The sequence below is a fragment of the Echiichthys vipera genome, assembly GCF_963691815.1.
Source record: "Echiichthys vipera genome assembly, chromosome: 22".
NCBI lineage: Eukaryota > Metazoa > Chordata > Actinopteri > Perciformes > Trachinidae > Echiichthys > Echiichthys vipera.
In genome coordinates this window covers 1010222-1081465 of record NC_139847.1, presented here as the reverse complement: position 1 = coordinate 1081465, position 71244 = coordinate 1010222, and the positions used below count along the sequence as shown (strand labels likewise).

At 43.9% G+C, this 71244-nt stretch overlaps 5 protein-coding genes and 2 long non-coding RNA genes across 7 annotated transcripts; 6 read left to right on the top strand and 1 right to left on the bottom strand.

The window, feature by feature from the left end:
- The first annotated feature begins 11891 nt into the window (after positions 1-11891).
- On the top strand, positions 11892-13135 carry LOC310964455. The gene is made up of 3 exons (XR_014593743.1): positions 11892-12003; positions 12148-12259; positions 13080-13135. It is a non-coding gene; the product is annotated as an uncharacterized lncRNA (long non-coding RNA).
- A 1857-nt stretch (positions 13136-14992) lies between these two features.
- LOC310964457 lies at positions 14993-15531 on the top strand. Its single transcript, XR_014593745.1, has 3 exons — positions 14993-15082; positions 15162-15274; positions 15399-15531. It is a non-coding gene; the product is annotated as an uncharacterized lncRNA (long non-coding RNA).
- A 6812-nt stretch (positions 15532-22343) lies between these two features.
- LOC310964440 (C-type isolectin Sp-CL4-like) lies at positions 22344-24249 on the bottom strand. The gene is made up of 6 exons (XM_083937571.1): positions 24225-24249; positions 23957-24114; positions 23755-23876; positions 23364-23495; positions 23117-23225; positions 22344-22450 (listed from the first exon to the last, which is right to left on the bottom strand). The coding sequence occupies exons 2-6, from the start codon at positions 24066-24068 to the stop codon at positions 22383-22385; spliced, it is 543 nt and encodes a 180-aa protein (XP_083793697.1). The 5' UTR covers positions 24069-24114; positions 24225-24249; the 3' UTR covers positions 22344-22382.
- Positions 24250-28432: 4183 nt separating this feature from the next.
- Positions 28433-31009, top strand: LOC310964443 (C-type isolectin Sp-CL4-like). The gene is made up of 6 exons (XM_083937574.1): positions 28433-28465; positions 29205-29326; positions 29412-29536; positions 29647-29778; positions 29923-30034; positions 30852-31009. The coding sequence occupies exons 2-6, from the start codon at positions 29251-29253 to the stop codon at positions 30917-30919; spliced, it is 513 nt and encodes a 170-aa protein (XP_083793700.1). The 5' UTR covers positions 28433-28465; positions 29205-29250; the 3' UTR covers positions 30920-31009.
- Positions 31010-37783: 6774 nt separating this feature from the next.
- On the top strand, positions 37784-45017 carry LOC310964442 (C-type isolectin Sp-CL4-like). Its single transcript, XM_083937573.1, has 6 exons — positions 37784-37813; positions 43018-43160; positions 44015-44139; positions 44234-44365; positions 44519-44627; positions 44808-45017. Exons 2-6 carry the CDS (start codon positions 43064-43066, stop codon positions 44873-44875), a joined length of 531 nt encoding a protein of 176 aa, XP_083793699.1. The 5' UTR covers positions 37784-37813; positions 43018-43063; the 3' UTR covers positions 44876-45017.
- A 2600-nt stretch (positions 45018-47617) lies between these two features.
- Positions 47618-52972, top strand: LOC310964436 (C-type isolectin Sp-CL4-like). Its single transcript, XM_083937567.1, has 6 exons — positions 47618-47696; positions 50168-50274; positions 50354-50478; positions 50570-50704; positions 51549-51657; positions 52833-52972. Exons 2-6 carry the CDS (start codon positions 50199-50201, stop codon positions 52949-52951), a joined length of 564 nt encoding a protein of 187 aa, XP_083793693.1. The 5' UTR covers positions 47618-47696; positions 50168-50198; the 3' UTR covers positions 52952-52972.
- Positions 52973-55742: 2770 nt separating this feature from the next.
- On the top strand, positions 55743-59725 carry LOC310963894 (uncharacterized protein; the record flags this gene model as incomplete). Its single annotated transcript, XM_083936851.1, has 5 exons — positions 55743-55826; positions 57397-57509; positions 58546-59390; positions 59467-59552; positions 59599-59725. Exons 2-5 carry the CDS (start codon positions 57443-57445, stop codon positions 59723-59725), a joined length of 1125 nt encoding a protein of 374 aa, XP_083792977.1. The 5' UTR covers positions 55743-55826; positions 57397-57442.
- Positions 59726-71244: the final 11519 nt, after the last annotated feature.

Genomic DNA, 71244 nt, shown 5'->3' with positions numbered 1-71244 from the left:
GCCTATTGAGTGTTGCCTGCTTTCATTCACACTTTAAACGTTCACATTTCCAGGTCATATTCCAGTTGTGGAGCTCTGAGAGTTATTGAGTCCTGAGTCATGGGTCCAGCTGTGGTGACTGCTGTCCTGCTGTTGGTCTGTGTCCAGGACACTCTGACCCAGCATTTGCGTAAGTAACTTACTATTACGACACATGATTGAACCAAAACCACAGAAACTAATTTACGCAATTTTTGTTCCCACAACAGGTTTACCTGAAGACTTTTGTCAACCCACACCATGTGGTGATGGATGGAGCCGCATTGATGACAATCACTGTGCTAAATTGATCGGGAGTAAAAAAACTTTCAGTGATGCACAGGTGATGAAAACACACACACATACACACACACACGCACACGCACACGCACACGCACACGCACACACAAAGTCAACAGAATAAAGAGAATAACTATCTTCATCTATGATACTGTATGTGATGATAAAGTGCTGGTGAAGAGTAACACTCACATTTCTCTTGATTTCAGGAACACTGCCGCACTTTAAACAGTGACCTGGTGTCAGTTCACAGTCATGCAGCGATGATAAAACTGCTTTGTTTGACCTGGGGTACCAGCTTTTATCAACAAACGATCTGGATTGGAGCCCAAAGATCAGGGGTGAGCAGTGAATGTGTGATAGATTGGCTGTTAGTGAACTCAGTGATGGATGAATGGGAGGAAAGAGCCTGATGTCTGATACATAGAGGAGTGTGTGTGTCACATGTCATCACTGATCCTCACCTTTGTGTTTTTCAGGGAGAGTTCAGAAACACTGATGGATCTGAGTTTGACTACAACTATTGGTATCCTAGTCAACCAGACAACAGAGACGGACGAGAGGACTGCATCCAGTCAAACTTTAAAGGTGAGGCAGAATAAAGGAGTAAAGGTTGTAGATTTAAGAATGGGAATGAAGATTTGAATATGACGTTGTTTATTAAACCACTGAGAGGAAGTTTTGTTTTCCAGTGTACGGAAGGTGGTTTGACGTACGCTGCTCAGAAGTTAATTTCTTTGCATGTGCCAAGAAGATGTGATCATCAGCAGCTGATTTCACATCTCCAGTCAGTGTGGACATGGACAGCTGATCAGCTGTGCTGCAGTTGGACCAGTCTGTTTCATGATAACCACTGCAAACACAAGCTTTTAGATTTACTGCAATAAACGCTTCAGCATTCATGTTCCAACCTCTTCTTTTATTTCTGTTCATGGTTAAAAATATAAGAGGAGAAATTTCTATCAACTTCTTCCAGATGCATCTGTTTTAATCACAACTGTGTGCAACAGATTTAATGGTGACAACATCCTGTGTCTCCCACTTTGTCTAAACTTTATATTCAGTAACTTACAGTAAAGATAAATAGCTGGTGTTTGACGGACAGGTGGTCGTCTGCTGTCTGTCCATGGTGCTGAACTCAGCCCAGACAGTCAGACTACCCCTGACTCAACTGTCAGAAACCGCCCCCGGACGCTGCCATCTTCCTTTTTCCATGTGCACGAAGCGCTGCCATGTTTAAGTTTTGCAACCGTGGGCAGGAAAGGGAGGAGCTTGGGGGGGCGAGGGTGCATTGATTGGACCCTGAACTGGAGGTTTCCATGTGCCCGCCCACTTCTATCGGCAACCTGATTCTTACCTTAACAGATGTATGAGGCGTTTACTCTGTTAACCATCGAGTTTCATCATGTTTAGAAATATGAGGAGAATCACATTCAGTGTGCACCAACCTTTTTAATGCCTTTGACATTTTAGTTCAGTGCTTAAGTGCTAATGTTGACGTGCTAAAGTAATTTAACCAGCTTTATTCACACCTCGTTTCCTGGACTGAGACCAACATCACTAAGGTTTCCCTTCTTTTATATTTTTGATGGGACCTGCTCACACAGAGGGGAGTCTTTGGTAAAGACGTATGTGCACTAAAGTCACTGTTTTCTGTGTCTCATGTTTCTTTTTTGAGTAGTTTCCTGTTCGTCCAGGTGGTGGCACTATAACACTGTGACACGCAGTCTGAAAGCTTCACCTGGTTTATGAAATGGGTCACACTTCCTGCACACAGACAGGTCTTTGTTCAGTTGTTAGGTGTTTTTTGTGACATAGTTCATGCTAATAGAGCACTAGGTGTCCATAAAAGCACTTCATTTAAGTTGGGCATTCACAAGAGACAGATTTAAAGTGATGAACTAGTTAAATACCAGCAATAAAGGAAACAATGAGCACCGACTACATAGAAGGCAAGATCAGACGCTATAGGACAAAGTGCCTTTTAGAACTTTAACCTGACTCTTTTCATGACTTGGGCGAGACCATTTCAGGGAGGGAACCACGAATGAACAGTCACCCTTGGTTTCTGAACCTGGTATTTGGGACGGACAGTAGACCTTGTTCATTAGACCTCAGTGAGCTCACCATGGCTCGATGATGCAATAGTTCCCAGATATGAGGTGGGGTCAGGTCAAAAATACCCCGGTTGGTCGGCTCGTTTACGCGCAGGTGCTCGGGTCAGTAGCTCTAAGGAAGGTGGCGCTCGGCTCAGACTGAGGTCATGTTCAATGGTGATGACACTGAGCACCTGATGCGCCTTCACGTGGTGGGGCTGAGGTACTACATTCAAATAACATAATTGGTTCAGTAACCAACAGATATTTTTCCACATAAAAAACAGATGCATCTGGAAGAGGTTGATCAAGATTTCTCCTCTCATGTTTCTAAACATGAGCAGAAATAAAAGAAGAGGCTGGAACATGAATGCTGAAGCGTTTATTGCAGTAAATCTAAAAGCTTGTGTTTGCAGTGGTTCTCATGAAACAGACTGGTCCAACTGCAGCACAGCTGATCAGCTGTCCATGTCCACACTGACTGGAGATGTGAAATCAGCTGCTGATGATCACATCTTCTTGGCGCACACAAATAACTTCTTCTGTGAGCAGGGTACATCCCTCCATAGCCCCCAGGCTGTAAAACACACAAAACATCACGTTTAGTGTCATCAGGAGTCACAGTGGAAAAGATGGTGCACATTTGTGGTAAACAATCATTAACATAATCAATGCCCCCTAGATAACTCTTCATGTTCTCTGTTTGTGGGGAACTTTCAATCACAAATATGTCACCCAGTGGTTAAAAGAATATTTTCTCATCACTTAGATCAACAGAAACTGAACACATGTAGCAGTGTCAGTATTCTCAGGGCTCCTGAAAGTTTATACAATTTTAATATAACTGTCAGGATCATTGTCATTGTCATAACCGAAAGAACCAGGTTGGAGGTACAAGCGTGTTTCCTCAGGAGGGGGTCTGGAGTCTCCCTTAGAGAGAGGGGGAGAAGTTCAGCATCTGTGAGGAACTCGGAGTAGAGCCGCTGCTCCTTTGCGTTGAAAGGAGCCAGTTGAGGTGGTTCAGATTCATCTGGTAAGGATGAACCCTGGGCGCCTCCCTAGGGAGGTGTTCCAGGCACGTCCAGCTGGGAGGAGGCCTCGGGGAAGACCCAGGACCAGGTGGAGAGATTAGATCTCCACACTGGCCTAGGAACGCCTCAGGATCCCCCAGTTAGAGCTGGTTAATGTGGCCCGGGAAAGGGAAGTTTGGGGTCCCCTGCTAAAGCTGCAGGAAGCGTCATGCAGGACCACGGCAGCAGGCCCCACCACCATCAGACCTTTTTCATCATGAAAACTTGCTTCCATCGTTTCTTAAAATTACAAATTCACCCTCACTTACTATAAAGGCTTGAATCAACGCAGACCTCTTGTTCATGAGTGTTGTCTGGTTGACCAGGAAACCATAAACTATAGTCAAATTCAGATCCATCAGTGTTTCTGAACTCTGCCTGAAAAACACAAAGGTGAGGATCAGTGATGACATGTGACACACACACTCCTCTATGTATCAGACATCAGGCTCTTTCCTCCCATTCATCCATCACTGAGTTCACTAACAGCCAATCTCTCTGCTCTCTGATCACAATCACACATTCACTGCTCACCCCTGATCTTTGGGCTCCTATCCAAAAAAATGTCAGTTCAGAGTTTAAATTCCAGGTCGAACACATGAGGTTAAGAAACTGGTCCTCATCGTGCACTGACACCAGATGACCATTTAAGGAGCGGCAGTGTTCCTGAAATCAACAGAAATGTGATCAAAATTAGAAGTGTGTGCCATGTGCGTGTGCCTAGGCGTGGGCGTTGGCGTGGGAGCGGCCGTCGGCATGTGCGCGCACGCGTGTGTGTGTGTCCATCACCTCTGCATCATTGAACGTTTTTTGAGTCTTGATTAATTTAACACAGCGATTGTCATCGATGCGGCTCCATCCGTCACCACATGGTTCAGCTGGCTGTTTTTCACATTGAGGATATAAAAACACTGTGGGGACACAAGAGCTTAAATGACGAAGTTTGAGTTTAAATCCAATAATGTGTTGGTGATTTTATGGTACTTACTGTGAAAATTCCCAGTCACAGTGTCCTGGACACAGACCAATATCAGGACAGCAGTCACCACAGCTGGACGCATGACTCAGGCCTCACTAACTCTCAGAGCTCCACAGCTGGAATATGACCTGGAAATGTTACGAGTTAAAAGTGTGAATACATGCTGCACTATGTTAATTTAAAATTGAATGAGTACCTAATTTATTGACAATAGAGAGGTCTTCTATTCTACAGAGAGAAAAAGCAGCTCACCACAGACGTGTTCTGGTTTCTCGTTGCTCCTCTGTCTGATTGTCAGGTGGCTCTTCCTCTGCCTTTAAACTCATCACTGATGCTCTGTGGATATGTACTGTAAATGTTCTGCCAATGTCACCAACTGGCTCATTTTGATATCATTCATTAAAAGAACAAACACTGAAAGAAAGTATCACCATGTCATGTTTGAATTTGTGAAAAAAACAAGCAGAAACTCATGTCAGCTGAGTTGGGGTTCATAATATCAGTCTGTTTGCTGATGACGCAGTTTTCTATATTAGCAAACTTACTTTCTTTCAGTGTTTGTTCAAATAATGAATTACATCAAAATGAGCCAGTTGGTGACATTGGCAGAACATCAGCATGTCCACAGGGCATGAGGGGAAAGTTTGAACTTCATCAAGCCCCATGCTCTTGATGGGACCTTGGAGAGTCCACCCAAGCCAGGTGCGGCCTGCAGCGGGGCCTCTTGGGGGCCCAAGCCTGACTGGCTCAACTGGTGTTATAAGATAGGGCTGATCGGACCCAATGAAGAGTAAAGGTTCTGCTTCCTTTAGGGCAGGTATGAGACGGCCGCGTATGTGTCTAAACTTTGCATGAAGACAATCAACCGGGTAGGTATGCTGAGCCAAACTGACGGGTAGCTGTGAAGGCACTGTCAATGTCACAGCTGGTCTGAGGTTCGGCAGCAGGAGAAATACGGAAAGACACTGTGTGTCCATGCAGCACTTGGATATCTTGACAGACTGTGCATAGGGGAAGATCTTCAGGAAGGCCCTTCATGCAGAGAGACTTAGCGGCTCCTGGCAACAGCATGGTCATGTCTGATCCGTTGTCAAGGATTGCAAAGGTGTCCAAGGTCCGCTCCCCATACTGTACAAGCACCGGCACAACCTTTAACATGACCCGATTTTCGACTCCCTGCCGGTCTAGGTACAGATCATCAGCGGAAGAGCTGGTTAGGCAGCTCTCTTCCTGGACTGCCGCACCTCCATGAGCCCTCTCTGGGCTGGTATTTACCTCATGGAGAGCAGACAGGTGTTTTGCCTGGCAGATGTTACATGGTTTCTTCAGGTTGCACTGGGCTGCTTGATGCTTTCGTGCACATCGCCAGCATCGTTTATTGGCCAGGATCCAGTGTTTGAGCTGGTCTTTGGAGAGCTTGGCAACATCACCGCACTGGCTGAGGTAATGCTCCGCGCTCTTGCAGTAGGCACAATAGGCTTTATTCTTGACTCTATTCTCGCTATTCCGGTGGAAGTTTGCTCAGCAGTCGAGCTACATGTGAGCCACAGTTTAGTTAAATTTCCCCTTCAGGTCCCAGGGTCTGCAACAAGCCAACCAAAGATTGTATCAGGGGGGCGAATCTCCAGAATGCTGCAGTGTCTCCGCGCTTGACTTCAGAGGCTTCCAGGATGCCTGTTATCTCCCTAAGGGCGAGTTGATGCGGTTGACTATACTGATCATGGAGGGCTGCCATGGTATGTGTATAAGGGTTGGCGAGTTTAAAAAGGTGTCAGCATTGAGCCTGGCTTTCTCTAGCATAAGGTGGTCCACAAGTACCGGATATTTGAAGAGCTCTGTAGAGTAGGCTGCGGGCGCTGAGCACATTGAACCTGCACAGGCTGGTGCAGGATAAAAAGATGGCGGAGGAGGGTTCTCTTGGCGATAGAAAGGGATGCAAGTGTTAGGAGCCATGTATGGGTGCTCAGGTTGCAGCATCATATATAAGCATCAGGCGGATAAGCATCATCTTTAAGGGTGTAGTAGGGTTGGCTACCAGCAGGCTCAGACATAAGGTTAAGAACGATGTTGTGCAGGTCTTCAACCATTTCAGGCCATGGCGGAGGGTCAGGCAATTCATCCTCTTCCCTTAGTAATCCAGTCGGAACTGAGTAGCTCTGGGAGACTGCAGTGCCGGCTGGTTGAGGGTTTGGGTGCAGATATAGTGGGGTTGGACCAGTGGCTCGACCCATATCCACTCTCAGGGAGCGAGCTACTTCGATTAGCTCTTTGATTTCACTTCGGGCATCATCAAAGGCATCATGCCTGTCTGGAAAGCCTGACGGGATTGTGCTAGCCTGGCGTTCTCTTCTTGAATGGCTCTCATCTCGGCTTGGAAGTGTGGCTCCTGGTAGGGGCTACCCTGGTAGGGGGCTGTATACTCAAATAGGACAGAACTAGGGATGTCCGATAATATCGGCCCACCGATATTATCGGCCGATATTGAGTCAAAAATGTAATATCGGGAATTATCGGTATCGGGTTTTTACAACCGATGTTAGTTCTGTAGGCTTCAGCATTTCCGAGTGTACCTGAATGCAACACGGGCCGTTTACAGGCGCGTGCTTGATGACGTATAACAACAACAACACGCTTCACTCGTAGGTTGCTAACCGTGGCTAACAAGCTTCAGCTCTCCCGGTGCATGAGATGTCCGTGGTTTGGAAGTATTTCCAAGTGTCATCTACTAACAGTCAATGTGCGCTTTGCAATGAATACAAGGCGTTAGTTATGAGAGGAGGAAACGAGGAGTCTTCCTTTCATACATCTAATTTGATCATCCACCTCCAGAAGAATCATGCGGAGTTAAACGCTACATCTGTGCAGCAAAGTGATGAGAAGAAGCAACAGCCGACACCGAGAAACAAACTTTTTCTATCGTTCAGGATGCCGGATTCACCAAACGTGTGGAGTTCCTGGAGCCCCGTTATGTCTGTATAACGCCCAGGCGCAAGTATTTCTCAGACCAGTGCTTACCCGAATTGCACAGCATTGTTTACAGTCACGTCGAGAAGGTAATTTCTGGTGCTGTATCCGTTAGATCCAATACAGGTTAGCATGTTGAGCTTAACTGCTAATTTATTGATTGTATTATTTGCCAAGTTATTACTCAGTCGTTACTCAGTCTGGAAAAAGAAAACTAAGTTTGTTTACTACTCTGGACTGAAGCTATGCATCTTCCTTGTTGTGATGTTGTCTGTAGTGTTGTTTGAGGCAAAATATTCTCTCTAAAAACACAAACAAATAAATGAATGGCACTTTTTTCAATAACTTATTTTGTACGGACTGTGTTTACATTTGAAAAGCCGTGTTGCATTTATGTATGCATCCAGTGGGGCATCACAATAGAATTAGGCATAATGTGTTAATTCCATAATAGGTGATATGTGATGAATTTTGGTGTAAAAAGGCTGCATATATCGGTATCGGGTGATATCGGTATCGGAAATTAAGGGTTGGACAATATCGGAATATCGGATATCGGCAGAAAAGCCAATATCGAGCATCCCTAGACAGAACTGCTCCAGTCTCTCCTCTGATGGCGGCTCGGGGCTAGCTGAGGATTCTCTTGGTAAGCTGGATTCCCGTGGAAGCTAGCCGAGGGAGTCTGTGCTGGATGGAAGGAGGTCATCTGGACTGGATCCTCCCGTGGTATAAGCATCCCACCCCCTGAAGTAGGTCATGGTAGATTTCTGGCATTCTCTGCAATAGGGATCCCCATAGTCCACCTCGAAGTCCCTGAATCAGCTAGGTCTACGTGTTTGCCGGCGAGGCCTCAGAGTAGGATTTATTTCTCTATCCAACTCCATCTTGAATACTGTTATCTGGCTCGAAGGACCAATGTTTTGAAGGTAACGGAGTAGCGCTAAATCGTACAAGGTTTAACAGCAAACAATTATGGCGTGCCGATCAGAACACAGGAATGAAGAGAAGGAGATGAAATTTCTTCTTAGACTGTTCAAGTTGTATTTATTTCCAATTCTCAAATACTCTGTATTGTCATCAGCTATCAGTCAAGAACTCAAAACCCAGAGTATTAATACCCTGAGTCATGCATCCATGATTTGACCCCACCTGTGCATCACTGAAATTTTTTATCTCCCGATAAATTTGGCACAGTGATTGTCATCAATTGTCTGGGGTATCAGAGAAACTCAGGAGGGTCTTCAACAAACACTGTATCCCTGTGTGTTTCAAACCCAGTAACACACTCAGACAGAGACCAGTACATCAACACAGGAGAGCTCACTCCTCAGGCCAGGACTCTGCTGCCCACTCACATCTCAAGGAGAAAGCCCACTCCTCTGATGACAACAACGTCCACATCCTGGACAGAGAGGACAGATGGTTTGAAAGAGGAGGAAAAGAAGCATCTCTGCAAAAGTAGAGAAACCATGGCTAAACAGAGGAGGACGAGGTCTGAGATGCCACTTATCTCCAGTTTCCAATGCTGCCCTTTCACCCCTTCATTCAACAATCTAACCTCAAAGAACAACTGTTCACAAATGGCCTCCTTTGACGCCAACGACTGTCGTTAAGACTCAATAGAGCACTAACCAAGTCCAGACCTACTTCCACCAACCACCAGACCAGGACCAGGACCAGGCTGGGACTAAACCAGCACTAACAAAGTCCAGACCTACTTCCACCAACGACTGCCACTCTAACGACGGGCGTTGGCACTCGGAGCTCAAAGGGTTCCAATGACATCATCGGCCTTGTGAGAGGTTAAATACCTGGATCTCTACACCAGTTAGTTGGACCAGTCCCAGCCTGGTCCTTGTCCTGGTCCAGTCCCAGCCTGGTCCTGGTCCTGGTCCTGGTCCTGGTCAGATGTGCACATAATCTGATGAAGCCTCTTGGATGAGAGGTGAAAAGTCTTCCTAGACAAATAACCACGTCCAGTTACTTTTGACTGATGCTTTGGGGAAAACGACGACCTGGACACATGAGAACATTCACAGTTCATAAGTTCAATCTGTACGCTGATGACACCGTTTTCTATATTAGCATTATATTTTAGTTCAGTTCAGGTGAGGGACATCGCCTCTGGCCTGGACACTGTTTAATGAACATTTGAATTCCTCACTCTACATTGAAGGAGACATTCAGAGTTCAGAGAGAGTTCATATTGATCAGAACCACCAAAGGTTGTTTGATGTGACAACACTGGATATTTAAAGTTGAAATGTGGAGATGTCAAATATTTGGAATAAATGTTTAGTTGTTTTTTCTCCATAATGTTGTAATTGATCACAAGGAGAGACTGTTGCTTCTTAACATAAAATAACAAACCTTGTATGAGATAGAAGTGAACAAACACAACGATGCACGCAGAATGGTTACACACGGCCACTCTTTTCGCAATTTTTGGCACTTCTGCAATGGTTCAAACTAGAATTGACTGGTTAGGGCTTGTTTTTTTTCCTGATCTTCATCCCTCACCTGTTTTTGCCGTGTGAGTGTTGAATAATATTTGACATCTCCACCCTTCAACTTCAAATATTCAGTGTTGTCACATCAAACAACCTTTGGTGGTTCTGATCATTATGAACTCGCTCCAAGCTCTGAATGTCTCCTTACATGTAAAGTGAGGAATTAAAATGTTCATTAAACAGTTTCTGGGCCAGAGGCGATGTCCCTCACCTGAACTGAACTCAGTACAGACTTCATCACCTTACACACAGAGAGAGAGAGACTCTGTAAGGGTCAGTGTGAAAATATAAGAGGGTCACTTCAGCTCTCTTAGTGGAGCCACACCTGGGTCAGGGATGGAAAAGACCCAAACTGGACTGAGTTGAAGCTGAGTTAGATCTCACAGATTCAAAGGAACACAGTTTTAATGGTGCTACTCTGCCTATATAGAAAACGGTGTCATCAGCGTACAGATTGAGCTAATCAACTGTGAATGTCACTGGGGGCTCAAACTGAACCCCAACTCAGCTGAAGTGAGTTTCTGCTGAGTTTTTTTAAACACCTCAAACAAGAGTCTGTCTCTGTCACATGGTGATACTTTGAGTGTTTGTTCTTTTAATGAATGATATCAAAATGAGCCAGTTGGTGACATTGGCAGAACATTTACAGTACATATCCACAGGGCATCAGTGATGAGTTTAAAGACAGAGGAAGAGCCACCTGACAATCAGACAGAGGAGCAACGAGGAACCAGAACACGTCTGTGGTGAGCTGCTTTTTCTCTCTCTATGTTTTATAATATCAGAACAGTTGATGTAAGGACATTTGGGACCTGAACACAAGACGTTATATTTGATAGTCTTGAAATTGACAGATCGCTGCTGTAGAGATCTGATTATGGATGTGATCAAACTGCTGTTGTCCACATGTTCTATGAGGTTTATGTCTGAAAGCAGCCGTGTTTATACTTTAAAAAGTGTATTTCCCTAAATATTAAACTAGTCTTTTAACAGGGACAGTGTTTCCAGGAGACAGAGACATGTACAACTGTGTCATCAACATATTTACAGTAACAGTGTTTGATGTAATTATATCTGAATGATGTGTCTTAATGACTGTATCTACAGACTGAACATTAGGGGTCCAAGACTTGAACCCTGGGGGTCTCCACTCACTATATCAGCCTTTCTAGAGATTAAATTAGAGAAGACACAAAGAAATAATGGTCCTTTGGTTGATATGCAAAGCAAATTAGGACTGAGACACATTGCTCAAGTCTTTGCATATTATTAACAATGTTATTCAAACAACTTAACATGTTTTATCTCGTATGTTTACATCCTACATTATGGAAGAATAGAACATGATGGGATTTGACGTTGAGTTATGTCTAGTTTAAAGTGTAATTTGATAGGATGTAGTGAATATGTGAGTTTGATCACCTTAAACCTGTGTAGTGTTAAGTACTTGGTTGTTTTTCTACATTCAAACTTAAAACGTTCACATTTCCAGGTAATATTCCAGCTGTGGATCTCTGAGAGTTAGTGAGGCCTGAGTCATGCGTCCAGTTGTGTTAATTGCTGTCCTGATGTTGGTCCGTGTCCAGGACACTATGACTATTAACTTAATTCCACGTAAGTACAATGGGTTCAGCAACAATGTATTGAATAAGCTAAAACCCCATAAAACCTGGTTATTAAAGCATTTGTGTTCCTACAGCTGGTGCAGAACTGTTCTTATGTAGGCAATTTCCAGACAGACCATGTGGTGACGGATGGAGCCGCCTTGATGACGATCGCTGTGTTAAATACTTCAAGACTCCAAAAACCTTCAGTGAAGCAGAGGTGATGCAAACACACACAGGGATCAGAGAGAATGATAATAAATCTCTCCTCATCTTGTGCAGACAGTTATGATAATGTTCAACACTTGCTCACATTTCTGTTGATTTCAGGAACACTGCCGCACTTTGAATGCTGGTCTGGTGACAATGCACAAAATGGATGACATGTATAACCTGATTTGTTTGAACTGGCGTGCAACAAGAGAAATCCAAACTGTCTGGATCGGAGTCGTAAGATCAGGGGTGAGCAGTGAATGTGTGATTGTGATCAGAGAGCAGACAGATTGGCTGTTAGTGAACTCAGTGATGGATGAATGGGAGGAAAGAGCCTGATGTCTGATACATAGAGGAGTGTGTGTGTCACATGTCATCACTGATCCTTTCCAGAGCAAGTTCACATACACTGATGGATCCGAGCTGGACTACCGTGTTTGGGCATTGGGTGAGCCAAACAACGCTGCCGGACAAGAGGACTGTGTCGAAATGATCATCAGTTTTGGTAAGGAAAAATAGAGTCGACAGAAAGGTCGTTTTTAGTCTGAGAATTAAGGGCGTATGTACACGTAGGGTTTCTTTCTGAGTGCCAGTGATTCTTTTCAATCGTTCCCTATGACGAGAGAGCGACTGGCTGCCTCGAGAAAAGACACAGGATCTGGAATTTCAACACGCAAAACCAGCTCAAGGGACAAAAAAGTGTATTAGACCACAAAACACCAGCATAGTACACATGTCAGGCCATTACAGTAGGTGGCGCTGTAACTCTACCACAGAAATACACCTGTAAACAGAAATACACTTAAACACAAACAGAATGGGGGTCCGTTTCACAAAGCAGGTTCAACAAACTCTGAGTCTAACCCTGAACGCTGAGTTGATCTACTCTGAGATAGGAAACTCTGAGTTTTCGGTTCCAGAGCAGCAGATTTGCGTTAGGTTGATCAACTCAGAGTAGTTTGACCTGGAGTTAAGCCCGTGCACCACAAGTCAATAAATGGAGCCCTGATTCGACGAGTCACCACGGCAACGGGGAAGGGGAGGCTACGTTTTTCACCCCACTGTTTTTTCGACCTATAGGAGTAGTTTACATATATATATATATATATGTAAACTACTCCTATAGGTCGAAACAACAGCCTTCTGGTCCAGAATATCACCTTTAATGCTAGGGGATGCATTCCACCGCAGGGGTGCTGAATACGGCACAACAACTACAGTACCGCTGGAAATGCAAGAACGTCTATAATCAATATCTTGATTTCTACTCGATATTCAGAACATTTATAAACCACTGAATGGGATGTTTTCTGTTTTTTTCCCAGAAAGGGTAAGGTGGCGTGACATACGCTGCTCAGTGAAGAATAACGTTGTGTGCGCCAAGAAGATGTGATCATCAGCAGCTGATTTCACATCTCCAGTCAGTGTGGACATGGACAGCTGATCAGCTGTGCTGCAGTTGGACCAGTCTGTTTCATGATAACCACTGCAAACACAAGCTTTTAGATTTACTGCAATAAACGCTTCAGCATTCATGTTCCAGCCTCTTCTTTTATTTCTGTTCATGTTTAGAAACATGAGAGGAGAAATCTATGTGGCTTTAATGTGGCTCGTTACACTGCAACATATTATTCACCTGTGGCAATAAACAGAGTTCACCTGACCACACCTGAGGCAGTCTGGCTTGGAAAGGACACGCCCCCCTCAGGTGTTTCCACTCACTTAATTAGAGGCTTTATGTGCTGCCTTCCTCCTTTGGTTTGTCTCGTTGCCTTGAACCATGTGAACGACCTGTAAGCAATTATCATTATTTTATCTGTTGATTCACGTTGTTATTGCACACTTCTGTGTTTGCATGTTTGCTATTATGACATCAAGGACATCATGAGTGAGCATGCACGACAGGAGTGAGGTAACATACAGGCCTAGGCATGAAAATGATAGTCTTCTTCCTCTGATGGCATCATTTTAACGTGTAAAGACTTTTTATCACAGATTAGATGAATATAAGTATCACTGAAGGATACAAATAACTAAATGTGCAACTATTTTGCATCAGTGGGCTCAGTTCACTTCTGTCTCATACAATTGTTTGTGATTTTAATGAAGCAACAGTCTCTCCATGTGATCAAACATTTATTAAGGCGAAAGAACAACTTATCTCCACCCTTCAACTTTAAATATTCAGTGTTGTCACATCAAACAACCTTTGGTGGTTCTGATCAATATGAACTCTCTCTGAACTCTGAATGTCTCCTTACATGTAAAGTGAGGAATTCAAATGTTCATTAAACAGTTTCTGGGCCAGAGGCGATGTCCCTCACCTGAACTGAACTCAAATATTATGCTATTATAGAAAACGGGGTCATCAGCGAACAGATTGAACTTATGGACTTTGAATGTCACTGGAGGGAAAAACTGAAACTCAAACAAGAGTCTGTCTCTGAGTCACATGGTGATACTATTTTTGTTTGTTTATTTAATGAATCATATCCAAATGAGCCAGTTGGTGACATTGGCAGAACATTTACAGTACAGTACATATCCACAGGGCATCAGTGATGAGTTTAAAGACAGAGGAAGAGCCACCTGACAATCAGACAGAGGAGCAACGAGACACCAGAACACGTCTGTGGTGAGCTGCTTTTTCTCTCTCTATGTTTTATAATATCAGAACAGTTGATGTAAGGACATTTGGGACCTGAACACAAGACGTTATATTTGATAGTCTTGATATTGACAGATCGCTGCTGTAGAGATCTGATTATGGATGTGATCAAACTGCTGTTGTCCACATGTTCTATGAGGTTAATGTCTGAAAGCAGCCGTGTTTATACTTTAAAGTGTATTTCCCTAAATATCAAACTAGTCTTTTAACAGGGACAGTGTTTCCAGGAGACTGAGATATGCACAACTGTGTGTCGTCTGTATGTGCCTTATTGACTGTACCTACAGACTGAACAACAGGGGTCCAACAATTGAACCCTGGGGGTCTCCACTCACTATATCAGCCTTTCTAGGGATAAAATTCCAAAAGATACAAAGAAATAATGGTGATTTGGTTAAGATACAAACAAGCAAGTGTTTACTGCACATGGAGAGGAATAAACATATTTACCAAAATATGATGTATTGATTATGTTTGATTGATCATCTAAAGCCTATTGAGTGTTGCCTGCTTTCATATACACTTTAAACGTTCACATTTCCAGGTCATATTCCAGTTGTGGAGCTCTGAGAGTTATTGAGGCCTGAGTCATGGGTCCAGCTGTGGTGACTGCTGTCCTGATGTTGGTCTGTGTCCAGGACACTCTGACCCAGCATTTGCGTAAGTAACTTACTATTACGACACATGATTGAACCAAAACCACAGAAACTAATTTACGCAATTTTTGCTCCCACAACAGGTTTACCTGAAGACTTTTGTCAACCCACACCATGTGGTGATGGATGGAGCCGCATTGATGACAATCACTGTGCTAAATTGATCGGGAGTAAAAAAACTTTCAGTGATGCACAGGTGATGGAACCACACACACACACACAGTCAACAGAATAAAGAGAATAACTATCTTCATCTATGATACTGTATGTGATGATAAAGTGCTGGTGAAGAGTAACACTCACATTTCTCTTGATTTCAGGAACACTGCCGCACTTTAAACAGTGACCTGGTGTCAGTTCACAGTCATGCAGCGATGATAAAACTGCTTTGTTTGACCTGGGGTACCAGCTTTTATCAACAAACGATCTGGATTGGAGCCCAAAGATCAGGGGTGAGCAGTGAATGTGTTACAGATTGGCTGTTAGTGAACTCAGTGATGGATGAATGGGAGGAAAGAGCCTGATGTCTGATACATAGAGGAGTGTGTGTGTCACATGTCATCACTGATCCTCACCTTTGTGTTTTTCAGGGAGAGTTCAGAAACACTGATGGATCTGAATTTGACTACAACTATTGGTATCCTAGTCAACCAGACAACAGAGACGGACGAGAGGACTGCATCGAGTCAAACTTTAAAGGTGAGGCAGAATAAAGGAGTAAAGGTTGTAGATTCAAGAATGGGAATGAAGTTTTGAATATGACACAATGTGCAACTCTGAATATTCATGTGCATCTGAAAAACAACAGGCATCCTGAAAAACCACACAAACATTGGTCGCACTGACCAGTGTTTGCTTTTGTTCTTGTTTGATATCAGCTGTGGAAGCTATGAAGTACAACTTTCCTGTTTTGGTTGAGTCATGAGACGTGTAGCCTTAATTTAGTCAGTCAGACTTAAAGTCAATAACAAAAGGTGTACCACACCCTCTCATTTCCTATTTCTGTGTCTGTTCCGACTCTCAAATTCATCTTTATGCTGATGATACTGTAATCTACTCTTCTAAGCCTTAAAGTTTACAAATTCAGCACTCTTTACAATTTCATTTTAACTTGGTTCAAATATGGTTCTTATCTAAAAAGCTTCACCTAAATAAAGAAAAATCTAATTTTATGTTTTTCAGTAATAGATCTGGTCTACAATCTAACGAATGGTCCCTAAAGTTTCTTGATGGAGCACCGAGAGACAGTGTAACTGACTTTAAATACTCCGGCCTCCTGCTTGACTTCAAGTTATCCTTTAAACCCCACATTGACTCAATTACAAAGCAAATTAGTTGCTGTTTGAAACGACTGTATCGCTCCGTTGACTACAGGTCCGTAAAATAATTACTTCACCATTATTATTCCCCATTCTTGACTTTGCAGATATTATCTATGAGAACACCACAGAATCAAATCTTCATCCTCTTACTGTGCTTTATAACAGCCTCTGTACATTTGTTCTTAGATGTTCATACAGGACTCATCACTGTTCTCTTTCACAATCTCTGAATTGGTAAATCCCAAAGCCAGAAGACTCTTTCATTGGCTTCTTTTTATTTTTAAATGTATTCATTTTAATTTGCCTTTATACTTAAAACAACTTCTATCTCCTTATAGTACACACTATAACTTAAGACATGCTGATCATCTTTTTTCACACTCCTATGATACTTAAAGAATCGGGTCGTTGTGCATTTCTATTCAAAGCTCCATCAGACTGGAACGATCTCCCGTTGCTTAGGTCGACTACTTCTCTCCATGGTTTCAAAGCATCACTACTACTTCATTTGCAAACCTCTTGGTCTTGCTTCTGATTTTTATTTATTTTTGATTTTTATTTCATATATTTATCCCTATTCAAATTTTTCATCCATATTCTCATTTATATCACTCTTGTATTTAATATATTCATCTCATAAACCTGTACCTCTGCAACCTTTCTTCTTTTGTAGCACGGATATCAATGAATTGACTACGAAGTTGAGTTTTGGCCGTCTGGGGATTAGCCGGGGTCAGGAGAGTCTTGTCTGTGTGACTGTGTGTGTGTGTGCATGTATAAGTCCTGTATTCTGTCTCACTGTATTTCTTTTTTTGACTTTCTATCATGTCTTCCATTATATGGAAGGACCCCCTCGAAAATGAGATGATTCATCTCAAGGGGCTACCGTAAATAAATATATATTATATGGAAGTTTATTATGTTAATAATCATTTATCATGAACACAAATCTTATCCTGATGAAATGTAACTACCTCTGTGAAGTAACAAGAGGATTCTGTTTGAATTCAGACATTGTGTTTAATAAACCACTGAAAGGAAGTTTTCCACTGTAACTACTGATGATACTGAATCAGACTTTTTCTGTTTTCCAGTGACAGTAAAGTGGTTCGATGTACCCTGCTCAAAAGTTAATTTCTTTGCATGTGCCAAGAAGATGTGATCATCAGCAGCTGATTTCACATCTCCAGTCAGTGTGGACATGGACAGCTGATCAGCTATGCTGCAGTTGGACCAGTCTGTTTCATGATAACCACTGCAAACACAAGCTTTTAGATTTACTGCAATAAACGCTTCAGCATTCATGTTCCAGCCTCTTCTTTTATTTCTGTTCATGTTTAGAAATATGAGAGGAGAAATCTATGTGGCTTTAATGTGGCTCGTTACACTGCAACATATTATTCACCTGTGGCAATAACCAGAGTTCACCTGACCACACCTGAGGCAATCTGGCTTGGAAAGGACACGCCCCCCTCAGGTGTTTCCACTCACTTAATTAGAGGCTTTATTTGCTGCCTTCCTCCTTTGGTTTGTCTTGTTGCTGTGAACCATGTGAACGACCTGTAAGCAATTATCATTATTTTATCTGTTGATTCACATTGTTATTGCACACTTCTATGTTTGCATGTTTGCTATTATGACAGCAAGGACATCATGAGTGAGCATGCACGACAGGAGGGAAGTAACCTACAGGCCTAGGCATGAAAATGATAGTCTTCTTCCTCTGATGGCATCATTTTAACGTGTAAAGACATTTTATCACAGATTAGATGAATATAAGTATCACTGAAGGATACAAATAACTAAATGTGCAACTATTTTGCATCAGTGGGCTCAGTTCACTTCTGTCTCATACAATTGTTTCTAATTTAATGAAGCCACAGTCTCTCCATGTGATCAAACATTTATTAAGGCGAAAGAACAACTTATCTCCACAGTTCAACTTTAAATATTCAGTGTTGTCACATCAAACAACCTTTGGTGGTTCTGATCAATATGAACTCTCTCCGAACTCTGAATGTCTCCTTACATGTAAATTGAGGAATTCAAATGTTCATTAAACAGTTTCAGGGCCAGAGGCGATGTCCCTCACCTGAACTGAGCTCAAATATAATGCTAATATAGAAAACGGTGTCATCAGCGAACATATTGAACTTATGAACTTTGAATGTCACTTGAGGATAAAACTGAACCCCAACTCAGCTGAAGTGAGTTTTTAAAACACCTCAAACAAGAGTCTGTCTCTGAGTCACATGGTGATACTTTCAGTGTTTGTTCTTTTAATGAATGATATCAAAATGAGCCAGTTGGTGACATTGGCAGAACATTTACAGTACATATCCACAGGGCATCAGTGATGAGTTTAAAGACAGAGGAAGAGCCACCTGACAATCAGACAGAGGAGCAACGAGACACCAGAACACGTCTGTGGTGAGCTGCTTTTTCTCTCTCTATGTTTTATAATATCTGAACAGTTGGTGTAAGGACATTTGGGACCTGAACACAAGACTTTATATTTGATAGTCTTTAAATTGACAGATCGCTGCTGTAGAGATCTGATTATGGATGTGATCAAACTGCTGTTGTCCACATGTTCTATGAGGTTAATGTCTGAAAGCAGCCGTGTTTATACTTTAAAGAATATTTCTCTAAATATCAAACTAGTTTTAACAGGGACAGTGTTTCCAGGAGACAGAGACATGTACAACTGTGTCTTGTCTTTGTGTGTTGTTTTGACTGTACCTACAGACTGAACAACAGGGGTCCAAGACTTGAACCCTGGGGGTCTCCACTCACTATATCAGCCTTTCTAGGGATAAAATTACAGAAGATACAAAGAAATAATGGTGATTTGGTTAAGATACAAACACATGGAGAGGAATAAACATATTTACCAAAATATGATGTATTGATTATGTTTGATTGATCATCTAAAGCCTCTTGAGTGTTGCCTGCTTTCATATACACTTTAAACGTTCACATTTCCAGGTCATATTCCAGTTGTGGAGCTCTGAGAGTTATTGAGTCCTGAGTCATGGGTCCAGCTGTGGTGACTGCTGTCCTGATGTTGGTCTGTGTCCAGGACACTCTGACCCAGCATTTGCGTAAGTAACTTACTATCACGACACATGATTGAACCAAAACCACAGAAACTAATTTACGCAATTTTTGTTCCCACAGCAGGTTTACATGAAGACTTTTGTCAACCCACACCATGTGGTGATGGATGGAGCCGCATTGCTGACAATCACTGTGCTAAATTGATCGGGAGTAAAAAAAACTTTCAGTGATGCACAGGTGATGAAAACACACACACACACACACACACACACAAAGTCAACATACTAAAGAGAATAACTATCTTCATCTATGATACTGTATGTGATGATAAAGTGCTGGTGAAGAGTAACACTCACATTTCCTTTTGATTTCAGGAACACTGCCGCACTTTAAACAGTGACCTGGTTTCAGTTCACAGTCAAACAGAGATGATAAAGTACTTTGTTTGTCCTGGGATACCAGCTTTTATCGGCAAACGATCTGGACACGCACATGGCACACACTTCTAATTTTGATTACATTTCTGTTGATTTCAGGAACACTGCCGCTCCTTAAATGGTCATCTGGTGTCAGTGCACGATGAGGACCAGTTTCTTAACCTCATGTGTTCGACCTGGAATTTAAACTCTGAACTGACATTTTTTTGGATAGGAGCCCAAAGATCAGGGGTGAGCAGTGAATGTGTTATAGATTGGCTGTTAGTGAACTCATTGATGGATGAATGGGAGGAAAGAGCCTGATGTCTGATACATAGAGGAGTGTGTGTGTCACATGTCATCACTGATCCTCACCTTTGTGTTTTTCAGGGAGAGTTCAGAAACACTGATGGATCTGAGTTTGACTTTAGTGTTTGGTATCTTGGTCAACCAGACAACAGAGACGAACGAGAGGACTGCATCGAGTCAAACTTTAGAGGTGAGGCAGAATGAAGGAGTAAAGGTTGTAGATTTAAAAATGGGAATGAAGATTTGAATATGACGTTGTGTTTATTAAACCACTGAGAGGAAGTTTTGTTTTCCAGTGTACGGAAGGTGGTTTGACGTACGCTGCTCAGAAGTTAATTTCTTTGCATGCGCCAAGAAGATGTGATCATCAGCAGCTGATTTCACATCTCCAGTCAGTGTGGACATGGACAGCTGATCAGCTGTGCTGCAGTTGGACCAGTCTGTTTCATGATAACCACTGCAAACACAAGCTTTTACATTTACTGCAATAAACGCTTCAGCATTCATGTTCCAGTCTCTTCTTTTACTTCTGTTCATGTTTAGAAATATAAGAGGAGAAATTTCTATCAACTTCTTCCAGATGCATCTGTTTTAATCACAACTGTGTGCAACAGATTTAATGGTGACAACATCCTGTGTGTCCCACTTTGTCTATACTTTATATTCAGTAACTTACAGTAAAGATAAATAGCTGGTGTTTGACGGACAGGTGGTCGTCTGCTGTCTGTCCATGGTGCTGAACTCAGCCCAGACAGTCAGACTACCCCTGACTCAACTGTCAGAAACCGCCCCGGACGCTGCCATCTTCTTTTTTTTACATGTCCACGGGGCGCTGCCATCTTTAAGTTTTGGCAGGAAAGGGAGGAGCTTGGGTGGGCAAGGGTGCATTGATTGGATCCTGAGTAGGACCTCACGAGGGGTCCATGTGCCCGCCCACTTCTATCGGCAACCTGACATGATTCTTACCTTAATAGATATATGAGGCGTTTACTCTGCTAACCATCGAGTCTCATCATGTTTAGAAATATGAGAGAACCACATTCAGTGTGCACCATCGTTTTTAATGCCTTTGACATTTCAGTTCAGTGCTTAAGTGCTAATGTTGACGTGCTAAAGTAATTTAACCAGCTTTATTCACACCTCGTTTCCTGGACTGAGACCAACATCACTAAGGTTTCCCTTCTGTAATATTTTTGATGGGACCTTCTCACACAGAGGGGAGTCTTTGGTAAAGACGTATGTGCACTAAAGTCACTGTTTTCTGTGTCTCATGTTTCTTTTTTGAGTAGTTTCCTGTTCGTCCAGGTGGCGGCACTATAACACTGTGACACGCAGTCTGTAAGCTTCACCTGGTTTATGAAATGGGTCACACTTCCTGCACACAGACGGGTGTTTGTTCAGTTGTTCGGTGTCTTTTGTGACATAGTTCATGCTAATAGAGCACAGTGTCCATAAAAGCACTTCATTTAAGTTGGGCATTCACAAGAGACAGATTTAAAGTGATGAACTAGTTAAAAATGAGCAATAATAGAAACAATAAACACGACTACATAGAAGGCAAGATCAGACGCTATAGGACAAAGTGCCTTTTAAAACTTTAAACTGACTCTTTTCATGACTTGGGCGAGACCATTTCAGGGAGGGAACCACGAATGAACCCTTGGTTTCTGAGCCTGGTATTTGGGACGGACAGTAGACCTTGTTCATTAGACCTCAGTGAGCTCACCATGGCTAGATGATGCAATAGTTCCCAGATATAAGGGGGGGGGGTCAGGTCAAAAATACCCCGGTTGGTCGGCTCGTTTACGCGCAGGTGCTCGGGTCAGTAGCTCTAAGGAAGGTGGCGCTCGGCTCAGACTGAGGTCATGTTCAATGGTGATGACACTGAGCACCTGATGCGCCTTCACGTGGTGGGGCTGAGGTACTACATTCAAATAACATAATTGGTTCAGTAACCAACAGATATTTTTCCACATAAAAAACAGATGCATCTGGAAGAAGTTGATCAAGATTTCTCCTCTCATATGAACAGAAATCAAAGAAGAGGCTGGAACATGAATGCTGAAGCGTTTATTGCAGTAAATGTAAAAGCTTGTGTTTGCAGTGGTTCTCATGAAACAGACTGGTCCAACTGCAGCACAGCTGATCAGCTGTCCATGTCCACACTGATTGGAGATGTGAAATCAGCTGCTGATGATCACATCTTCTTGGCGCACACAAAGAACTTCTCCTCTGAGCAGAGTGCATCATTCCAGAGCCCCCAGGCTGTAAAACACACAAAACATCACGTTTAGTGTCATCAGGATCAAATCAAATCAACCTTTATTGATATGGCGCTTTTCATACAGAAAAGTATCACAAAGTGCCCGACAGGGATGTACAGTAAAAGAGAAACATCAAATAAAATACGGAGAAGAAAGAACCCAACCCTCCCACCCCCACAGTCATGCACAGAGACACAACAACTATGTATACGTTCATAAACACATTCACACAGACACACACACTTGCACCTACACAAACACTAGCTGTCACTACAGAGACATGGCCGGGCAGCGAGACCTGAGGTACAGAGGAGGCTAGAGGAAGCTTCCTTTGGGGGGCAACCACACCGGGAGAGAGTCACAGTGGAAGAGAAGGTGCACATTTGTGGTAAACAATCATTCACATGACCAATGCCCCTAAATAACGCTTCATGTTCTCTGTTTGTGGCCAAATTTCAATCACAAAAATGTCTCCGAGTGGTAAAAAGAATATTTTCTCATCACGTAGATCAACAGAAACTGAACACATGTAGCAGTGTCAGTATAATAGCAGCAAGAAGCGTCATGCTGGACCACGGCAGCAGGCACCACCACCACCATCAGACCTTTTTCATCTTGAAAACTTGCTTCCATCGATTCTTAAAATTACAAATTCAACCTCACTTACTAAAACGGCTCGAATCAACGCAGGCCTCCTGTGCATGAGTGTTGTCTGGCTCACCAGGATACCAAAAGCTGTAGTTGAATTCAGATCCATCAGTGTTTCTGAACTCTGCCTGAAAAACACAAAGGGGAGGATCAGTGATGACATGTGACACACACACTCCTCTATGTATCAGACATCATGCTCTTTCCTCCCATTCATCCATCACTGAGTTCACTAACAGCCAATCTATCACGCATTCACTGCTCACCCCTGCTCTTTGGGCTCCAATCCAGAAGGTTTGGTCATAAAAGTTGGTATCCCAGGTCAAACAAAGCAGTTTTATCATCTCTGCATGACTGTGAACTGAAACCAGGTCACTGTTTAAAGTGCGGCAGTGTTCCTGAAATCAAGAGAAATGTGAGTTATACTCTTCACCAGCACTTTATCATCACATACAGTATCATAGATGAAGATAATTTTCTCTTTATTCTATTGAATGTGTGTGTCTGTATGTGTGTGTGTGTGTGTGTGTGTGTGTGTGTGTGTGTGTGTGTGTGTGTGTGTGTGTGTGTGTGTGTGTGTGTGTGTGTGTGTGTGTGTGTGTGTGTGTGTGTGTGTGTGTGTGTGTGTGTGTGTGTGTGTGTGTGTGTGTCCATCACCTCTGCATCACTGAAAGTTTTTCGAGTCTCGATTAATGTAACGCAGCGATCGTCATCGATGCGGCTCCATCCGTCACCACATGGTTCACCTGGCTGATTTTCACATTGAGGATTTAAAAGATCTGTGGGAACACAAGCGCTTAAATGACAAAGTTTCTTGAGTTTAAATTCAATAATGTGTTGGTGATATTATGGTACTTACAGTTTAAATCGACAGTCTGTAAGTAATTAGGACGTAAGGTATTACTACGCATACTCTGGGTGCCCAGGACACAGACCAACATCAGGACAGCAGTCACCACAGCTGGACGCATGACTCAGGTCTCACTAACTCTCAGAGCTCCACAACTGGAATATGACCTGGGAATGTTACGGGTTAAAAGCCTTTAAAATGTAAATATCCTTTGATAGTAACTCATTCATTGACAATAGAGATCTCTTCTATTCTACAGAGAGAAAAAGCAGCTCACCACAGACGTGTTCTGGTTTCTCGTTGCTCCTCTGTCTGATTGTCAGGTGGCTCTTCCTCTGTCTTTAAACTCATCACTGATGCCCTGTGGATATGTACTGTAAATGTTCTGCCAATGTCACCAACTGGCTCATTTTGATATCATTCATTAAAAGAACAAATACAGAATGAGAAAAACAAGCAGAAACTCATGTCAGCTGAGTTGGGGTTCATAATATCAGTCTGTTTGCTGATGACGCAGTTTTCTATATTAGCAAACTTACTTTCTTTCAGTGTTTGTTCAAATAATGAATTACATCAAAATGAGCCAGTTGGTGACATTGGCAGAACATCAGCATGTCAACAGGGCATGAGTGGAAAGTTTGAACTTTATCAAGCCCCATGCTCTTGATGGGACCTTGGAGAGTCCACCCCACTGCAGCGGGGCCTCCTGGGGGCCCAAGCCTGACTGGCTCAACTGGTGTTATAAGATAGGGCTGATCGGAACCAATGAAGAGTAAAGGTTCGGCTTCCTTTAGGGCAGGTATGAGAAGGCCGCGTAGGTGTCTAAACTTTGCCCGAAGACAATCAACCGGGTAGGTATGCTGAGCCAAACTGACGGGTAGCTGTGAAGGCACTGTCAATGTCACAGCTGGTCTGAGGTTCGGCAGCAGGGGAATTATGGAAAGACACTGTGTGTCCATGCAGCACTTGGATATCTTGACGGACTGTGCATAGGGGGAGATCCTCAGGAAGGCCCTTCATGCAGAGAGACTTAGCGGCTCCTGGCAACAGCATGGTCCTGTCTGATCCGTTGTCAAGGATTGCAAAGGTGTCCAAGGTCCGCTCCCCATACTGTACAAGCACCGGCACAACCTTTAACATGACCCGATTTTCGACTCCCTGCCGGTCTAGGTACAGATCATCAGCGGAAGAGCTGGTTAGGCAGCTCTCTTCTCGGACTGCTGCACCTCCATGAGCCCTCTCTGGGCTGGTATTTACCTCATGGAGAGCCAACAGGTGTTTTCCCTGGCAGATGTTACATGGTTTCTTCAGGTTGCACTGGGCTGCTTGATGCTTTCGTGCACATCGCCAGCATCGTTTATTGGCCAGGATCCGGTGTTTGAGCTGGTCTTTGGAGAGCTTGGCAAATTCACCGCACTGGCTGAGGTAATGCTCCGCGCTCTTGCAGTAGGCACAATAGGCTTTATTCTTGACTCTATCCTCGCTATTCCGGTGGAAGTTTGCTCAGCAGTCGAGCTACGTGTGAGCCACAGTTTAGTTAAATTTCCCCTTCAGGTCCCAGGGTCTGCAACAAGTCAACCAAAGATTTTATCTGGCGGGAGAATCTCCAGAATGCTGCAGTGTCTCCGCGCTTGACTTCAGAGGCTTCCAGGATGCCTGTTATCTCCCTAAGGGCGAGCTGATGCGGTTGACCATACTGATCATGGAGGGCTGCCATGGTATGTGTATAAGGGTTGGCGAGTTTAAAAAGGCATCAGCATTGAGCCTGGCTTTCTCTAGCCTTAGGTGGTCCACAAGTACCTGATATTTGAAGAGCTCTGTAGTGTAGGCTGCGGGCGCTGAGCACATTGAACCTGCATAGGCTGGTGCAGGATAAAAAGATGGCGGAGGAGGGTTCTCTTGGCGATAGAAAGGGATGCCAGTGTTAGGAGCCGTGTATGGGTGCTCAGGTTGCAGCATCATATATAAGCATCAGGCGGATAAGCATCAGCTTTAAGGGTGTAGTAGGGTTGGCTACCAGCAGGCTCAAACATAAGGTTAGAAACGATGCTGTGCAGGTCTTTAACCATTTCAGGCCATGGCGGAGGGTCAGGCAATTCATCCTCTTCCCTTAGTAATCCAGTCGGAACTGAGTAGCTCTGGGAGACTGCAGTGCCGGCTGGTTGAGGGTTTGGGTGCAGATATAGTGGGGTTGGACCAGTGGCTCGACCCATATCCACTCTCAGGGAGCGAGCTACTTCGATTAGCTCTTTGATTTCACTTTGGGCATCATGCCTGTCTGGAAAGCCTGACGGGATTGTGCTAGCCTGGCGTTCTCTTCTTGAATGGCTCTCATCTCGGCTTGGAAGTGTCAGTCAAGAACTCAAAACTCAGAGTATTAATACCCTGAGTCATGCATCCATGATTTGACCCCACCTGTGCATCACTGAAATTTTTTATCTCCCGATAAATTTGGCACAGTGATTGTCATCAATTGTCTGGGGTATCAGAGAAACTCAGGAGGGTCTTCAACAAACACTGTATCCCTGTGTGTTTCAAACCCAGTAACACACTCAGACAGAGACCAGTACATCAACACAGGAGAGCTCACTCCTCAGGCCAGGACTCTGCTGCCCACTCACATCTCAAGGAGAAAGCCCACTCCTCTGATGACAACAACGTCCACATCCTGGACAGAGAGGACAGATGGTTTGAAAGAGGAGGAAAAGAAGCATCTCTGCAAAAGTAGAGAAACCATGGCTAAACAGAGGAGGACGAGGTCTGAGATGCCACTTATCTCCAGTTTCCAATGCTGCCCTTTCACCCCTTCATTCAACAATCTAACCTCAAAGAACAACTGTTCACAAATGGCCTCCTTTGACTCCAACGACTGTCGTTAAGACTCAATAGAGCACTAACCAAGTCCAGACCTACTTCCACCAACCACCAGACCAGGACCAGGACCAGGCTGGGACTAAACCAGCACTAACAAAGTCCAGACCTACTTCCCACCAACGACTGTCACTCTAACGACGGGCGTTGGCACTCGGAGCTCAAAGGGTTCCAATGACATCATCGGCCTTGTGAGAGGTTAAATACCTGGATCTCTACACCAGTTAGTTGGACCAGACCCAGCCTGGTACTTTTCCTGGTCCAGTCCCAGCCTGGTCCTGGTCCTGGTCCTGGTCAGATGTGCACATAAACTGATGAAGCCTCTTGGATGAGAGGTGAAAAGTCTTCCTAGACAAATAACGACGTCCAGTTACTTTTGACTGATGCTTTGGGGAAAACGACGACCTGGACACACGAGAACATTCACAGTTCATAAGTTCAATCTGTACGCTGATGACACCGTTTTCTATATTAGCATTATATTTTAGTTCAGTTCAGGTGAGGGACATCGCCTGTGGCCTGGAAACTGTTTAATGAACATTTGAATTCCTCACTTTACATGTAAGGAGACATTCAGAGTTCGGAGCGAGTTCATATTGATCAGAACCACCAAAGGATGTTTGATGTGACAACACTGGATATTTAAAGTTTAAATGTGGAGATGTCAAATATTGGGAATAAATGTTCAGTTGTTTTTTCTCCATAATGTTGTTATTGATCACAAGGAGAGACTGTTGCTTCTTAACATAAAATAACAAACCTTGTATGAGATAGAAGTGAACAAACACAACGATGCATGCAGAATGGTTACACACGGCCACTCTTTTCGCAATTTTTGGCACTTCTGCAATGGTTCAAACTAGAATTGACTGGTTGGTGCTTGTTTTTTTCCTGATCTTCATCCCTCACCTGTTTTTGCCGTGTGAGTGTTGAATAATATTTGACATCTCCACCCTTCAACTTCAAATATCCAGTGTTGTCACATCAAACAACCTTTGGTGGTTCTGATCAATATGAACTCGCTCCAAGCTCTGAATGTCTCCTTACATGTAAAGTGAGGAATTAAAATGTTCATTAAACAGTTTCTGGGCCAGAGGCGATGTCCCTCACCTGAACTGAACTCAGTACAGACTTCATCACCTTACACACAGAGAGAGAGAGACTCTGTTAGGGTCAGTGTGAAAATATAAGAGGGTCACTTCAGCTCTCTTAGTGGAGCCACACCTGGGTCAGGGATGCAAAAGACCCAAACTGGACTGAGTTGAAGCTGAGTTAGATCTCACAGATTCAAAGGAACACAGTTTTAATGGTGCTACTCTGCTAATATAGAAAACGGTGTCATCAGCGTACAGATTGAGCTAATCAACTGTGAATGTCACTGGGGGCTCAAACTGAACCCCAACTTAGCTGAAGTGAGTTTCTGCTGAGTTTTTTTAAACACCTCAAACAAGAGTCTGTCTCTGAGTCACATGGTGATACTTTGAGTGTTTGTTTATTTAATGAATGATATCAAAATGAGCCAGTTGGTGACATTGGCAGAACATTTACAGTACATATCCACAGGGCATGAGTGATGAGTTAAAAGACAGAGGAAGAGCCACCTGACAATCAGACGGAGGAGCAACGAGGAACCAGAACACGTCTGTGGTGAGCTGCTTTTACTCTCTCTATGTTTTATAATATCAGAACAGTTGATGTAAGGACATTTGGGACCTGAACACAAGACGTTATATTTGATAGTCTTGAAATTACCAGAGCGCTGCTGTAGAGATCTGATTAAGGATGTGATCAAACTGCTGTTGTCCACATGTTCTATGAGGTTTATGTCTGAAAGCAGCCGTGTTTATACTTTAAAAAGTGTATTTTCTAAATATCAAACTAGTCTTTTTACAGAGACAGTGTTTCCAGGAGAAGGAGATATGTACAACTGTGTTTCATCAAATTTACAGTAACAGTGTTTGGTGTAATTATATCTGAATGATGTGTCTTAATGACTGTATCTACAGACTGAACATTAGGGGTCCAAGACTTGAACCCTGGGGGTCTCCACTTACTATATCAGCCTTTCTAGAGATTAAATTACAGAAGACACAAAAAACTAATGGTCCTTTGGTTGAGATGCAAATTAGGACTGAGACACATTTCTCAGGTCTTTGTATATTATTAACAAAGTTATTCAAACAACTTCACATGTTTTATCTCGTATGTTTACATCCTACATTATGGAAAAATAGAACATGATGGGATTTGACGTTGAGTTATGTCTAGTTTAAAGTGTAATTTAATAGGATGTAGTGAATATGTGAGTTTGATCACCTTAAACCTGTGCAGTGTTAAGTACTTGGTTGTTTTTCTACATTCAAACTTAAAACGTTCACATTTCCAGGTCATATTCCAGCTGTGGATCTCTGAGAGTTAGTGAGGCCTGAGTCATGCGTCCAGTTGTGTTAATTGCTGTCCTGATGTTGGTCCGTGTCCAGGACACTATGACTATTAACTTAATTCCACGTAAGTACAATGGGTTCAGCAACAATGTATTGAATAAGCTAAAACCCCAAAAAACCTGGTTATTAAATCATTTGTGTTCCTACAGCTGGTGCAGAACTGTTCTTATGTAGGCAATTTCCAGACAGACCATGTGGTGACGGATGGAGCCGCCTTGATGACGATCGCTGTGTTAAATACTTCAAGACTCCAAAAACCTTCAGTGAAGCAGAGGTGATGCAAACACACACAGGGATCAGAGAGAATGATAATAAATCTCTCCTCATCTTGTGCAGACAGTTATGATAATGTTCAACACTTGCTCACATTTCTGTTGATTTCAGGAACACTGCCGCAGTTTGAATGCTGGTCTGGTGACAATGCACAAAATGGATGACATGTATAACCTGGTTTGTTTGAACTGGCGTGCAACAAGAGAAATCCAAACTGCCTGGATCGGAGTCGTAAGATCAGGGGTGAGCAGTGAATGTGTGATTGTGATCAGAGAGCAGACAGATTGGCTGTTAGTGAACTCAGTGATGGATGAACGGGAGGAAAGAGCCTGATGTCTGATACATAGAGGAGTGTGTGTGTCACATGTCATCACTGATCCTTTCCAGGGCAAGTTCACATACACTGATGGATCCGAGCTGGACTACCGTGTTTGGGCATTGGGTGAACCTAACAACGCTGCCGGACAAGAGGACTGTGTCGAAATGATCATCAGTTTTGGTAAGGAAAAATAGAGTCGACAGAAAGGTCGTTTTTAGTCTGAGAATTAAGGGCGTATGTACACGTAGGGTTTCTTTCTGAGTGCCAGTGATTCTTTTCAATCGTTCCCTATGACGAGAGAGCGACTGGCCGCCTCGAGAAAAGACACAGGATCTGGAATTTCAACACGCAAAACCAGCTCAGGGGACAAAAAAGTGTATTAGACCACAAAACACCAGCATAGTACACATGCCAGGCCATTACAGTAGGTGGCGCTGTAACTCTACCACAGAAATACACCTGTAAACAGAAATACACTTAAACACAAACAGAATTGGGGTCCGTTTCACAAAGCAGGTTCAACAAACTCTGAGTCTAACCCTGAACTCTGAGTTGATCTACTCTGAGATAGGAAACTCTGAGTTTTCGGTTCCAGAGCAGCAGATTTGCGTTAGGTTGATCAACTCAGAGTAGTTTGACCTGGAGTTAAGCCCGTGCACCACAAGTCAATCAATGGAGCCCTGATTCGACGAGTCACCATGGCAACGGGGAAGGGGAGAGCTACTTTTTTCACCCTACTGTTGTTTCGACCTATAGGAGTAGTTTACATATATATATATATGTAAACTACTCCTATAGGTCGAAACAACAGCCTTCTGGTCCAGAATATCACCTTTAATGCTAGGGGGTGCATTTCACTGCAAGGGTGCTGAATACGGCACAACAACTACAGTACCGCTGGAAATGCAAGAACGTCTATAATCAATAGTTTGATTTCTACTCGATATTCAGAACATTTATAAACCACTGAATGGGATGTTTTCTGTTTTTTTCCCAGAAAGGGTAAGGTGGCGTGACATACGCTGCTCAGTGAAGAATAACGTTGTGTGCGCCAAGAAGATGTGATCATCAGCAGCTGATTTCACATCTCCAGTCAGTGTGGACATGGACAGCTGATCAGCTGTGCTGCAGTTGGACCAGTCTGTTTCATGATAACCACTGCAAACACAAGCTTTTACATTTACTGCAATAAACGCTTCAGCATTCATGTTCCAGCCTCTTCTTTTATTTCTGTTCATGTTTAGAAATATGAGAGGAGAAATCTATGTGGCTTTAATGTGGCTCGTTACTCTGCAAGATATCATTCACCTGTGGCAATAACCAGAGTTCACCTGACCACACCTGAGGCAGTCTGGCTTGGAAAGGACACGCCCCCCTCAGGTGTTTCCACTCACTTAATTAGAGGCTTTATTTGCTGCCTTCCTCCTTTGGTTTGTCTTGTTGCCGTGAACCATGTGAACGACCTGTAAGCAATTATCAGTATTTTATCTGTTGATTCACGTTGTTATTGCACACTTCTGTGTTTGCATGTTTGCTATTATGACAGCAAGGACATCATGAGTGAGCATGCACGACAGGAGTGAAGTAACCTACAGGCCTAGGCATGAAAATGATAGTCTTCTTCCTCTGATGGCATCATTTTGACGTGTAAAGACATTTATCACAGATTAGATGAATATAAGTATCACTGAAGATTACAAATAACTAAATGTGCAACTGTTTGTAATTTTAATGATGCAACGGTCTCTCCATGTGATCAAACATTTATTAAGACAAAGAACAACTTATCTCCACAGTTCAACTTTAAATATTCAGTGTTGTCACATCAAACAACCTTTGGTGGTTCTGATCAATATGAACTCTCTCCGAACTCTGAATGTCTCCTTACATGTAAAGTGAGGAATTCAAATGTTCATGAAACAGTTTCTGGGCCAGAGGCGATGTCCCTCACCTGAACTGAACTCAAATATAATGCTATTATAGAAAACGGGGTCATCAGCGAACAGATTGAACTTATGGACTTTGAATGTCACTGGAGGAAAAAACTGAAACTCAAACAAGAGTCTGTCTCTGAGTCACATGGTGATACTATTTTTGTTTGTTTATTTAATGAATCATATCCAAATGAGCCAGTTGGTGACATTGGCAGAACATTTACAGTACATATCCACAGGGCATCAGTGATGAGTTTAAAGACAGAGGAAGAGCCACCTGACAATCAGATAGAGGAGCAACGAGACACCAGAACACGTCTGTGGTGAGCTGCTTTTTCTCTCTCTATGTTTTATAATATCAGAACAGTTGATGTAAGGACATTTGGGACCTGAACACAAGACGTTATATTTGATAGTATTTAAATTGACAGATCGCTGCTGTAGAGATCTGATTATGGATGTGATCAAACTGCTGTTGTCCACATGTTCTCTGAGGTTATGTCTGAAAGCAGCCGTGTTTATACTTTAAAAAGTGTATTTCCCTAAATATCAAACTAGTCTTTAACAGGGACAGTGTTTCCAGGAGACAGAGACATGTACAACTGTGTCTTGTCTGTGTATGTAGTTTTGACTGTACCTACAGACTGAACAACAGGGGTCCAACAATTGAACCCTGGGGGTCTCCACTCACTATATCAGCCTTTCTAGGGATAAAATTCCAAAAGATACAAAGAAATAATGGTGATTTGGTTAAGATACAAACAAGCAAGTGTTTACTGCACATGGAGAGGAATAAACATATTTACCAAAATATGATGTATTGATTATGTTTGATTGATCATCTAAAGCCTATTGAGTGTTGCCTGCTTTCATATACACTTTAAACGTTCACATTTCCAGGTCATATTCCAGTTGTGGAGCTCTGAGAGTTATTGAGTCCTGAGTCATGGGTCCAGCTGTGATAACTGCTGTCCTGCTGTTGGTCTGTGTCCAGGACACTCTGACCCAGCATTTGCGTAAGTAACTTACTATTACGACACATGATTGAACCAAAACCACAGAAACTAATTTACGCAATTTTTGTTCCCACAACAGGTTTACCTGAAGACTTTTGTCAACCCACACCATGTGGTGATGGATTGAGCCGCATTGATGACAATCACTGTGCTAAATTGATCGGGAGTAAAAAAACTTTCAGTGATGCACAGGTGATGAAAACACACACACATACACACACACACATACACACACACACACACACACACACACACACACACACACACACACACACACACACACACACACACACACACACACACACACACACACACACAGTCAACAGAATAAAGAGAATAACTATCTTCATCTATGATACTGTATGTGATGATAAAGTGCTGGTGAAGAGTAACACTCACATTTCTCTTGATTTCAGGAACACTGCCGCACTTTAAACAGTGACCTGGTGTCAGTTCACAGTCATGCAGCGATGATAAAACTGCTTTGTTTGACCTGGGGTACCAGCTTTCATGACCAAACGATCTGGATTGGAGCCCAAAGATCAGGGGTGAGCAGTGAATGTGTGACAGATTGGCTGTTAGTGAACTCAGTGATGGATGAATGGGAGGAAAGAGCCTGATGTCTGATACATAGAGGAGTGTGTGTGTCACATGTCATCACTGATCCTCCCCTTTGTGTTTTTCAGGGAGAGTTCAGAAACACTGATGGATCTGAATTTGACTACAACTATTGGTATCCTAGTCAACCAGACAACAGAGACGGACGAGAGGACTGCATCGAGTCAAACTTTAAAGGTGAGGCAGAATAAAGGAGTAAAGGTTGTAGATTCAAGAATGGGAATTAAGTTTTGAATATGACACAATGTGCAACTCTGAATTATTCATGTGCATCTGAAAAACAACAGGCATCCTGAAAAACCACACAAACATTAGTCGCACTGACCAGTGTTTGCTTTTGTTCTTGTTTGATATCAGCTGTGGAAGCTATGAAGTACAACTTTCCTGTTTTGGTTGAGTCATGAGACATGTAGCCTTAATTTAGTCAGTCAGACTTAAAGTCAATAACAAAAGGTGTACAACACCCTCTCATTTCCTATTTCTGTGTCTGTTCCGGCTCTCAAATTCATCTTTATGCTGATGATACTGTAATCTACTCTTCTAAGCCTTAAAGTTTACAAATTCAGCACTCTTTACAATTTCATTTTAACTTGGTTCAAATATGGTTCTTATCTAAAAAGCTTCACCTAAATAAAGAAAAATCTAATTTTATGTTTTTCAGTAATAGATCTGGTCTACAATCTAACGAATGGTCCCTAAAGTTTCTTGATGGAGCACCGAGAGACAGTGTAACTGACTTTAAATACTCCGGCCTCCTGCTTGACTCCAAGTTATCCTTTGAATCCCACATTGACTCAATTACAAAGCAAATTAGTTGCTGTTTGAAACGACTGTATCGCTCCGTTGACTACAGGTCCGGAAAATAATTACTTCACCATTATTATTCCCCATTCTTGACTTTGCAGATATTATCTATGAGAGCACCACAGAATCAGATCTCCGTCCTCTTACTGTGCTTTATAACAGCCTCTGTACATTTGTTCTTAGATGTTCATACAGGACTCATCACTGTTCTCTTTCACAATCTCTGAATTGGTTAACCCCCAAAGCCAGAAGACTCTTTCATTGGCTTCTTTTTATTTTTAAATGTATTCATTTTAATTTGCCTTTATACTTAAAACAACTTCTATCTCCTTATAGTACACACTATAACTTAAGACATGCTGATCATCTTTTTTCACACTCCTATGATACTTAAAGAATCGGGTCGTTGTGCATTTCTATTCAAAGCTCCATCAGACTGGAACGATCTCCCGTTGCTTAGGTCGACTACTTCTCTCCATGGTTTCAAAGCATCACTACTACTTCATTTGCAAACCTCTTGGTCTTGCTTCTGATTTTTATTTATTTTTGATTTTTATTTCATATATTTATCCCTATTCAAATTTTTCATCCATATTCTCATTTATATCACTCTTGTATTTAATATATTCATCTCATAAACCTGTACCTCTGCAACCTTTCTTCTTTTGTAGCTCGGATATCAATGAATTGACTACGAAGTTGAGTTTTGGCCGTCTGGGGATTAGCCGGGGTCAGGAGAGTCTTGTCTGTGTGACTGTGTGTGTGTGTGTGCATGTATAAGTCCTGTATTCTGTCTCACTGTATTTCTTTTTTTGACTTTCTATCATGTCTTCCATTATATGGAAGGACCCCCTCGAAAAAGAGATGATTCATCTCAAGGGGCTACCGTAAATAAATATGTATTATATGGAAGTTTATTATGTTAATAATCATTTATCATGAACACAAATCTTATCCTGATGAAATGTAACTACCTCTGTGAAGTAACAAGAGGATTCTGTTTGAATTCAGACATTGTGTTTAATAAACCACTGAAAGGAAGTTTTCCACTGTAACTACTGATGATACTGAATCAGACTTTTTCTGTTTTCCAGTGACAGTAAAGTGGTTCGATGTACCCTGCTCAAAAGTTAATTTCTTTGCATGTGCCAAGAAGATGTGATCATCAGCAGCTGATTTCACATCTCCAGTCAGTGTGGACATGGACAGCTGATCAGCTGTGCTGCAGTTGGACCAGTCTGTTTCATGATAACCACTGCAAACACAAGCTTTTACATTTACTGCAATAAACGCTTCAGCATTCATGTTCCAGCCTCTTCTTTTATTTCTGTTCATGTTTAGAGATATGAGAGGAGAAATCTATGTGGCTTTAATGTGGCTCGTTACACTGCAACATATTATTCACCTGTGGCAATAAACAGAGTTCACCTGACCACACCTGAGGCAGTCTGGCTTGGAAAGGACACGCCCCCCTCAGGTGTTTCCACTCACTTAATTATAGGCTTTATTTGCTGCCTTCCTCCTTTGGTTTGTCTTGTTGCCTTGAACCATGTGAACGACCTGTAAGCAACTATCATTATTTTATCTGTTGATTCACATTGTTATTGCACACTTCTGTGTTTGCATGTTTGCTATTATGACAGCAAGGACATCATGAGTGAGCATGCACGACAGGAGTGAGGTAACCTACAGGCCTAGGCATGAAAATGATAGTCTTCTTCCTCTGATGGCATCATTTTAACGTGTAAAGACTTTTTATCACAGATTAGATGAATATAAGTATCACTGAAGTACACAAATAACTAAATGTGCAACTATTTTGCATCAGTGGGCTCAGTTCACTTCTGTCTCATACAATTGTTTTTAGTTTTAATGAAGCAACAGTCTCTCCATGTGATCAAACATTTATTAAGGCGAAAGAACAACTTATCTCCACCCTTCAACTTTAAATATTCAGTGTTGTCACATCAAACAACCTTTGGTGGTTCTGATCAATATGAACTCGCTCCGAACTCTGAATGTCTCCTTACACGTAAAGTGAGGAATTCAAATCTTCATTAAACAGTTTCTGGGCCAGAGGCGATGTCCCTCACCTGAACTGAACTCTAATATAATGCTAATTTAGAAAACTGTGTCATCAGCGAACAGATTGAACTTATGAACTGTGAATGTCACTGGGGGATAAAACTGAACCCCAACTCAGCTGAAGTGAGTTTCTGCTGAGTTTTATTAAACAACTCAAACAAGAGTCTGTCTGTGACATGGGGATACTTTCTTTCAGTGTTTGTTTAAATAATGACTTATATCAAAATGAGCCAGTTGGTGACATTGACAGACCAACAGCATGTCCACGGGGCATGAGTGATGAGTTTAAAGACAGAAATCTTGATCAACTTAGCGAACGCAGAGTTTACAATGCTACACGCCTTAGCAGTCGGCTGAGGCATTGCAAGGCAGTCCATACAAGTTGATAACCAAATGCGCTGGAGTTCAATTTAATACTTTCCTCCAAAAAAAAGCCGTTTTGGATCGTTCAGCGCTCCACCCCAAGCTACTGTTAGCCATGTCTGGCTTTTAGAAACTGGTGAGATTTTTCTGTTAATTGGTGATTCACAAAACAACTTTCTCAATGGCTTATTTGATGTAAATGCAGATCATAGAATGCAAAATGCCGTAATGACACTTTAAGGGGAAAAGACAACTGATAACATTTATCGCAATATCTCCACAGTTAAACTTTAAATATCAAGTGTTGTCGCATCAAACAACTTGAGACTTCTGTCTCATACAATTGTTTTTTTTAATTTTAATGAAGCAACAGTCTCTCCATGTGATCAACCATTTATTAAGGCGAAATAACAACTTAGAACATTTATTCCAAATATTGGACATCTCCACCCTTCAACTTTAAATATTCAGTGTTGTCACATCAAACAACCTTTGGTGGTTCTGATCAATATGAACTCTCTCTGAACTCTGAATGTCTCCTTACATGTAAAGTGAGGAATTCAAATGTTCATTAAACAGTTTCTGGGCCAGAGGCGATGTCCCTCACCTGAACTGAACTCAGTACAGACTTCATCAGCTTACAGAGAGAGAGAGAGAGAGAGACTCTGAAAGGGTCAGTGTGAAAATAAGGGTCACTTCAGCTCTCTTAGTGGAGCCACACCTGGGTCAGGGATGGAAAAGACCCAAACTGGACTGAACTGAGTTGAAGCTGAGTTAGATCACACACACATTCAAAGGAACACAGTTTTAATGGTGCTACTCTGCCTATATAGAAAACAGTGTCATCAGCGAACAGATTGAATTTATGGACTTTGAATGTCACTGGGGGCTCAAACTGAACCCCAACTTAGCTGAAGTGAGTTTTTAAAACACCTCAAACAAGAGTCTGTCTCTGTGACATGGTGATACTTTCTTTCTGTTTGTTTATTTAATGAATGATATCAAAATGAGCCAGTTGGTGACATTGGCAGAACGTTTACAGTACATATCCACAGGGCATCAGTGATGATTTTAAAGACAGAGGAAGAGCCACCTGACAATCAGACAGAGGAGCAACGAGAAACCAGAACACGTCTGTGGTGAGCTGCTTTTACTCTCTCTATGTTTTATATCAGAACAGTTGATGTAAGGACATTTGGGACCTGAACAGAGGACGTTATATTTGATAGTCTTGAAATAACAAGAACGCTACTGTAGAGATCTGATTATGGATGTGATCAAACTGCTGTTGTCCACATGTTCTATGAGGTTTATGTCTGAAAGCAGCCGTGTTTATACTTTAAAAAGTGTATTTCCCTAAACACCAAACTAGTCTTTTTACAGAGACAGTGTTTCCAGGAGACAGAGATATGTACAGCTGTGTGTCGTCTGTGTGTGTAGTTTTGACTGTACCTACAGACTGAACAACAGGGGTCCAAGACTTGAACCCTGGGGGTCTCCACTCACTATATCAGCCTTTCTAGAGATAAAACTCCAAAAGATACAAAGAAATAATGGTCATTTGGTTAAGATACAAACAAGCAATGAGATTTTCAAGTATTTCAGTATTAACTGTCAAAGTAACAACAAATTAACAGATTTTTTTAAATTATTGTGCAAATTACATATTGTAGTTTTATGGGGATTTAAGGCTAGTTTCATGTTTACTGTACATGGAGAGGACTAAACATATTTACCAAAATATGATGTATTGATTATGTTTGATTGATCATCTAAAGCCTATTGAGTGTTGCCTGCTTTCATTCACACTTTAAACGTTCACATTTCCAGGTCATATTCCAGTTGTGGAGCTCTGAGAGTTATTGAGTTACTGAGTCATGGGTCCAACTGTGGTGACTGCTGTCCTGCTGTTGGTCTGTCTCCAGGTCACTGTGACAGAAGGTCTAAGTAAGTACCATTCATCACCAACACGTTATTTTATGTAGCTGACGCTTTTGTCCAAAGTGACTTCCATTAGGTGCATTCAACCATGAAGGTAATAACCCAGGAAATCTAGAGTAAGGTCAGTTTTCTAGCTTCAAATAAGCCAAACTACAGAGTTATACATATACAGTAAGTGCAGGATGTAAAAAAAATGATTCAAGCCAATCATCAGCTTCTTAGCCAAGGTGCATTCAAAATAAATGTGTTTTTAGCCTGTGGTGGAAGGTGTGTAGACTTGATTGTAAAAAAAAAAAAAGCAGTCATTAAAGTACTTGTGTTCCCGCAGCTGCTTTTGGTCTGCCCACATGTACAAAATATCCAGATATACCATGTGGTGACGGATGGAGCCGCATTGATGACAATCGCTGTGTTAAATACTTCAGGACTCCAAAAACTTGGACTGATGCAGAGGTGACGGAAACACAGAGAATGTTTTTTACAAGACAAAATAAAACTCATCTTGTGCAGACAGTGATGATTACGTTCTGGTGAAGACTAACGTTCCTTCTTCTGTTGACTGCAGGACCACTGCCGCACCTTAAATGGTCATCTGGTGTCAGTGCACAACAGGGACGAGAATACCAACCTGGTTTGTTTGAACTGGCGTGAAACAGAAAGTCGTGAGGCTTTTTGGATTGGAGCCCAAAGATCAGGGGTGAGCAGTGAATGTGTGATTGTGATCAGAGAGCAGACAGATTGGCTGTTAGTGAACTCAGTGATGGATGAACGGGAGGAAAGAGCCTGATGTCTGATACATAGTATCAGCAGGAGTGTGTGTGTCACATGTCATCACTGATCCTCACCTTTGTGTTTTTCAGGGAAGGTTCAAATACACTGATGGATCTGCATTCAACTACAACTTATGGTTTATGGGTCAACCAGACAACGCTGGTGGACAACAGGACTGCATTGAGATGACCGGTACTGGTGAGGAAAAATAGAGAAAGATTTTATAGTTTTTAAGAAAGGGAATTATGTTTTTCTGTATATAAAAATCTGTAACCCTGAATAATTCAAAAGTGCACCTGAAAAGCAATAGTCTTGATGCAAGAACCAGTAATATGGACAGATTTATACTTAAATAACACAATTGAGACCGTAGCTAACTGAAGCTAACCCCCGGCTCAGCCTACTCTGTTGTGCTAAATGGAAAGTGATGCTAGTGCTAACAGGGATCTGAAAGCTTCTAAAAGAACAGAAATTAGCTCTCAGATGAAGTTTGTGGCCCTTAAGAGCCGTTGTGTCCGTTATCTGTCTGCTCAAAGCAGCAAATGTGAAGAAACAAGATGATTCTGTTTGGATGCTGACATTGAGTTGAATAAACCACTGAAACAATGTATTTTGTTGTATTTTAGTGTTAGGACTGTGGATCGATGTACGCTGCTCAGAGAAGAATAACTTTGTGTGTGCCAAGAAGATGTGATCATCAGCAGCTGATTTCACATTTCCAGTCAGTGTGGACATGGACAGCTGATCAGCTGTGCTGCAGTTGGACCAGTCTGTTTCATGAGAACCACTGCAAACACAAGCTTTTAGATTTACTGCAATAAACGCTTCAGCATTCATGTTCCAGCCTCTTCTTTTATTTCTGCTCATGTTTAGAAATATGAGGAAACATAACTGTTCTGCAAGAAATTTAAGTGACAACATCCTGTGTCTCCTATTTTTCACTTTATCTTGATAAAGATAACACTACAGATCTTAGTGTTGTCACATCAAACAACCTTTGGTGGTTCTGATCAATATGAACTCGCTCTGAACTCTGAATGTCTACTTAAATGTAAAGTGAGGAATTCAAATGTTCATTAAACAGTTTCCAGGCCAGAGGCGATGTCCCTCACCTGAACTCAAATATAATGCTAATATAGAAAACGGTGTCATCAGCGTACAAATTGAACTTATGAACTGTGAATGTCACTGGAGGATAAAACTGAACTCCAACTCAGCTGATTTTACTGTGATAACACCCCTTTTAAAACACTCTGAAGTCATCGGACTGACTCATCAGTGTACAGCGCTGTTGTAGGCAGCTTGGTGTGGAAACGGTACTGAACAGGATCGCAAGCCCCTGCACAGAGTGGTTTGAGTCAGTCAAACATACAATAGGCAGTACCTTACCTTGCATATAGGATATTTACCACAGGTGCTGCAAAAATGTAACCTGACTCCATCAGATGGATTGATTCTCATGTGATCAGCATATCTATCTAAGAACTCTCGTTTGGAGATCTTTTGGGAGGGATGCAAATACTGGTTGCTGATTGGATAAGCCATCTATCTATCACCAACATACGGGCAAAATCAACCAATCCGATCAACAAAGTGTATGACGTACTAATAGCGTCGAGGCAAAGATCAGAAAGTAAACAACATGAGGGGAAAGGATAAAAATAAGTAGAGAGCAAAAAGAGTTAGTGAGAGGCTTGCTCAATAGCTGCGCTCATCTCATCCGCAAAAGCCGCCATGTTGTTTACACTGAATAGTCGCTTTTAGTTGCGTCACTCCATAATCTGCCTCATAACAAATGCTGATTGAGTTTGAGAGATCAGGATGGTATCGCGAGGCGAGCAAGACTGAGACTATGGGAATCATGAAATATCCAAACCACCCGGGCAACAGCCTTCTCTCCCATGATGAAGTCAGGAAGCAGGTTTCAGGTACACCATGCCAGCACTGAGAGCCTCAGGAAGAGCTTCTACCTTCAGGCTGCTAGGATCCTTAATGAAAAGGTCAAAGCTGAAATGGATTATGGTGAAAAACGAGACACTTATAACAAGTTATCCCCACAGACTACTTGAACCCAATAAAAGGACAAGTTAAAAGTTAATCAGGGATTAGGGAAACTGCTGAATAATATTTGGCATCTCCAGCCTTCATTGGTAAATATTCAGTGTTGTCACATCAAACAACCTTTGGTGGTTCTGATCAATATGAACTCGCTCCAAGCTCTGAATGTCTCCTTACATGTAAAGTGAGGAATTCAAATGTTCATTAATCAGTTTCTAGGCCAGAGGTGATGTCCCTCACCTGAACCTTACCTTATCATCTGACACAGAGAGAGAGACAGTCATTTGTTCACCCGTACCAAACGTTGTCTCCGGTACTACCTTTCATACCTCCATCTGGTTTCAGCGTTGTTACAATATTACCCAATACATCCTCCAGTGCTGTGTTGCAAACATGCCGTCTGTAGAGAAGATGATGTTGCGTTGTATCATCCGAAATAGTCAAAAAAGGTGCAGAAAGTTTACATGCGGTGGCATGTGAACCGACACCTTAATGGTGAGAGGTTTTTGTTGTTGTGCTGATGAGAGAGTTGGATGTACCCCCTGACCAACTCATAGATTTTATCCTCCAAATTTTGCAACAGTTTTAAATGTCCAGTTACTACTCTCTTCTTTGTCGATTTTCCCAATTGTTAAAAAGCGTACGCTAAAGTGTCCTCTAGGAGCCAAAATGTGTGCTAAGGTGCTCTCTACAGTGGCGAGGATGCACTACATGTACCCTTTTCCCTTTTCCCTCCTGCCCCTCAAACGGTCTGTGCACACCACTGGTGGTCACTGAAGATGTATGTGGAGACTCATGCTAGTGCACTTGTGATTGGATCACCCAGATCATATTTCCTTATCAAATGGAAACTGGGCCACAGATAATGTGAGTATCAGCTGTTTTTCACCCCAAACAAGAGTCTGTCTCTCAGTGTCATGGAAAAACTTTCTTTCAGTGTTTGTTCAAATAATGAATGATATCAAAATTAGCTAGTCTGGGACATTGGCAGAACATCAGCATGTCCACAGGACATGATGGGGAGTTTAAAAGTGAGAGGAAGAGCCACCTGACAGTCAGACGGAGGAGCAACGAGAAACCAGAACGCGTCTGTGGTGAGCTGCTTTTTCTCTCTACATGGTGTGATGTGATTAAAATGCTTTTCTTTATATTTTAAGGGTGGTTATGTGTAAAACAAGACGTAAAGTGTGTTTCTCTGATAGCCAGACTAGTGTTTTAAGGTAAGGCTAGTTTAGTTGTATAGGGGCATTGTTATTTACAGTGCCTCTGTGTTTGATGGGATTACATCTGAATAAGTTTTAACGACAGTATCTACAGACTACAAACAACAGGGGTCCAAGACTTGAGCCCTGGGGGTCTCCATTTGCTAGATCAGCCGTTGTAGGAATACAAATCCAAAGAGACACAAATAAAAAATGGTCCTTTGGTTTGGATGCAAATCAAATTAGGACTGAGACACTTTCCCAGGTGTTTAAATGATGTTTGGATTTCATCAACTTTGTCAAAACTAACAACTGATCAACACGTCGTTTTAATCTGTACGGAAAATGAAGTTGAACCTTCACATTTCCAGGTCGTATTCCAGCTGTGGAGCTCTGAGAGTTAGTGAGGCCTGAGTCATGCATCCATCCGTGGTAACTGCTGTCCTGCTGTTGTTCTGCACCCTGGACATTGAGACAGCTGAAGTTATACATCCTAACCCGGACTATCTTTACCGTAAGCACCATTCATTCATTGTTTATTCAGGGAAATTGGCTGAGGCCAAGCCTCTTTTACAGCAATGACCTGATAAGAACACAGAGATACAGGGTGCAAAAAAAAGTACATAACATCAAAAATTACATTAAATTAAATCATTGGAATCAAATAAATAACAGTATAAGTTATGAGAAGTTAAAAAAAGAGCAGCGAGCTACATCCATCGAATTTTCTAGACTCCTAAATTAATTCACAGACACAAACACTTTTAATATAAGAGCTTCTTGAATAGCATTCACTCTATAGGGGGCAAAAAAGCTAAAAGACGTTTTTCCAAAACCATAAAACCAATGGCACCGTGATAGACAGTGTCACTTTGTTTAAACTGAGGGGGCAGCATTCATACAGACAAGGTCACCATCGTCCAAAACGGACAGAATCATTAATTGCACAGTCGGCTTTCTGCTTTCAAGCATAAGACATGACCTAAATCTAAACAGTGCACCCAGTACAAGTTCCTGTACATGAGTTTTAAAAGACAGTCGGTCATCTAAACAAATAGCCAGGGATTTATAACTAAGACCTCACTAAGTAGTAGTGCCACTGAAGGAGCAGATCTTATGGGCTTCCTTGATTTGGAAAAAATTATGAATTTGGTCTTGAACTCATTTAGGATGAGTTTGAGACTAAGCAGGGATTTATGTTTGCCATTAAATGTCATTTGAAGCTTGGACACTGCTTCTTCTACAGAAGTTTCACAGGCATACAAATCTTTTTGATTTCCTCCTTTATGTCCCATAATATCACCAACACATTTCTGAATTAACTAAAGAACAAGACACTCGATCATTAAAGAACTTGTTTTCCCACAGCTCGCTATGAGCGTTGGTTGTGTACAAAATATCCGGACAGACCATGTGGTGACGGATGGAGCCGCATTGATGACAACCACTGTGCTAAAGTAATCGGGACTCCAAAAACCTTCAGTGAAGCCAAGGTAATGGAAACACAGAAAGGCATCAGTAAAAAAATCTACTCTCCTCTTGTTGCTGGGTCAGACTAACACTTGTTCATATTTCTGTTGATGTCAGGAACACTGCCGCACTTTGAGTGCACATCTGGTGTCAGTACACAATAAGCATGACCTGTTTAACCTGGTTTGTTTGAACTGGCGTGCCGCTACTGATCACCTAAATATCTGGATTGGAGTCGAGAGATCAGGGGTGAGCAGTGAATGTGTGATTGTGATCAGAGAGCAGACAGATTGGCTGTTAGAGAACTCATTGATGGATGAACGGGAGGAAAGAGCCTGATGTCTGACACATAGAGTGTGTGTCTCTCATGTCATCACTGATCCTCACCTTTGTGTTTTTCAGAGAGGGTTCAGAAACACTGATGGATCTGAATTTGACTACACAGCATGGGCTATGGGTGAGCCAGACAACCATGGTGGAAACCAGGACTGCGTCTATGCAGAAAATATATGTAAGGAAAAGTCGAGGGTTAGAAATAAAGATTTTAGTTATAAGAATGGGTGGAGGCCAAGAATTAACTTTTGAATATTTATCTGTATATTATTTATTTAATGTTTAATAAACCACTGAAAGGATGTTTTCCACTGTAACTCCTGATGACACTGAATGTTTTCTGTTGTGTGTTTTCCAGTGCATGGATGGTGGCATGATGCACGCTGCTCACAGTTGAGAGCCTTTGTGTGCGCCAAGAAGATGTGATCATCAGCAGCTGATTTCACATCTCCAGTCAGTGTGGACATGGACAGCTGATCAGCTGTGCTGCAGTTGGACCAATCTGTTTCATGATAACCACTGCAAACACAAGCTTTTAGATTTACTGCAATAAACGCTTCAGCATTCATGTTCCAGCCTCTTCTTTTATTTCTGTTCATGTTCAAGTTCAGACGTATGTCTTTGAAGTTAAGAATTATGTGGTTTCACTGATGAAGCTTAGTGTAAATCCAATAAGACAAAGACTCTTTACAGTTCACTTCATTATGCACCATCTAATTCATTCATTCTGAAGTCATCAGACTGACTCATCAGCTTACAGCACTGTTAGTGTGTGCACCGTATTATAATATTAGCGTTTTACCTGTGCTAATTAATTATGCTAATCTGCAGTATGATTAGCATTATTAGCATGTTGCTAACCCTAAACTCTTTAGTCACCTCTGAGGCCAGTCATTGACTCAGTCTGTCAATCCTGAAGACAATAAAAGAGTCACTTCTGCTCTATATGTGGAGCCACAACTGGCTCAGGGAGTTGGAAAAGTCACTGATGGATAAAACAGAGGCCCAACACCACTAAAGTGAGTTTCAAATGATTTTCAACAAGAGCCTGCTGTTGGGCTGCATCCAGGACACTGGGACAGCTGAACGTTGACGTAAGTACGATATTATCACCAACGCACCACCAAACTAAACCAAATAAACATGGTCATTAAAGCAGTTGTGTTCCCAAAGTTTGTTCAAAGCGGCCCTTGTGTGAAGGATATCCAGATAGACGGCCTGGTGACGGAGGGCGTGTTGCTAAATTTATCTGGAGTCTAAAGACTTTCAGTGGTGCCGAATTGATGCAATCAATCACACATTCATACAACTTCATTATCATGTCTCAAGTTGCTAATTGGACTGTAAACATTGTCAACATTGCTGGCAGTCTTGGCTGGGATATCTGGTAGCTCTTGCCCCAGAGTCTTATCTGCCATCAGACAGTTAGGCAGTGGGTACTGAGATTGCACAGGAACCAATGACCTGACAGTAAGAAACAGTGACCAACAGTACACCTGCAAGCGTCAAGAAAAGCTACACGGGAATTCCAGAGGGCCAGGGTAAACATATCATCTTTTTCACCAAGAATACATCTCAAAACACAACACAATCATCTGCAGAATGTCCATGGAGCCCTCCACAGAGACATCTTTCAGCAGCACATATGTGACCACATCCTCCACCATCAGTGAGCTGTTGGGCTGCTTACCAAGAGCCTCAAGGGCACCACTCTGGGCCAAGTCACATCCACATAAGAGTGTAGGAAAAACTCCTTCAGGAAGCCCTCTCCACCCACGTGGGCATCATCTTACCCAGCAGATGCCCATGTTCCTGTGCCCTCAACATCCATGTCATCTTCATCTCATCTTCAATGGCTTATCCGGGGTCGGATCGCAGGGGCAGCAGCTTTAGCAGGGGATCCCGAGGCGTTCCCAGGCCAGTGTGGAGATCTAATCTCTCCACCTGGTCCTGGGTCTTCCCCGAGGCCTCCTCCCAGCTGGACGTGCCTGGAACACCTCCCTAGGGAGGCGCCCAGGGTTCATCCTTACCAGATGATCCTGAACCACCTCAACTGGCTCCTTTCAACACAAAGGAGCAGCGGCTCTACTCCGAGTTCCTCGCGGATGCTGAACTTCTCACTTTAACCCCTACACAAAACATCTACAACAATACCAAGTGAATCAAGATACGTACGTGCCACAGCTCCCCACCCAAAGACACCAAGGGCCCTATTTAGATAATCTATGGTGCATGGTACAAGTACATTTAAGGTGTGTCCAACTCCACTTTCACATTCTTATTCTGGATGCAAAAATGAAGCACAAGGTCAAATGGGTTATATTTATTCTCGTCATTAATCAATGGTGATTTTTGGGCGTAACAAGAATGAAACCAGTGTGCACTGGTCCTCCTCTATCCCACTGTCCTCTGTCCTATCAACAACTTCATTTGATTGCATATGAGCAGTGATGGCAAGTTTTGTTTGTTGTCTTTCCTGGAAGAAGCAATAGTTTCTTCTTGTGACCAAAGAAGACATTTATTATTTTATTATTTTATGGAACATTTCTTCTTATCTGAACTCAAGTAAACCCAGTGACATCTTGCACTAAAGGACCACTTGAAATTTAATTATCAACTTGAGTCTACTGAATAATATTTGACATCTCCACCCTGCAACTTTTAAGTATTTATTGTTGTCAGAGCAAACAACCTTTGTTAGTTCGCATCAATATGAACTCCCTCTGAGCTCTGAATGAGGTGGATTCGCACCTGGGTCAGTGAGTTGGAAAAGACCCAAACTGGGCTGAACTGAGTTTCTGCCGAATAAAATCTCGCACACGTTCAAACAAACGTAATTTTAAGGGTGCTACTCTGCTAATAGCGCCAATTATGTGTCCGCTTATATATTAATATTAAGAGCTGTGTATATAAGTAACAGTTTAGATATTAAAATCAGTCACTGAGGGATAAAACTGAACCCCAATTTAGCTCCTCATGTATGCTACCTGGCAAAGCAGATCTTCATCAACTCCTGGAACCTGTTGAGGTAAATGTTTTCTTTCCGTCTGCTGCAAAACCTCAAACAAGAGTCTGTCTGTGAGTGACATAGGAATAGTTTCCTGTTGTGTTTGTTTTAATAATGAATCATATCGAAATGAGCCACTTGGTGACATTGGTACGTCCTCAGCTGGTGAGTTTAAAAGGGGGAGGAAGAGCCACCTGACAATCAGACAGAGGAGCAACCAGAAGCCAGAAGACGTCTGTGGTGAGCTGCTTTTTCTTTCTGTGTGTTTTAGGAAATCAGAACCGTTGATGCAGGAACACATAGGACCTGAATACACTGAGACATGACATTGCATGTGAAAAAAAGGATTTTAGGCCTTTATTGGATAGGACAGCTTGAAGGATGGCAGGAAACAGGAGTGACAGAGAGAGGGGCAACATACAGCAGAGGGCCACAGGTAGGAATTGAACCCGGTCTACTGCGTTACAGATTTCTAGCCTCGGTAAATGGGACGCCCGCTCTTACCACTGATCCACCAGGCACCCATTTGTGTTGAGGATTGGTGAGATGCAATCAACTCTCCAATATCATTATGGATCGATTGACCCATGATGAATCGTGTGCATCATTGACAGAAACGGAGCTAAATGTGGGAGACCTTGAAAAACAAACATATTGAATATTGATTGATTGAGGTTGAAAGAGTCCATTACACTGACAAATGGCAGCTTAACTCGAACAAAGTGAGACCAATTCTTGTAAGACATTTGAGATTCAATGACAAAGAACTAGTTCTACCCAACACAGGAGCCGATAGCTAAAAATCTATCGATCTATGTCAACAAGGACTTCTCCCACCTACTAAGGAGAAAGGAAGTTAATCTCAACCCGATCATAAAAGGGGCCAGAGAACGAGGAAACCGTGCTATGAGTTATGATAGACCACGAAGGCTTCAACAACGCTAAAAGCCTCTACTGCAATCAGGCCTGTGAATACACTGATATTTACTGTGTTTTAATGTTGCTGATAATGTATTTTCTGTCGTATTTAACTAACTTTGTATCGTTTGCTAAAGGTCACCTAGCATTATAGTATGCACACTATTAATCCATCTATCAAATATTGTAATTTCCCTTTTTTCATGTCAGCCTATGGATAAAACTACTTTACAAAATGTCTCATTCCTAATTTAAAGTATTCAGTAAGAAGCCTGTTTTGTACTTTCTGCTGAGACCAATGAAATTAATAATATCTATATTGGATCATCTGTTCTTCTTATATGCACCGGACTGGGACTTTCCAGACTGGGATGTTTTTACTCTGTATGCAAAGTGCCTTGCGATCACTTTTGTTGCACTATAAATAAAGTTGGATTGTATAGAATCGAACGGGATTTGCCCAGGACAAATACCAGCAGGATGAGTACACAGAGACTTTGACGTACATACATTAGCATCTGTGTGGACAGCTGTGTACCATCACGCACCAGGGTGACGTATAACAATGGAAAACCCTGGTTCACTGCCAAACCCAGAAAGCTGTTGCATTAGGAGGAGGGGTTTACAAGTGGGGACAGGTGCAGCTTTAAAGAGGCTAATTACAGGTTTCGCAAGATGATGAGTGATGCTAAACGTCTGTACTCCACCATCAGTCTTCAGAAAAGGACTGCTCCTGTCTGGAAGGTGCTTAAGTGGACATTCAGATGAGATCAGGTAGCCCAGCGAAAACAAAAGCCCCCGGTAGTCCGTTTAGGCTGCGACGCAGAGCCCCTCCACATGTTGGCACATTTGGGAAGAACTGGCCTCGCAACCAAAACGTTTCCTATGATTGCCTGTGATTCTGTTATTCTGTTCCTGGCTGCACTTGAAGTTCTGGTACTTTCTGTGACTTCATTACATCTGCTTTTATTTTCTACAAGAGCAGAACCTCTAACCTCTTCTTAGATACAGACATATATGTATTTTAAATGCATTGGCCATAATTCTACAGTATCAATCATCTCATCCAACACTCAGAGAGGAAGTGAATACGCCTGTTTCCCAAAAAAGAATTCCTTTTAAGATGTATAGGAAGTATTTGTAATGTTAGTTTAACCACCTTAAATTGCTCTACGTTAGATTCTCATACGGATACAGACGGAGCCTTCTGTTTGTCCTCTGCGTCCATCCCCTCCGTATTTCTGTGTGTATCCTGAAAGCTGACGGATGCGTACAGATACGGAGCAAACGCTGCAGTAGCACCTGAAATCGTGGGGGCAGTGTCGGGCACCGCACACAAAAAGTGGCGTGAATATCAGGAGCGAGCGAGTCGTCGAAGCCCCGATGGACGTCCTGAAACACTGAAAGAGACGGCGGTCGTCACTTTGTCTCATCTGTCAAACCAACGTGTGGAATTCTCCGTCCACACTCGGGGACGTCTTTAGTGTCTCACAGACCACCGCCGTCTACAACGCTGCCGCCATTTCCACTCAGGATGCTTCTCTCCTCCGTCGCCTTCATCTTTGTTGGGGTCAAACTTTACTGGAGGAACTTTTGAATGTGAGCGACGCCCTCTAGAGGAAGTTTGGATCAACGTCCGTTCAACGTAAAGGAGCAAGAAAGCAAGAGGACAGAGACGATGAGAACGTCTCTATTTATGCACCAAATGGGAGCAGAAATGAGTCTCAAGCCTTTTGAGTGTTGACTTCTGTCAAATAAACCCTTTTTGATTCATAGAGCTGTCATATTTCCAGGTCATATTCCAGCTGTGGAGCACTTTGAGTCATGCGTCCGTCCGTGGTAACTGCTGTCCTGCTGTTGCTCTGCATCCAGGACACCGTGACAGCTGAATTTGTCAAATGTAAGCACCAAATCGTCACCATTACATCATTGCACTGAAGACAAAAAAAGAGGTAATCAAAGCATATGTGTTCCAACAGATCATTCAGTTAAGGCCATTTGTGGAGAACATGCAGATGAACCATGCGGTGACGGATGGAGCCACATCGATGAAAGCCGCTGCGTAAAATTCATTGAGAGTCGGAAAAATTACAGCGATGCAGAGGTGATGGAAGCACACACTCAAAATTAAGATGATTAAACACATCTGTTGTTCTTATTGGAGTAACGCTTGCTTACATTTCTTTGGATTTCAGGAACACTGCCGCAGCCTCGAAAGCGAACTCTTGTCAGTGCACAGCGAGCGAGAGATGATGAAGGTGCTTTGTTTGAGCTGGCGTGCCAATCCGAACTACCAAACTATCTGGATTGGAGCCAAAGGATCATGCGGCGTAAGAATAAAGACTATGTGATTGTGATCATAGAGCAGACAGATTGGCTGGTTAGTGAACTCAGTGATGGATGAACGGGAGGAAAGAGGCTGATGTCTGATACACAGAGGATGTTTTGTCTTGGTGCAGATGAAATGAAGATGTATTGTAGGAAAGTCCAGCAACACCGTCTTGTTGTATATAAAATTGTTTATTACAAAAAGTACAGCGTCTTTCAAGTCTCTGGAAGACTTGGAGGTCTCATCTCATCTTCAGCCTCTTATGCGGGGTCGGGTCAAGGGGGCAGCAGCTTTAGCAGGGGACCCCAAACTTCCCTTTCCCAGGCCACATTAACCAGCTCTAACTGGGGGATCCTGAGGCGTTCCCAGGCCAGTGTGGAGATCTAATCTCTCCAGCTGGTCCTGGTCCTTCCCCGAGGCCTCCTCCCAGCTGGACGTGCCTGGAACACCTCCCTAGGGAGGCGCCCAGGGTTCATCCTTACCAGATGATCCTGAACCACCTCAACTGGCTCCTTTCAACGCAAAGGAGCAGCGGCTCTACTCCGAGTTCCTCACAGATGCTGAACTTCTCCCCCTCTCTCTAAGGGAGACTCCAGACCCCCTCCTGAGGAAACACATTTCAGACGCTTGGACCCATGAGAAAAGGGTGATCTTGTGAAAAAAGGGGGAAAACCTGGGGGCTCTCCACCCCGGGGCCTAAAGGAGAAAAACATACCATGAGGCCCTTTCTCCCCCAAACTGGACATTTTAAACCAAACATCATATGAGTGTATACAACTTTGGACACTTCAAGGATGGTATGTGTGTCACATGTCCTCGCTGATCCTCATGTTTGTGTTTTTCAGGGAGGGTTTAAACACACGGACGGATCTGAATTCAACTACGATAGATGGTATCCTGGTCAACCAGACAACGCTGACGGACAAGAGCAATGCATCGAGTCAGACTCTGCTGGTAAGGACAAATAAAGGAGTAGAAAGAAATGTAGTTTTAAAAATGGGAGTGAAGTTTTGAACATGAAAAAAAAATCTGTAGCCCTGAATAATTAAAAAGGTGGCGTCATGCAACAGATTCATTATAATGGCACCTGCACAAGATTTACGTTAACTTGTCACATTCAAGTAAGTGAGAAAGCGTGTCCAAACTTTCACAGGTTGTATATATATATACATGTTCGTACATCCTTATGTGGTGATGTCATCAATGATCAACTGCACATGCGGGGTCACTTCAGGAGTGTGAGCTGTCCACGCAGTGATCCGTAGACAGGCCGCATTTAAAGACGTAATGTGAACAGACAAACAATAAATCGGATTTGTGCGTTAAGACCTGCAGTGTGAACGTGGCCTAAGTCAGTGGAAGTAACCTTGGCCACTGAATGTGCTGAGAAGGTGATGAATGGCGTGGGGAGGACGGTGGCACTGATTCATCTGAATGACAACTCACAGCAGGTGTTTAGAGCCCCTGATCAAAGTGCCGTAACTTATATCATCACAGGAAGAATCATTTACCTCCTGCAAGGATTTTGACATGGCCAATATATATATATATATATATATATGTGTGTGTGTGTGTGTGTATGTGTGTGTGTGTGTGTGTGTGGGTGTGTGTGTGTGTGTGTGTGTGTGTGTGTGTGTGTGTAGTTAAAACACTTCTGCAGGTCGTTGTCCATGTGAGATGCTCTGTTAGTGGGATGTAAAAGATCCTGTAATTCCTTTCTGTGACTGTCACGCTGATTTGACCAAGTCTCAACAAAGTTATGAACTTCTTCAAGATGTTTTTTAACATCTAATTTCATGTCAGTTCATTATTTCTGACAGTGCTGCAATGAACCTGACAGTTCATACGTCTTTATAAACTTTCAGGACACCAAACACCACTGACACTGCCACGTTTGTTATGTTTCTGCTGATGTCCGTGGTAAAAATACAAATTTTTTAACTTTCGGGGGCGGGAGCCTGAGATAGTTATTCATGTGCATTGATTGTTTACAACAAACATGAACCTCCTCCTGCACAGGCGACCTTCATCGAGTTAAATCGAGCTCTTCATGAGGTGCTTTATCTGTGTTTAATGATCCACTGTTCTCCACTGTAACTCCTGATGACAATGGATGTGCTGCTTTCCAGAGTGGGGAGCCTGGAGCGATGTGCACTGCACCGAAGAGAAGTTCTTTGTGTGCGCCAAGAAGATAAAATCAACAGAAGCTGATTTCACAACTCCAGTCAGTGTGGACATGGACAACTGATCAGTCTGCTTCATGATAACCACTGCAAACACAAGCTTTTAGATTTACTGCAATAAACGCTTCAGCATTCATGTTCCAGTCTCTTCTTTTATTTCTGTTCATGTTTAGAAATATTATCTTGATCAACTTCTCCCAGATGCATTTATTTCAATCATAACTGTGCACAAACCTCTTTACAGGATTAAGCTAATGCTATTCTATTCCTCTTGCAAATGATAAATCCTATGCAAACACTCAATCAACAAATATTGACCCTACCCAAACATTTAGTCTAAACTAGAACTCTGTGTTGAATTCGTGACTCTCCCTTCTGCAGAGCTACTGAAGCGTGAGAAGACGACTGGGGCGGCTGTGTAACTGTGTGACAGTGGGAGAGTGGGTTGTCCTCCGTTCGAGAGATTGGCGGTACAATCCCCAGCTCCCCCTTGTGCACATGTCGAAGTGACCTTAGGAAAGACACTGAACCCTGAATTGCTCCCTGTGCTGTGCATAGGTGTGTGAATATGGTGTGAATGGTTACATTAGATGGTTTGTAGATGTCCACTGCCATCAGTGTGAAAGCGCTTTGAGTAGTCAGAAGACTAGAAAGGCGCTTTATAAGTATAAGTCCATTTACCATTTGAAGTCCTGGATGCAGAGAAAAAAACATTTTGTGAAATGATGTGGGCTACAGACGTTTCAATCAGGAGAGACGAGGGATGTGAACATAAGTCTTTGGCTCTTAGGGCGCACTCACACTGTCCTTCCGCACCGCGACAAAACAGGTTTTTCGGGTCAAGCCTTGCTCGTTTGACCAGTGTGAGTGCAACCGCTCCGCGCATAACTGCGGCCAGCTGGCCGTTCACGGCGTTTGCACGTGTACGAGCACGAGCGTGCGCACGTGTACGAGCATGAGGCCTACGGCGGTTCTGACCTAATTTATGTGCGCCTGTTGGGACATAGAAAAAAGAAGGAGGGACCATGCGCGGACATTTAACAACAACAACAATGGCGGTGAAAGGTTCACGTTGGTGTGATGCGGAGGTGGAGTGTTTACTGCAGATTTGGTCGATGAAAAGATTCAAAAACAGTCGACAAGACGCACAAAAACTCCGAGGTCTACGGAAAGATCTGGAAACAAAGCCACGCATCGCCATGACGTCATCAATGCGTGTGACGTGTTACGGCGTGATGACGTATAGGCAGCAAGATGCATTTGCGCGAGGCCCAGGTAGTGTGAGTACAAACGGGCCTGGAGGGGGGGACAAGGACCCTAAAGCACGGGGCGCGGTGTGGAAGGACAGTGTGAGTGCGCCCTTAGACTTTACAGTCTGGACTGAAATCCTAGATGCAGATAAAAACACTTCAATTTCAAGTCATCCCAAACAGGAATAGTCTCTATAATCACATAACAAATGACTGAACAAAGGTTCTCTGTTGACCAAGAACGTTTCCTGTCAGAGGAGCCAATCAGACAGCCACCCTTAGACCGACACACAAGCCCCTCCCCAACCAACTGGGACCGTATCTCTGATCTGATCCAACGTTTCACTCCAAACTTCATCCGGTAAAGCAAACACAGTCCGGAAAACACCGCCATAACCTTTAGCTTTAGGGTGGGGGACATATCAGCCCTAATGAAGGCTCTGCGACAATGTCTAAAGTGTCAGACACATTAGGTCAAAGGTCAGACGTGTCAAAAGTTTGACGAAAGGTGGATAAACCCTTCTCTCTCTGCTGATCCCAGCTGACACTTCGTGTGAGGCGGGGTCCACCCTGGACAGGACGCCAGTCTATCACAGGACACATAGAGACGAACAGAGACAGACAACCATTCACACCTACGGGTGATTTAGAGTCATCAATGAACCGAACACCTGCACGTCTTTGGACTGTGGGAAGAAAACCAGAGAACCCGGAGAAAAGCCACGCAGACCCAGGGAGAACATGACATCTCTACACATACACACGTGCTGTGAGGCGACGGTGCTGACTGCCACGCCACTGTTCCACCGTACATGACCCAAAGGACCGTTTAAATGTTGTGTTAGGAACTTCAGCCCATTGATGTAAACTAGAGACCATCTTGTGTTGTTTCGTGACTGTATCTTGCACAGTTCTGTACACAGAATACTTCAAAGTGACTCGGTGGCGATCAGCTCTACAGACGGCGTCTCCGGGACCAGGTTTCGGCCACGACACACTCGCAGACTCACGAGTGAACACAGCACCTGCATCACAGGTAAATATTTGACATCCCCACCCAGCCCAGAGAAAACAGGAACCAATGGAGCATTTAAAACTTAATTAAGTCATTTGACTCCATTGGACAATATTTGACATCTCCACCCATCAACGTGAAATGTTCAGTGTTGTCAAAACAAACAACGCTTTGTGGTTCTGATCGATGTGAACTCCCAACAGGCTCTGAATGTCTGAATTAGGGGCTGGCTGAGGTCTCACACACACATAGAAACAACCATTTTAAGGGTGCTACCCGGCTAATACAGCAAAGCTACAAAATGCCATCATGAGCTGTGAAGTGACAATGAGTGGATTTACATAAGTTGTGTCTTTTATATCAGTTTTGTGTAAATTCTGATAAAGAATGACAAACTGTTGTTGCAGCAAAACAATGTGACTGTTTAGTTTTTGACATCAGTCCCTGGGGAATTAAACTGGACCTCAAACCTGAGTCTGTCCCTCGGTGGCGTGAGGATACTGTCGCGCTGTGTTTGTTGTTGTTATAATGAAGCGTATGGACATGAGCCAGTTGGTGACATTGTCAGAACATCAGCATGTCCACAGGATGTGAGAGGTGAGTTTAAAAGTGAGAGGAAGAGCCGCCTGACGATCAGAGCGCGGAGGAGCAACAAGGAACCAGGACACGTCCGTGGTGAGCGGCTTTTTCTGTGTGTTTAAGGAAACCAGAACAGTTGATGTAAGGACATAAAGATAGATAGATAGATAGATAGATAGATAGATAGATAGATAGATAGATGGATGGATGGATGGATGGGTGGATAGATGGATGGATGGATAGACAGATAGATAGATAGATAGATATATAGATAGATAGATAGATAGATAGATAGATAGATGGATAGACGGATAGACAGATAGATAGATAGATAGATAGATAGATAGATAGATAGATAGATAGATAGATAGATAGATAGATAGATAGATAGACAGACAGACAGACAGATAGATAGATAGATAGATAGATAGATAGATAGATAGATAGATAGATAGATAGATAGATAGATAGATAGATAGATAGATAGATAGATAGATAGATAGATAGATAGATAGATAGATAGATAGATAGATAGATAGATAGATAGATAGATAGATAGATAGATAGATAGATAGATAGATAGATAGATAGATAGATAGATAGATAGATAGATAGATAGATAGATAGATAGATAGATGGATGGATAGATAGAAAGATAGATAGATGCAAAGATAGATAGATAGACAGACAGACAGACAGATAGATAACTTTATTTATCCCTGAGGGGAAATGAGGTCATCGTAGCAGCGGTACAAAACAAAACATCAGAAATACAAAATATAAAATACAATAAGATACAGTGTTGCAGATTTAAAACACTATATTACAATCTTTTCATGAGGGTTTGAGTCAAAACATGTTCATTTGTGTATTTGCTTAAATATCAAACTAGTCTTTAACGGAGACCGTGTTTCTAGGAGACGCTTTCTGCACAGCTGTGTGTCATCAACACATTTACAGGAACATAGTGTTTGAAAGGTGTGTCTTAAACAACAGGGGTCCAGGAATAAAACCCTGGGGGTCTCCACTTACTATATCAGCTTTTAGAGAGATTAAATTAACTTTGGTTAAGATGAAGAAGAGAGCGACACATTATCCAAGTCTTTGAATGTTGCTGTTGCTGAATGTTATTAATGATTTTAACGTAACAACTAGTTATTATTATTATTATATCTTGTTTGTTAAATCGATACAAGACTTTCATTGATTTTATGTTTACTGAAAACAACACAGTTGAGGTGGTTCAGGATCATCTGGCAAGGATGAACCCCTGGCGCCTCCCTAGGGAGGTGTTCCAGGCACGTCCAGCTGGGAGGAGGCCTCGGGGAAGACCCAGGACCAGGTGGAGAGATTAGATCTCCACACTGGCCTGGGAACGCCTCAGGATCCCCCAGTTAGAGCTGGTTAATGTGGCCCGGGAAAGGGAAGTTTGGGGTCCCCTGCTGGAGCTGCTGCCCCCGAGACCTCATCCTGGATCAGAGGCTTAAGTACACAGTGGCATCAATCTTTTCTTTATCAAACTCTTGGCGACAGTAAATCAAACTGTTCCTTTTAAGAGGTGAATTAATAGGTGGACTGGTTATGTTGACTTGATCAACCCAGGTCTCTTTACTGCTTACAAATAAACACTTTCTTTACATGACAATAAAAACTGTGACATTTCCAGGTCTCATTCCAGCTGCGGAGCTCTGAGAGTTACTGAGGCCGGAGCCATGCGTCCATCTGTGGCAGCTGCTGTCCTGCTGTTGGTCTGCATCCAGGATACCATGAAAACCAAAAGTCAGTCTAAGTACCAATACAATCACCTTTACATTACTGAACTAAAACCCAATAGACCTGGTCATTAAAGCCCTTTTGTTCCCTTGTGGTGTCGGAGTCCAAAATCTTTTAAAAGGATAAGAATAATAAATTAATCCTCATTGTCAGGTTCAAACAAACATCCAAAACATAACAAAAGAGAGAAAGACAGGAGTGATATGTTTTACAAACAAGGAGAACGGACAGAGATGCGTTCAGTCACAATCTCCTACGGCGCTGAAACACCCTCTGCAGAGCCCTCTCTCCTTATTTCCTTAAGGTGGTCCCTAGTTACGATATGAGTTACAGCTCTGAGGGTAAGGGGGCACATGTTGCCCGTCCCTGAAACATGTTCTGTCTTTAAACCGGTGAGCAGTTCCTGTTTTTGCACAGACACCTCTTTGGTGACTCATCAGCAATTGGAGTAAATATGAGATTAATCTATGTACAATTATTCTAACACTCATCCTGTGCAGTTATGATAAAGTGCTAGTGAAGACTGACAGCTAAACTACATGGGGAACAGAAATGCAGTGTGTGTAGGTGCAGTGGAGTCTGTTACCCGCTCACGTGTGCCACTGAGTTTTGACTGGACTTGGTCCTGTAGGTTTGGAAGCTGTGCTGCCTCACATTGCCCTTTGGCACAGTGATGTTTGTATCTTATTTCTTTTGAAACAGAAACCATGTGTGTAGTTTTACCCGGTTGGAGGGATAAAAGTAGACGAGACGGGTAAAACTAGAGCCGAAGCACACGGGTGCACGGCTTCCCTGGTCCATGACGCTGCTTCGATTGGATATAATGGGCACGCTGTGCTGGGGGAGGTGTCGCTCCACCTATGCTGCCCCGGGAGTTTGCCCGTAACACGTGCCGCAAAGTCGACTCATTCTGAGCCGTCTGTGATGGTTCATACGTCTGTGGGACTGGCCCCAACTTCAAACTAGGAGAAAGCCATGCCCACTAAGAATTATTACATGTTCTTCACAGAAACCGGTTTTACAGCAGCTCTGCATTTTACAGATACGCTAGCAGCCTCTGCAGCACCTACACCTGCAGCACCTACACCTGCAGCACCTACAACTGCAGCACCCACACCTGCAGCACCCACACCTGCAGCACCTACAACTGCAGCACCTACAACTGCAGCCCCCTCACCTGCAGCACCTACAACTGCAGCACCCACAACTGAAGAACCTACAACTGCAGCACCCACAACTGCAGCACCTACAACTGCAGCACCCAACACTGCAGCACCTACAACTGCAGCACCCACACCTGCAGCACCCACAACTGCAGCACCTAAAACTGCAGCACCCACAACTGCAGCACCCTCACCTGCAGCATCTACAACTGCAGCACCTACAACGGCAGCAACCACAACTGAAGAACCTACAACTGCAGCACCCACAACTGCAGCACCTACAACTGCAGCACCCAACACTGCAGCACCTACAACTGCAGCACCCACACCTGCAGCACCCACAACTGCAGCACCTAAAACTGCAGCACCCACAACTGCAGCACCCTCACCTGCAGCATCTACAACTGCAGCACCTACAACGGCAGCACCCTCACCTGCAGAACCTACAACTGCAGCACCCACAACTGCAGCATCTACAACTGCAGCACCCAACACTGCAGCACCTACAACTGCAGCACCCACTACTGCAGCACCAACACCTGCAGCACCTAAAACTGCAGCACCCACACCTGCAGCACCCACTACTGCAGCACCAACACCTGCAGCACCTAAAACTGCAGCACCCACAACTGCAGCACCCTCACCTGCAGCATCTACAACTGCAGCACCTACAACGGCAGCACCCTCACCTGCAGCACCTACATCTGCAGCACCAACACCTGCAGCACCTACAACTGCAGCACCTACAACTGCAGCACCTAAAACTGCAGCACCTAAAACTGCAGCACCCACAACTGCAGCACCTCCAACTGCTGCACCCACAACTGCACCACCTGCTGCAGCACCTACAACTGCAGCACCTTCACCTGCAGCACCCTCACCTGCAGCACCTACAACTGCAGCACCCACAACTGCAGCTCCTACAACTGCAGCACCCACAACTGCAGCACCTACACCTGCAGCACCTTCAACTGCAGCACCCTCACCTGCAGCACCCTCACCTGCAGCACCCACACCTGCAGCACCCTCACCTGCAGCACCTACAACTGCAGCACCTAAAACTGCAGCACCCACACCTGCAGCACCTAAAACTGCAGCACCTAAAACTGCAGCACCCACAACTGCAGCACCCTCACCTGCAGCACCTACAACTGCAGCACCAACACCTGCAGCACCTAAAACTGCAGCACCCACACCTGCAGCACCTAAAACTGCAGCACCCACACCTGCAGCACCTAAAACTGCAGCACCTAAAACTGCAGCACCCACAACTGCAGCACCCTCACCTGCAGCACCTAAAACTGCAGCACCCACAACTGCAGCACCTTCAACTGCAGCACCCACAACTGCGTCACCTACAACTGCAGCACCACCGGCTGCAGCACCTACACCTGCAGCGTCTACAACTGCAGCCCCTCCTATTTCTACGCCATGTTAGTAACTTTGAGTTGATCAAACATGTCAAAAGTTTCACAGCTGTTTATTAAACTTTCCCTTTCTCTTTCATTTACAGCTTCAAGTGGAGTAAACTGCAGTACCAGTTTGGTCACTGCGTCCTGTCTGCTACTGTTGTCATGGCTACTATCAAGCCAGCAATAGCATCTTTAACTCTTGTCAGCTGTTCGCAGGCGACTTCCGGTCCGTCGCTTCAGATGAACTCACTATCACATTCAACTTTACTTGGTCCACTGAACCATCACTAGAATAGAGAATCATCACTGGAATGTCAGGAAGTAATTGCACTATTAATGTACAAATGAGGCGACACGGTGGTGTGGTGGTTAGCACTGTCGCCTCACAGCGAGAAGGTTCCAGATTTGCATCCCGGCTGGGGCCCTTCTGTGTGGAGTTTGCATGTTGTCTCCGTGTGTGCGTGGGTTTTCTCCGGGTTCTCCGGTTTCCTCCCACAGTCCAAAGACGTGCAGGTGTTGGGTTCATTGATGACTCTAAATCACCCGTAGGTGTGAATGGTTGTCTGTCTCTGTTCGTCTCTATGTGTCCTGTGATAGACTGGCGTCCTGTCCCCGCCTCACGCCCGATGTCAGCCCCCCACGACCCCGACAGGGACAAGAGGTTCAAGATGAATGATTGAATGTACAAATGAATCATGCTTCATCACGCATCGCTTTAGCATTACGACTTAGGGATCATGAGGTTGTCTAGTTTAGTGGTTTCATCGAAGGTCATAGTATAACATGATATTTGCACTGGACATTTTCTTATTCATACAAAGTGTATTTATGTAACCAAGTGTATCTGTATTCTGTGATATCTCCTGTACAATTTTTGTGAGAACCTTTCTAATGATCAGAATAAAAAAGAGCCCTGGAGTAATTTAAGTCCTCTCTCATGTGATCTTTTAAAATTTGTCTATATCAGTGTCAAAGCGATCCCCGTTTCAGTCCCGGTCTGCACGGGTCAAGGTGAAGTCATTTGTGCTCCTGGTGTCGCAGCTTTCCTCGGACTGTTGTCTGAGAGCCAGTCTTCAGGAGATTTGACACTGTGACATGTATTGACACTCGCAGTCCGAGTCAACCACAGTACAGTGTTGTGTAGTGCCACTCCAAACCTGCACGTCTTCCTGAAGGAGGAGTTGAACACATGATGGACACATCTCCAGGTGTGTGTGTGTGTGTCCCCAAACGGTCAAGGCCGACAATCAGACAGAGGAGCAACAAGGAACCAGAACACGTCTGTGGTGAGCTGCTTTTCCTCTCTGTGTGCTTTAGGAAATCAGAGCAGTTGATGCAGCGACATAAAGGACGTGTGTGTGTGTGTGTGTGTGTGTGTGTGTGTGTGTGTGTGTCTGTGTGTGTAAAGGCAGAAACCCTGGGTTGTAGGGCAGTCGACATATTGATGAAGAGTGGGCAGACGTTTAGACAAGGCATATGAGTTCAAGTCCCCGAGGACGAGGACAGGCTGCTCTGTCTCTGTAGTGCATCGGGATCGCTCTCTGTTATTCTCTCACCTGATGCTCGGTCATTCGGTCGCGCTACATAAACAAGAAGAACGGTAATCTGAGGGAACTCTCACAGGAGGTAGAATGGTCTGAAGGGCACAGTGGATGTTTCATAGTCCAGTGTGCACACCTGTCTCCTATGGGAATTACAGTCCTGCACCACTAGGACACCACTAGGTGGCAGCATTTGCACACAACTACACAGAAGGAACGTTGGCTCTAACAACTTGGTGTTGAATAAAACAACTTAAATGTTGACTTGTTGTCCAGAGATCATGATGGTACATTTCATCAGTCCAGGATGCTCCCAGGGGTACATTCACTGCTTCGATGTTTTTAGATGGAATCCATTATTTTAATGTGAATTATGAATGTATTATTATTCCAAAGATATAGAAACATCTTCTGCACTAACTCTTTAAAGAAAGGTGCCTCTGGGGAGGGGAGTGCCGTCAGGAGCTCAATGAACTGAGGAATTACAAGAGTATTACTCCGTGTTATCTTTCCTTTCCATCTGATTATTCTGGTTATAATGAAGATACAGCACTGGGATTGATTATCAGTCCTGTTTCACTTCAAACTCACTTTATTGTAGACAAACAAACCTCAACACTGGACAAAGACACTTCGACCATTAAGGAGCTCGACTGAAGATCACTAAAGATCACAAATGCTCCTCATGGTGCCTTTAAGAAATGTCAAGGTGGTTCTGTGGTGATGAGTTCAATGTCTACAGAGGCCAGTGCCACCCTCAGGCCCCTCTGTGGTCACAGGTGCTGATGCATTAGTAAAACTGGAACACAGTGGTTTATGTTTCACAGACATGATCAAAATGTTAGTTATGGTTGTAGATAGTTGCTTCACCATGGCATCTCACTAACTCTCTCTCCCTCTGTGTGTTGCTATAGAAACAGAGAAGAGGAAAGAGACCCAGGTGTCACAGCTGTCAGCACTGTGACAAGTCCTTCACATCACAGAGGGATTTAAAGATTCACGAGAGAGTTGTTGATCCCGGTTCCCTGAGGGGAACAGCACAGTGTGCAGGGGAAGAATCACACAATGGCAACAACACAGGGAGAGAGTGACGAAGGGGGGACACTTCCATGAAATACGAAATAAAGAAGGAGTGAGAAACAGTGGAGTGAACCCAAGAGAGCAAGGCATTATGGGAGATACAGTTGGTTAACTCCCATATCTATAGAAGAAGCAGCAGTAGCTCCGGAAATTCCCACTGAGCTTAAACGCAGCACGGTGACGCAATGGCTGTGGGCGGGGCTAAACTGCTCCACGAGATGAGCAGCGCCCAGAATCCAGAGCGAGTTCAGCAGTCCAAGAGGAGAGCTGCAGGATCTGAGAGACCAGGACCAGGATGGAGCAGCAGCAGGACCCGGAGCCCAGCGGAGCAGCAGCAGGCTCGTCCTCTCAGGTCAGTGTTCAGGACTTGAACCACACTAAAGACACGAGGAGGAGCCTCGAGGCTCCGTGGATCCTCCGCTCCTTCTCTCGGTGAACAAAGGAAACATGGCTCCGTGTTTGCTGCTTTCTTTCTGCTTTTTCCCGCGCTCTCTAATTAGTTTCGTGTGATTTCGCTGGCCAGCCGTTTGGTTTTACTTTTGAAAGGACAAATGAAAGACTCTTCTTAAACAGCTGATCAGTGATTCTGTTCTTTCTTTTATGAGTTTACGGGATAAATAGTCCCTGAACTGAAGGACAGTTCACTCACACACATGATCCAAGTGTTCTCGTGACTGTTCATTTGACACCACTGTCTTTGGCAGTGCTCCCACTCACGGTGGGTGTTTGGAGCTGTTTGGAGGAAATGTGCGTAAACGGTGTTTCTGTTCCACATTTGAGAGGGATCCAAGATGGCGGCGCGTGCACACGCAGCGGCTCCTCTCTCTCCCGTCGTTTCGGCAATTTTGTGTTTTTTGTGTTATGCACACGCGTGCATATGTTCGTCCCAGTCGTCCTCGTCCTCGCTACACCCGAGATGCATCCACTCCCGTGAGGTTCTGCTCAACATCAGCAGAACCACTTCTACTAAACTCAAACCAGCTGACGCGGAAGAGCTACGCGACTGCGGCCTGCTCCAGGAGCCGGCTCATCCACCGACCCCCACTCCTGTATCCAGCCCACAGCGGAGGCGCCACAGGCGGTGCATGAGGAGGCAGAAGAGGGGGAAGCGCGGAGGTATCCGAGCTAGGCTAGCGGCTAGCCCTCATCGGCCGACCATCCCTACCATCACGCTGGCCAACGTACGCTCGCTGGACAATAAACTGGATTACATCAGACTTCTCCGCACAACTTCCAGGAGCGTGAGTGACTGTTGCGTTCTTGTGTTTGTGGAAACATGGCTGAATGACGGCGTACCAGACTGTGCTATCCAGCTAGCCCGGCTAACATGCTACCGGGCAGACAGAGCGCTCGTCGAGGGGGGGAAGACTCGCGGCGGGGGACTCTGTGTTTACATCAGTGATGCCTGGTGCCGTGACGCTGCTGTGGTCTGTAAACACTGCTCATCACTGGTGGAGCTTATGGTCATCATATGCCGGCCATTCTACCTGCCGAGGGAATTCAGTGCCATATTGCTGGTAGCAATTTACATCCCACCTGGCTCCACCAACAACAGGAGTGAGGCACTGAATGAACTCCACCAGCACATCAGTGAGCAGCAGACAGCCCACCCAGATGCCTTCCTCATCCTGGCTGGGGATTTCAACCACGCCAACCCCAAAAGCGTGTTTCCACAACTCCATGGACACATCTCTTTTCCGACAAGGGGAAACAATATCCTGGACAATGTTTATACCACACACAGAGGGGCCTACAAAGCCCTCCCCCTCCCCCACCTCGGAGCTTCAGACCACTCCACTGTCATGCTAATGCCAGCTCACAGGCCCCTGGTGAAGGTCATCAAACCAGTCAAGAAGCAGGTTCAGGTGTGGCCTGAGGGGTCGTCAGAGGCACTCCAGGACTGCTTTTCCACCACTGACTGGAGCATGTTCAGACAAGCAGCCACCTACGACAACACCACAGACCTCCAGGAGTACACAGACGCCGTCATGTCCTACATGAGGAAGTGCATGGAAGACGTCACGGTGACTAAAACCATCTCCATCCGGGCCAACCAGAAGCCATGGTTGACAGAGGAGGTCCACAGGCTCCTGAAGGCTCGTAACGTTGCCTTTAAAGCCGGCGACGAGATGGGCCTGAGGACAGCCCGGGCCAACCTGTCACGTGGCATCAGGATAGCCAAGAGACAATACTCCAGGAGGATCGCCGACCACTTCAGAGACAGCAGAGACACCAGGAACCTGTGGCGGGGGATACAGACCATCACAGACTACAAGCCCTCTCCACAGACCTGTGACAACTCCTCAACTCTGCCAGACTAGCTGAACGACTTCTTTGCTCGCTTCGAGGCTGACAACAGCACCCCGGCACAGAAGACCTCACCGCCTCTCGCGACCAGGTGCTGACGCTATCCCCGGACAGCGTGAGGAAATCCCTCAGAGGGACCAACGCGCAAAGCCCCGGGTCCCGACAACATTCCTGGTCGTGTCCTGAGAGACTGTGCTGAGGAGCTCACAGATGTCTTCACGGACATCTTCAACACCTCACTGAGCCAGGCTGTTGTCCCCACGTGCCTCAAAGCCACCACCATCATCCCGGTCCCGAAGAAGTCGTCCCCCACCTGCCACAATGACTACCGCCCGGTTGCACTCACTCCCATCATCATGAAGTGCTTCGAGCGGCTAGTCATGCAACACATCAAGTCTGCCCCCCCCCCCCACCCTGGACCCTTTCCAGTTTGCATATCGGTCCAACCGCTCGACCGACGATGCCATCTCCACCGCCCTCCACTCAGCCCTCACCCACCTAGAGACCAGAGACTCCTACGTCAGAATGCTGTTCATCGACTTCAGCTCAGCATTCAACACAATCATCCCTCAGCAGCTCACCCACAAGCTCAGTCAGCTGGGGCTCAACACCTCCCTGTGCAACTGGCTGCTGGACTTCCTGACAGGGAGACCACAGGCAGTTCGAGTTGGAAGCAACACCTCCAGCACCATCACGCTCAACACAGGGGCCCCCCAGGGGTGTGTGCTGAGCCCCCTCCTCTTCACTCTGCTGACCCACGACTGTACACCATCATCCGGCTCCAACCTCTTCATCAAGTTTGCGGACGACACAACTGTGGTCGGTCTCATCAGCAACGATGAGGAGACCGCCTACAGGGACGAGGTGAGCCACCTGGCCACGTGGCACCTCGTGGTGCAAGGACAACAATCTCCGCCTGAATGTGGAGAAGACGAAGGAGATTGTTGTGGACTTCAGACGACGGCACTCCCAGCATGTCCCACTCACCATCGACGGTGCTGCAGTGGAGCAGGTGAGCAGCACCAAGTTCCTGGGAGTGCACATCTCTGAAGACCTGTCCTGGAGCAACAACACAGCATCACTGGCCAAGAGAGCAAACCAGCGCCTGTACTTCCTCCGCAAGCTCAGGAGATCAAGAGCCCCGACCCCCATCATGCACACCTTCTACAGAGGCACCATCGAGAGCATCCTCTCCAGCTGCATCACCGTGTGGTACGGCGCCTGCACCGTGTCCTGCCGCAAGACTCTGCAGTGTTTAAATGTTTCAGAGGCTTTTCCTTCCCTGAGTAAGTGTCTTTGAGGAGCCTCTATCTAAACCTCCTCCCCACAGAGAACCACAGTCCTCAGCTCACTTTGCTTTTGTCGTTGCCGGCCGAGAGTCAGCGCTGGAAAGCAGCGCGCATCATCCTGTGCGCATCATTCCTGTGCCTTTCCCCATGTTCCTCCTGTGAGTGATGCTCCGGGTTTTGAGTTCTGGACAGAAACTAAGTGTTGGCTGCTTTGTTCTTCCTTTATTGTGAGTTTAATCACGCTCCTGCACGTGCCAGTTCCGTGTTTAACATGTGCTAGCGCGGCATGAAGCTAATTAACGTGGCTCTCTCTCGGCTGCTGTGTAGTTGACTGATGGCTCTGCACGTGACAGAGGAATGTCCGCCACGTGTTTCTGTTGACATTAGGGAGTGCGTTATATGACCCGCGCGTGGAGCCGTATCCTCGTTTCTGCCTGATAGAAAGTGTGTAGCATACAGCCATGTTGTTATCTGAGTACAGACTGTGTCCTTTAGGTTTCCATCTTACATCAGAGAGAGAATTGGAAGTATTTGTTCATGCTGAGATGCATCGTTTGAGTTGATTGTGTACGATACTGTATAGTGAATCTTTTGTAATTTCATTCAATATTTTTACAATATTTATTCATGAATTATGGTGATTTATTCTGTTCTAGACTGATGACGATGCAGAGTATTAGAGAATTGGAAATAAAAACGACTGAAACAGTCTAAGAAGAAATAACACCTCCTTCTCTTCATTCCTGTGTCCTGATCGACACGCCATTGTTGTTTACTGTTAATCCTATACCAGTTAGCGCTACTTCGTTACCTCCAAAGCCGTCAAAGACACTCTGACCATCAAGGAGCTCGACTGAACATCACTAAAATCGCTGCCTAGTGAGAGTGAATTGAGCCGGGGAGGAGGGGCCATCTTTGAATGTTGTGTTTATAAACCGCTATGGACAAATGCTCCTCATGGTGCCTTTAAGAAATGTCAAGGGGGTTCTGTGGTGATGAGTTTAATGTCTCCAGAGGCCAGTTCCAAGCCAAGGCCCCTCTGTGGTGACAGGTGCTGATGCATTAGTCAAACTGGAACACTTGTGGTTTATGTTCCACAGACATGATCAAAATGTTAGTCATGGTTGTAGATAGTTGCTTCACCATGGCATCTCACTAACTCTCTCTCCCTCTGTGTGTTGCTATAGAAACAGCGAAAAGGAAAGAGACCAAGGTGTCACAGCTGTCAGCACTGTGACAAGTCCTTCACATCAAAGAGTTATTTGAAGATTCATGAGAGAGTTCACACAGGAGAGAAACCATACAGCTGTGATCAATGTGGTGCAGCTTTCACTCAATCAGCTGACCTAAAAAGACATCAACGCATTCACACTGGAGAGAAACCATACAGCTGTGACCAATGTGGTGCAGCTTTCACTCAATCAGGTTACCTAAAAATACATCAACGCATTCACACTGGAGAGAAACCATACAGCTGTGGTCAATGTGGTGCAGCTTTCACTACAAAAGGTCACCTAATATCACATCAACGCATTCACACAGGAGAGAAACCATACAGCTGTGACCAATGTGGTGCAGCTTTCACTAAATCAGGTTACCTAAAAAGACATCAACGCATTCACACTGGAGAGAAACCATACAGCTGTGACCAATGTGGTGCAGCTTTCACTCAATCAGGTTACCTAAAAATACATCAGCGCATTCACACAGGAGAGAAACCATACAGTTGTGGTCAATGTTGTGCAGCTTTCACTACAAAAGGTCACCTAATATCACATCAACGCATTCACACAGGAGAGAAACCGTACTGGTGTGAAGAATGTGGGAAAACCTTTTCTCATAGTAGTGTCCTTGAATCCCACCAACGTGTTCACACAGGATGGAAACCGTACTGGTGTGAAGAATGTGGGAAAACATATTCTCATAAAAGCCACCTTAAAACCCACCAACGTGTTCACACAGGAGAGAAACCGTACTGGTGTGAAGTATGTGGGAAAACCTTTTCTCGGAGTGATTACCTTAAAACCCACCAACGTGTTCACTCTGCATCCCTGTGAACATTTCTCAGAGCCTGGCTGTTTCCTCCTGGCTGCTCTCCATGCCCTGATGCTTGTGTTGTTATGTTCTCAGCTTTTCTCCAAGCTGCATTCATTGAATGTTTAATTAGCATGGATGCTATCAAGGCTACAACTTCAGTCACAAGAACACCCACTACTCTGCTTGGAGCGATGGTCCTTAAAGAAGTGGATCAGAGCCAGAGAAGCTGTTTCTACTGTGTTTGAATGATTCCTGATCCACTGGGCGTTTCGATCTCTGACTGATTAATGAATCGTTTTCCTGCTGTTTTTAGTTTGTGTAAAATAATGGGACCCTTTTGTCCTTTGTGTAGTCGTGTTTGTTGTTTGTTTGTTTCTCCAGATTTGCTTTTGTTGCTGTAATGAAAAGCCCGCGGGGCCGAAGCATGGGAGCAGCTTTAAATCCTCAGATGCTTTGTTGTGTTGATGCTGAGTTGTTTCTTTGAATCTGTTTCTGCTGTTGAACCTTTGAATAAAGTTCATTTGATTTGACTTTGTTAAGCTTCTCTTTGTTCTTCTTAACTTGCTTCCTTCTTGATTTTTAAAGTGGACTGAAGGAGTTGGAGGAAGTTCCATCAGGGTGCAGATGCTTTGAGCTCTCCGCCCTGTGATCTAGGACAGGGTTTCTCAAATGGGGGTACGTGGACCCCTAGGGGTTCCTTTGAGTACTGCAGGGGGTACGTGAGCTCTTTTTCAAATGTAGAGTCATGTTTAATTCCTGAATCAATTCTAATAAAACAAGAGCAACAATAAAAACCCTGTAAATGTAAGTTTAATAAAACACTTTCCAGGTTCTAAAGGTGAAGTGTTGTCATTAAGGACCCTTAGTTTGAACCTTTGAGGTTTAAGACGTGTCCTGTCTGACCCGAGCCGTCCCTTAGCAACTGAAGTTAAACTGCTTCCATCAAGACGCAGGTTTAATTTGATGTGCCCAGATTCAGGACTGACAGGTTTAATGTGCCCAGATGCAGGACTCGCAGTTTAATGTGCCCAGATGCAGGACTCACAGGTTTAATGTGCCCAGATACAGGAGTAGTCCCTCTGATGCCGGGTCAGCGCCATTAGCTTGTCCATCTTGTTGGGAAGAGATCTTGCATTCCCCATGATGACAGACGGGAGGATGAGTCTGTAGCGTGTCCTCCTGCTACGGCGAGGATCTCCGGAATGGCACCCGCGTCTCCTCCTCCTGAGGAGTGACAGAAGAATGTCCTGCATGTGCTTATGTTGACATTACGGAGTGCGTTATATGACCTGCGCGTGGAGCCGTCGCCTCGTTTCTGCCTGATAGAAAGTGTCCAGCATACAGCCATGTTGTTATCTGAGTACAGACTGTGCCCTTTAGGTTTCCATCTTACATCAGAGAGAGAACTGGAAGTATTTGTTCATGCTGAGATACAACGTTTGAGTTGATTGTGTACGATACTGTATAGTGAATCTTGGGACATCTATGGACAAATGCTCCTCATGGTGCCTTTGAGAAATGTCAAGGGGGTTCTGTGGTGATGAGTTCAATGTCTCCAGAGGCCAGTGCCACCCCCAGGCCCCTCTGTGGTCGCAGGTGCTGATGCATTAGTCAAACTGGAACACAGTGGTTTATTTTCCACAGGCATGATCAAAATGTAAGTCATGGTTGTAGATAGTTGCTTCACCATGGCATCTCACTAACTCTTTCTCCCTCTGTGTGTTGCTATAGAAACAGCGAAGAGGAAAGAGACCAAGGTGTCCCAGCTGTCAGCACTGTGACAAGTCCTTCACATCACAGAGTTATTTGAAGATTCATAAGAGAGTTCACACTGGAGAGAAACCATACAGCTGTGACCAATGTGGCTCAGCTTTCACTGAATCGGTTCTGCTTAAAAGACATCAACGCGTTCACACAGGAGAGAAACCATACAGCTGTGACCCATGTGGTGCAGCTTTCACTAAATCATCTCACCTAAAAAGACATCAACGCATTCACACTGGAGAGAAACCATACTGGTGTGAAGAATGTGGGAAAACCTTTTCTCAGAGTGGGACCCTTAAATCCCACCAACGTGTTCACACAGGAGAGAAACCGTACTGGTGTGAAGAATGTGGGAAAACCTTTTCTCAGAGTAGTGCCCTTGAATCCCACCAACGTGTTCACACAGGAGAGAAACCATATTGGTGTGAAGAATGTGGGAAAACCTTTTCTCAGAGTAGTGCCCTTAAAACCCACCAACGTGTTCACACAGGAGAGAAACCGCATATGTGTGGAGAATGTGGGAAAACCTTTTCCCGGAGTAGCCACCTAAAATCCCACCAACGTGTTCACACAGGAGAGAAACCGTACTGGTGTGAAGAATGTGGGAAAATCTTTTCTCATAGTAGTTCCCTTAAAACCCACCAACGTGTTCACACAGGAGAGAAACCATACTGGTGTGAAGTATGTTGGAAAACCTTTTCTCAGAGTAGTACCCTTAAAACCCACCAACGTGTTCACTCTGCATCCCTGTGAACATTTCTCAGAGCCTGGCTGTTTCCTCCTGCATGCTCTCCATGCCCTGATGCTTGTGTTGTTATATTCTCTGCTTTTCTCCAAGCTGCATTCATTGAATGTTTAATTAGCATGGATGCTATCAAGGCTACAACTTCAGTCACAAGAACACCCACTGCTCTGCTTGGAGCGATGCTCCTTAAAGAAGTGGGTCAGAGCCAGAGAAGCTGTTTCTACTGTGTTTGAATGATTCCTGATCCACTGGGCGTTTCAATGTCTGACTGATTGATGAATCGTTATCCTGCTGTTTTTAGTTTGTGTAAAATAATGGGACCATTTTGTCCTTTGTGTAGTCGTGTTTGTTGTTTGTTTGTTGCTCCACATTTGCTTTTGTTGCTGTAATGAAAAGCCCACGG

Coding starts and splice junctions, on each gene's coding strand:
- LOC310964440 (XM_083937571.1), bottom strand. CDS start 24,068: ATGCGTCCAGCTGTGGTGACTGCTGTCCTGATGTTGGTCTGTGTCCTG. Junction 23,496..23,754: donor AAACTTTCAGTGATGCAGAG/GTGATGGACACA, acceptor TCTTGATTTCAG/GAACACTGCCGCACTTTAAA. Junction 22,451..23,116: donor CGTTGATTCGAGCCGTTTTA/GTAAGTGAGGTT, acceptor TGTGTTTTACAG/CCTGGGGGCTCTGGAATGAT.
- LOC310964443 (XM_083937574.1), top strand. CDS start 29,251: ATGCGTCCAGTTGTGTTAATTGCTGTCCTGATGTTGGTCCGTGTCCAG. Junction 29,779..29,922: donor TCGGAGTCGTAAGATCAGGG/GTGAGCAGTGAA, acceptor GATCCTTTCCAG/GGCAAGTTCACATACACTGA. Junction 30,035..30,851: donor CGAAATGATCATCAGTTTTG/GTAAGGAAAAAT, acceptor TTTTTTTCCCAG/AAAGGGTAAGGTGGCGTGAC.
- LOC310964442 (XM_083937573.1), top strand. CDS start 43,064: ATGCATCCATCCGTGGTAACTGCTGTCCTGCTGTTGTTCTGCACCCTG. Junction 43,161..44,014: donor TAACCCGGACTATCTTTACC/GTAAGCACCATT, acceptor GTTTTCCCACAG/CTCGCTATGAGCGTTGGTTG. Junction 44,366..44,518: donor TTGGAGTCGAGAGATCAGGG/GTGAGCAGTGAA, acceptor TGTGTTTTTCAG/AGAGGGTTCAGAAACACTGA.
- LOC310964436 (XM_083937567.1), top strand. CDS start 50,199: ATGCGTCCGTCCGTGGTAACTGCTGTCCTGCTGTTGCTCTGCATCCAG. Junction 50,479..50,569: donor AAAATTACAGCGATGCAGAG/GTGATGGAAGCA, acceptor TTTGGATTTCAG/GAACACTGCCGCAGCCTCGA. Junction 51,658..52,832: donor CATCGAGTCAGACTCTGCTG/GTAAGGACAAAT, acceptor GCTGCTTTCCAG/AGTGGGGAGCCTGGAGCGAT.